The 72089-nt window shown below is 44.4% G+C and overlaps 1 protein-coding gene across 1 annotated transcript in view; it reads left to right on the top strand.

Annotated features, from left to right (window-relative positions):
• OLIG2 (oligodendrocyte transcription factor 2) overlaps positions 1-861 on the top strand; it is a 4895-nt gene extending 4034 nt beyond the window's left edge. Inside the window, exon 2 of the mRNA XM_069204020.1 lies at positions 1-861. This exon is cut by the window's left edge and continues 1394 nt beyond it. The gene's annotated coding sequence lies outside the window, so the exon portion shown is untranslated.
• The last annotated feature ends 71228 nt before the right edge of the window (positions 862-72089 follow it).

The raw sequence follows: 72089 nt of genomic DNA, 5'->3' as shown, positions 1-72089 counted from the left end.
CCTTCATCTCAGGCACATTTAATACACTTTTAAATTAACTATTTGGTTCAGAAGCGTCCATTCTCAACATTCCATCTGCACCTCATTGCACAGCAGTCCCCACACCCATCAACATGAGCCATGTATTGTTAGCGAACTATTCAGGCGAAGCATCGTACTCGAAAATAGTCCTTCATCTCTCTGTAGGACAGTTCAACCATCAAAAGCACAACCTAGAAACTGCAAGTGAACTGCCAGGGCACACAAACACAACCCCGTTGATTCCACCACGCCTTGCTGAAGCATGCATGATTTTTTAGCTCACCTCTCGTGGGCGCCAACTACAGTTAGATAGGATCTCTTTTATTATGTATATTTATAAATATGTACATTACAAATATTTTGATAGAAAGTGAAAATAGTTTTCTGGATTAAACAAATCGCCTTAGTTTTATTGTGTCCTACCCGCCCCCCACCAGAACTACCACGCGCCAACATGTTTGTATGAAAGAAACTAGTTTACGTCTGTTTTCTTATTTTTGGATTTGTAAATATGCAATGTCATGATGAGCTCGAGAGCTTTGCCTTGTGAATTTTAAGGTTTCAGCGCACACATTTGTTTTCCGATTTTGCCAAGTTTTACAGAACTGCAAAAGCATGTCCCTGTGTTTTACATGTTTAAACAACGCACTGCCTTTTCAGAGTCTCTGAACTGCACTTGTGATCGTATCTGAACAGATATAACAAAACACTTTCATATCCCTTGGCGAGATTTTATCGTGTTTATTTTTGTAAAAAATGCTAACATATTTATTGCCTTTGGTTGCAAAATGACAGTGAACCACTGTTAAGAATTTAAATAAAACAGTTTTATGTAAATAACATCTCTGTCCTTTGTGTTGTGGGGGCGGGAAGAGCGCGAGTGCGAAATACCGTGTAGACTCTACAAGCTGCAGTATACGCTGTTCTACATCACCACACAGTACTTCGTGACTCCTTAAACGAATCCCTGGTAGATACCTGTGCTGTGTTTGAAAACCTGGTACATAATTATACAGGACCACGGTGCGTGCTGCGGTATACTAATACTTGATACGCCACACGTGAATCTCCTGTACATTAGTACGTACTGGTGCTATATTACACAGCGGATCGTCCCTTCTCCCCAAAGAAATATACAACAGGTGCTCTTATCCCGTGCTTAGGCCCCATCACACGGAAAAGTAGTGGCAGAGCACAGAGCTTGTGGGCTGGACGCGCTTATGCACAATACGAGATCGAGCAGTCGACGGTTGTTTTATAGTGTTCTGTTTGGCGTAGGGGGTGTTTGAAATGGTGACCCAGCATTTGCTGACAACGAGAAATCCGCAGCGTATCCCAAAAGAAGAAAGGAGGACAGACCACGCAATGTCACTACAGAAGAGGGTACGTTCACTCCCTCAACACACAGCACAAAAAGTTTAGAGAGAAATTGCAAATCATGTATCCCGGTGGTTTTATGCCACCGTGTTACTTATGTAGGGTTACCCGGACCGTAGTGTCATTTTAAAGGGCGGTGCCTTGGCGTAGCATGTGTACAGCACTCTCTGGCAGAAAGTCGTCATTGAAAGGAATAGGCATCGCCAGGGCCATGAGTGGGTTGGGGCAGGCGGGTCACTGTCACTAAACATTGCCTCCCATTACTTAAACAGACACCTGTGCCATGTTGTACAATGCGGTGTAGTGCCCGTGGCTCCCGACAATGAGAATGCATCATTCCAGTCTTCACCACATTTAAATGTCGCACTTCTTCAGCCAATGGCCTTATGTCTCTTTTACCACGTACCCAGTAAGATATCTATCAGTGCAAATTGGGGTGCGGGTGGGTAAAAGTGCACTGCACTGCCGCAAAGTTACGTCACGTGGATGGTGGAAACAAAGCCAGATCTATCCCCTGAGGGGCGCTGAAGGCGGCGCCGAGACTCCGCCTGTGGAGAAGACTCCTGAGGCGACAGAATGCACAAGGGTTTGACACGGATCCCTGCTCACCACACGCACCGCCTCAGTGATCCTAACCCCGCACGTGAATACGGCAGCGCTGTGTGAGAAGTGACCTGGGCACTGGCGCCCGGCTCCCCCAATACACACGCAGAAAGTGCAGCCTCCGAGCTGCTGGTGTATTGGAGAAGTGTCAGGACAAAGTACGGCCTGACGTGGGCGGGCTGCTACGACCCTAAAGGTCACACCACCTGCCGAGAATTCACACCTTTCTGATTTCAAAGTATTTCATACTTACATATCAGACTGAAAGTAAAATATCCCAAGTAGAAGGTACATGCCGGTCTCTGACTTGCAAACGTACTTTCTTAATTGTGTGATAGTCATCCATCCATCCAGCGGTTCCATCGTTTGTCCGCCTGCCCACCCACCTAGTCTCACCCATCCATACATTTATCCATCCCTTTACCAAAAAGTATTTTTTTCAGCAATTTTTCTTGTAAAGCAAAAGTCCCATTAACCACGATACGAATTCAGCAACTCGGATTAACGTTCATACGTGATTAAGAAACATCTGGTTTAGTTTTCTTAACTCCCGTTCCATTCCTCTCCCTTCTACTCGTCCATGATGCAACGGTGCCCTCAAATCGCTTACCTTTGGAGGTTTTTATTTTGTAATAACGGCTGCTTGGCACCAGATACACGTGTGTTCGTGTGTTAGTGAAGCCCTCGAGTGCGAGGCATTGAGGCAGCCCAGGCAGCCGGTATTAGCCACGAACCGCGCTAGCAGCTCATTAGAGGGGACACCTCATTGCACAAATAATTAAAACAGAGGCACCCTTTCTGTAATCTTGGGCCTCAATTCCCCCTGGCCGCAGCGCTGCCGCGAACTATTCTCACACCTCATGGCCTGCCGCTTAATTGGTGCTGGTTTCTAACCGTGGCTTTCTTCCAGGCCAGCGCAGAGGATGCCGAGGAGCACACGGCGCGCCCAAACAATGCCAAAGGAAAAACACGAGTACTATTATCGGGATAGGGCTCAGATTGTATGAGCCGCACTGATCATGTGAGGGATGTCCTAATATGGTTATCCACAGCATATATATATATTTTTAAATCTCTGCCTGCCAGTGTAGCTGTCTGATTCCGTCGATCCATCCATTCAGCAGTTTTCATAGAACCACCCATCTATAGTATGACCTATTCATTCACCCATTTGAATGAACATACCTCCAGCTACTCGTGCATCCTTCTAATAATTTTTGTGTCATTCGGCCTATCACAACACCAGCCATTCCGTCCATTCATCCACCCATCTTTCCGCCCGCCTGTCCGTCCATCCATATATGAATCCTCCCAACTCTCCGCCCGGCCGTCCATCCATCCATGCATCCAACCAACCAATCAACGGAAACCGTGCTATCAAGGCGTTTCGCTGTTTGTCAAACTAAATATGCACAGGCGAATATAAAAAAAATGAATAAAGTAAAAAATCAATTTGAAAGCACGTTGGCAAAATGAGAATGCGCTTTACAAAAACATTCACAAAATAATACAAACTTATCAAGTATAATGGCAATTAATAGTTCCAAGCGGAAGACATTTCCTGTGATACCTGCAATCTTGCCTTCATATCAGATCCCGTCAATGCATTTTCTTCAGCTTTTTCACTATTTCTTATTGTATTTTTTACTTTCGATTCTATTTTTTTTAGAGACAGATACAATGTCTTCACAAATTTTCGATGAACGAAAATATTCCGTTATATTATTATTATTATTATTATTATCCTGCACAAATGTGCAATCATAAAAGCAGCGTACATGCGGTTTCCCCGTTTCTCACACGTCATAAATCTGTCCCTTTTCACTTAAATCATTCTTATACGAATCAGCAGCGCGCACAGAAGGATTTTACTCCCCCCGACTCCCCATATCTCTAACAATGGATGGACCTGTACTAGGAGAGACATTTTGGTTTGGAAAATAGCATTATTAAAGTGTGCTCTGTTAATTGTGAGGCATTAAATGCCCATCTCCATATATTAAATCAAAATTTAAAAACGCCTTTTTCGTAGCGCTTGAGTACCGCGTACGCACACAGACTAATTATTTTCTTTTATTTCTCACCTAACACAACAATATTTTAATCGTGTCGAAGAGCAGATATCCTCTCATCTTCTCATTCTCAGTAATAAATACAAATGTTTGATTTCGTTTGACAAATTTTGTGTCGAAACTGATGGTATTTGTTTGAGGCACAAGATGAATAACTACTTGATGTAACTGTCCTACTTCTGTGTCTAGCTTTATCAAATTACATTTATTTCACGTTTGTAAACTGAAGTGCAACACTGTTGATGCAAGTGTCTTGCACAAAAATATTTTAAAATGCTAGATGTGATTCAAAGAACATATAAATTAATACTAGTTAAAGGATGTCACAATTGCTAAAACAACAAGGTGATGGATGCAATAATTACTTGCAGACAGGAATACTTTCGCAGTTTCTTCTTCGTTTTTTGCATTAATGTCACAAAAGTTGAAACCAATAATAGTTCTCATATTTTGAACAACTAATGAAAGACATTTCATTTGTTGCACAGTTTTTTGTACAGGCAAATGCTTTTCCACCTCGTTACACGTTAAAATGTAAACAGGTGTGGAGTAAAATGAGGGGGTAAGGGTAGGGGTCCATTTAAATCCAACATAAATGGGTACCCTAAAAATTAGTAGTGAAGCGATATGCAAATGCGCACAACATAACATATATTATTTAAAAAAAGAAGACGTCCCCAAATAGTTTGGTGCACTGACTATATGTATCATAGTTGCGTTTTTCTGTAGAGATACAACTAGCTTAATGAGTAATCTTTCAGGCGCGGGAATTACAAAAACATTATGTCCGCAGTAATTTTCGATCACATCACTTCTTTTTATTTTATTTTCAAACACCGCTATTTGAAAGATTTTACACGTTTTCCGAAACTCATTTGAATGAAGAGAGATTTCTGATGATATTTTTCGATATCTTGTCTCGAAGCTAACGAATAAGAGGGGAGGGCTAATGGTATTTTCGTCAGAGCACCTCAATTCCTTCCAGTGGCAACTTTGGAAATCCTTCGCTAGCCAGCCCACGTGAATGTGAGTCACTGGGGGGTTGGCAGCAGTGCCCTGAGAGGATTGGTCTCGCATCATGACGCGACGGACGTGTGACGTCACTCCGAGTCAGAGTATAAGGCGGGAAGTGTTTCCTCACTACACACGTCTCTGATCTGGTTCGTTCTGTCACTGTGCTATTTGTATCTCAGAAGTGCTTTGCCACACCTGGGTCAGACCTTCCGGCCTTCAAACTACACTCAAGGCAGATGATTTCATTACTTAATGGTAATCTTGACTACTCTGAAACAGTGCTTTAAAAGGGCCGGCACTGTTCTCTACGGTGTACCCGCACTTTTTGAGAGAGTACCTGCACTTCTCAAGAAAATCATAATACTTTTAATTGGAGAGTACCGGCACTTCTCAAGAAAAACATAATACTTTTAATTGGAGAGTACCGGCACTTCTCAGAAATAATATTTTTCCATTTCAAGCACTGCTCTGAACCATAGTGCTTACCCTTCACTCATCCTCCCCTGCATGGTTCATACCAAATGAGGGTATGCATAATTATTGTACTTTCTGCAGGCAAAAATACCAGGTTGCTAGATGCTATAAATAGTGTGTATTTTATCACACCGAGATTAACTATTGTTTACTTCATAACAATTTTTAGATCTTCAGAGCCAATAGTAACAACATCTGCATATCCCAAATCTAATTAGACCATGTTGCAGCTTTGCAAAATTTTAACCACAGAACACTATTTGCCTCTGCCCACGAAGCAGCAACCCTCTTGAAGACCTGCCCTGGGTGTTACTTGGGAATAGAGACTCATAAGAACAAGTAGGTTTGAACAATAGCTTGCCATAACCATCTACTTACTCATTGTTGATATTTTTTTCCCTTATCCCAGACCGTAAGAGACAAAAAGTGAATCTGAGTTTCTAAGTTCATTTTTTCATTTTATGTAGACAATAGTGCTCTACTTTCACCCTATGCCAAGGGAGTATCAGAATCAGCACCTGAATGAAGGACTGGGAGGATTGCCTTTTGACCAGGATGAAACCGAGAATAGATTTATGGCCTGAATTTGGGATTCAACCTCAGGAACACTTTGTCAGGAAAAAGCCTCATATATTGAAAACAGGATAGATGAGCGCACATCTCTTCTCACCTTCCTGCAGAGATCATAGCTATTAAGAAAACAATTCTAGCTGCTAACCGTAGATTAAGCCAAGTATCCCATATCAAAAGAAGCTATTTCTAAACATCTGAATACTATGGTAAGATCCAAAAGATGGAGAACCAGAGATGTAAGGGAATTTTTGAGCCTAAAATCTTTCAACATTCTCCTGACATAAGGACAAATATTTAACAGATCACCACATGGCTCTCCCAGTCCCTTAGCAGCTGCCCACTGTGCCGACAAGTTTGATGGAGATAATCCCTTTTGTAAACCATCCTTTAGAAAATCTAATATTTAAAATTGGTCGCACAAGCTAGATTCTACTTCCCTGTTTAAGCACCACTTTTCAAAACTCTCACAAGGCTGACGATAAAACAACAAAGTGACTGGTTTCCTGGGTGGCAGCAGCTTCATAACCTGGACAATCTATGTTATGTAGGCCTACTCTTTAAATTTCAAACCATGAGCTTAAGTATGTCTAGATGCTTTGAGGGTAACTGAGGTTATCTCAAAGGTGGGGGACGCAACGGAATTTGGAGAGCCATGGTCTAGGGTCATATTCAAATGTCAGATGCCGCCCCCTCTTGAATTTCTGAAGCACCTTCAGGAGAATGTCAGTGGGAGTTAAGGCATAAAGGAGAACGTTTGGCCAGGGATTCAATAGAGCGTCTATCCATCACGCCTCCTGGTTCAGTGTCTCTGTGCAAAAAAGAGGAAGGGGAGCATTGGGTGGCATTACAAACAGATCCAGCCATGGATTGACCCAAGATGGTAGATTCTGATATAGGGAGTTGGCTTAGAAATTGGTTCCTCTCAAATGTGTTCTGCCTTTAGGGGCAAGAGGTGATTTTCTGCTCACATAAAGATATTTCGTGGCACTGTGGCCAAACACCTTACTTTCACCCCCAGCTTGGTGATTTATGTTGGTTCCGTTGACCTGGTTGTTTGTTCTGACTGTAATCACCTTTCCTTCAGAGTGAAACTCTTGAAATGATTTTAACACAGCTGATAGTTCTTTCCGGTTTGATGACGGAGGAGCAGGGCCGGCTTTAGGGCGGTGCAGCCGCACTGGGTGCTGACCTGAATTGGGGGGTGCTGACCTCAGGGGGGAGCTGTGTTTAGCAATAAGTTAGAAACTTGTGATTTAAACGTTCTTGCACATCTAGCCTTCGGGAAGCAATTCAAATGTCAAGGTACCCCTTGTGATTCATGTTTCTGCTAGGGAGAGAGATGAGAGTTTTGTCTAGCGACAGCTTTGACTCACAATAAACTAGCTCAGAGGGTTAATATGCCTGCTGCAATGAACAGAACTATATTTGATGTGGATAGCTGATTGAATTAGTAAAGCCAGCCTTCACAAGTGCTTTAAAACAAACAAATGTATGTGAGAGACGGGGTGCTACGGAGAGATGAGGGGCACATTTTCCGGGTGGTAGTTAGGGAATCTGAGGTGGTGGTCATGAGGTGGGGGTGCCAAAAAAGAGTGATGCACAGGGCGCCACCAGCGCTAAACTCCTACACACTGCATCTGCTCCTTCCTTCATTGTCCCCGAAGTTTGAGGTAAATTCTTTCAATAGGAGGGGGGTCAGGTGAGTGAAGAAGCTTGATAGCAAGACAGAAAACAAAACTCGACCTAATACAGGACTAGCATTTTGAGAAAAAGCGTCTTTGACATATGTATTTATTCGAGCTACATATCGAGATTTAATTTCACAGTCAAAAGTTATAAATCACAGTCCACGTGTACATTTATATGGATTGAAATACTCGAGCATTATCAAGAACAGTATGCAAAATTAATTTGGCTAACAATGGGCCTCTCAAGTGCTCTCACCCAAATGGCATTCTCTACCACCGTGGACAAACCAAAAGTCAAATTTTCGAAAGTTTGCTTCCCTCCCAAGGAGCGAGACCTGCTCTTAGGCAGACGTGGAAACCATACCAGAGACGTGAATGCAGGGTCCCTGCAAAATTTTGAGAGATGCTGCTGGTCAAACAGGCCAAAACCTTGTCCCCTGCTGCAAACACCTCTCCCCCATTGGCCATAAAGTGGAGTACCCAACATAAGGTTTAAACAGCCACATAAGTACCATAAGTACCCCGGCCCTGTACGATAAATACCTCAAAGCTCGCATATGGTGGTTAAAAACAATGATTAGTTGATAAATGTGGAATATGATGATGAATGGAAATGATGTTTACCTGTATCCATGCCAATCATGAGCCTACACCACCACAGGTCAACCATGGTTTACCGACCATTCAATTTCTCCCCACACTGCTTCCAAACATTATGACTGTCCTCAATTGCCTTTTAACATCTTGAAGCATTTGAACTCTGGTGAGTAGGTAGGAAACCTGTTGAGAGGGTAGATAGATTTTAATTTGCACATGCAAGTGGAACTGGTGCAGGCCTTTTTACTGTATGCCCAGTAAGCCCTTTTTTAACCCCTGCTGATTCTGTTTCCGAATGAACTGGTTCTCCTCCCCATCACTCCCAGCTAAACTCTCTTCAGCATCCTAAATTCCAGCCATGCATTATCATCACTCTGATTTGAGTACATATTTAGATTAAGATCTTTCTTCCACAGGAAAACTTGGTTATCCTCCTTCCAACAATTTCCCCCAAATTCCTCTCGAATACTAACAATCTTATTTTAGTAATATGGTTTTTGGGGCGCGAGCAATGACCATTTTTCAAGCACTGTTAAGTGATAAATAGTGAAACTTTTTCCCAGTTAGTCATTGCTTCCACAACTTTTGGATTATGCTGTTTGTGTGAACATTCCTCAGAGTCTTTACTTTCCTCTCCTCTTGGCTCCTCAGACACCAAACCAAATATCTCCACATAACTACCTTTGTAAATGTTTTCCTTCATTTTGTCAGGGAAATGAATACCAAGCTGAGTCCTGGGTGAACCGACTGAATTGGATGTCAATTTAACTAGTGTGATATCCTAATCTTTCTTTCTTGCATCCATGTCTGCTAGATTTCCACACTCAAAACATGCAACCTGCAATGGCTGTGACCACCCAATGACCTGTACACATGTCCCGCTGAACCCCTGGTTCCCACGCTTTGATTTGTTACTTGCTATCAAGGTGACCAGCTTCTTTTCAGTGAAAAGACTATCCCTTCTATACACTGTGGCTGAGTTATCCATGTCAGCAGCTGCCACTGGTGACCACAACTTAGATAAAGATGGTAAGACCTGGGACAGGTTGTGGCCAATATAAAATTGTTCTCCTTGACCGGTCAAGGGCTCACGCATTGCTGCAAACATAGCTGGCTCTTCAACAAACATGGGATATGTGTATGTGCTATTCTGTGTGTAAGTATATAAGTGTATTTCTAAGCATCTGTGTGGTTCTATGTGTGTGTGTGTGTGTTTGAAGCTGTATGATGTATGTATATTTGTGTGCATAGGGATATTATGTGTGTGTATACAGGAAGCATCCTGAACCACGACTCCGGAAGAACGAAGTCCTGAACAACGAAAGTGGAACAACGCTTTCATTAACCACGACTTCTTTCTTCTGTGCCTTAACCACGCATGTGCTGAACAACGCACATGCATGGTTAAGGCACGGAAGGAGGGAGTCGTTTTCTGAGAAGGACACGGTCAGGTAAGTGGGGCTGGGAACATTTTAGGGGCGGGGTGGGGAGTTGGTGTATTTTTAGTTTTTAGGGGTGGGGTTGTTTAGGTTTTGCGTGGGTGGGGGTCGCAGTAGTTTTAGGGGTGGGGGGCCGGGGTATTTTTTAGTTTTTAGGGGCGGGGTGGGGGGTTGAGTAGTTTAGGTTTTAGGGGAGGTTAGTTGCAGTAGTTTTAGGGGCAGGGGTGCGGAGTCAGGGTATTTTTAGTTTTTAGGGGTAGTTTTTGGGGGAGGTGGGGTGGATGGGGTAGTTTAGGTTTCAGGGGGGTGGGGTGTTGCAGTAGTTTTAGGGGCAGGGCGGGGGTTTGGGTATTTTTAGTTTTTAGGCGTAGTTTTAGTGGCGGGGATGGGGGTCGGGGTTTGCAGTAGTTTTAGGGGTGAGGTAGGGGTATTTTTAGATTTTAGTGGGGGTGTGTGGAGTCGGGGTAGTTTAGGTTTTAGGCGGTTTGGGGGTTGCAGTAGTTTTAGGGGCGGGGTATTTTTAGTTTTTAGGGGTAGTTTTAGGGGCGGGGTGGGGGTTGGGGTAGGTTAAGTTTTAGGGGGTTGCGGGGTCATAGTAGTTATAGGGGCAGGGGGTTGGGGTATTTTTAATTTTTAGGGGTGGGGTGGGGGGTCGAGGTGGTTTAGGTTTTAGGGGGTGGGGGTTGGGGTAGTTTTAGGGGTGGGGGTATTTTTAGTTTTATGGGGGGTCTCAGTAGTTTTAGGAGCAGGAGGTAGTTTAAGTTTTAGGGGTGGGGGTAGTGGGGTTGGGGCAGAATTGTTTTTAGGGGTGGGGATTGGGGTAGGATTGTTTTAGGGGTGGGTGTCCTGGTGGGTGGGGTCGCATGCTGGAACCAAGCATGCCATTCCATGGCTTTACCAGGAATGCCTTTACAACGAAAAATTATTGTTAAGGCATTCGTGGCAACAACACAGTCGTTGTTCCAGCCGCGTTGTTTAGGCATGCGTGGTTCCAGCATTTGTAGTTCCGACATATATTTGTGTATACATTTGTGTGTAGGTATATGTTTATGTTTCTTTCTATGTGTATGTATGTATATGTACTTTTGACCTTGCACAAATGCTTTGTAATATCATTTGTTATTTGCAATATAATTGAAAGCTGTAGCCAGCATGCAGGGTCAGAAGATGCATGGGGCTAAGGTCCAATACTGTGAGAGTTCAGTGAGACATAAGAAAGTCAAAAATGTGTTTCAATCATGGCATACTTGTGAAAATGTCAGAGAGAAGTGTATTATATTTTATACGTAGCACACATTTTATACATACCAAGTTGAGGGCTCCTCGGCATCGCAAATTAATTTGAAGGGCTCCTCTATGTGGTTGATCCAATTTATTTCTTTTAGAGAGTGTTAAATAAAGTGCGAACATGACCCAAAGGTATCAGAGCGCTGTATAGCTTAATTCCACTAAAATTAGCCATTTCTACTGCAGGAATCCATCCCCAACCCACAGTTCGGTCTTGCAGGGCCTGGCATAATCTCAATTCAGAGGAATGGATCAGGCTTCTGGATAGCCGGAAGGCCTGTTTTTTTTAAGGAACATGAGATAAACACCGATCTTTTTAATGATTGGATTACCAATTGTCTAGATACCCTCCTCCCACACAGGACAACTACCGTCAACCTTGGGAAAACTGGCGGTCAGTAGTTTACCCCTGACCTGCTATCACTTAAAAGAAAGTGCAGGGCTTTAGAAAGGAAGTGGAGGAAACTTCTAGACCCAAGGACCAGAGAGGAATTAGGAAATCAATCAGACTCTATCATGCAGAAATAAGATCCGCGCAAGGGGCCTACTACTCCAGTAGAATTATACAGGCCTCCAGTGCCCCTAAAGAGGTCTTCCAGGTGCTTAAAGAAATTCTTAAGCCCCCCCCAGAAGGTAATCTAATTGAAGCCTCAGAAGAACACTGCAACAACTTAGCGAGGTTCTTTCAACAAAAAAGTAGTACCATTCACTCGAATCTCTTGAAGGAGAAGGACAAGCAGGTGGTACAGGTAAAACAACTATTGAATATTAAAGCTACAATATCGCATTTCCCTCCTCTTTCTCAAGACCAGACCGTCCCTCTCCTGGTGGCACTGAAGTCTGGCTCTCCCCTCGATTCTGCTCCCCCGTTCGTACTATCTCTCGGGGCGTCTACCATTGCTCCGGCTCTAACAGAATTACTGAACTCCTCACTTGTCAAGGGTATTGTCCCTGAACAGTGGAAACATGCAATAGGTAAGCCTTTGATGAAAAAATCCAACATGGACGCCACTGATCTTTACAACTATAGGCCCATATCACTACTTCCTATAATGGCAAAACTACTGGATAAGTATATCAACTCCTCATTATCCATGTTTTTGGAACATAACAATATCCCTCACCCTACTCAGATGGGCTTCAGGCTGCTTCATAGCACTGAGTCAGCTCTGATAGCTGTTATGGAAGAAGCAAAGATGCGGCTGGATGAGGGCAAGATGACAGCCGTGATTCTCCTGGACCTGAGTGCTGCATTTGATACTGTGGACCACCTCACCCTCACCCATAGGATGAGGGATGTAGGAATTAGTGGTTTAGCTCTCAGCTGGCTTACCTCATTCCTTGAGGATAGGTCTTTACAGGTGCTGGACCAATCACATTTGTCTGATAGGTTCAACTGGAGCTGCGGGGTGCCACAGGGATCTTCTCTTAGCCCTACGCTATTTAATATTTATCTGTCCCCCTTGGCGGAGCTGGTGAAATCCTTTGGCCTCTCATTGGTTTCCTATGCAGATGACACCCAATTAGTGGTACCCTTTTCCATCAATGGAGGGGCAGTAGGATCGTCCCTGTCTCCATGTCTATGTGCAGCTGCAGGTTGGATGACAAATAGTATGCTCCAACTTAATGGAACAAAACTGAAATAATGATTTTAGGTCACTAATCCGATCCAGTCGACATTCCTCTACTTTCTCCCCTTTTGGAGGACTTGCCTCCTCCCAAGAAATACCTTAAAAGTTTGGGAGTCTGGTTAGATCCCCTTTTCACTCTAGAACTCTGATACTCAAAGTACGGCTAGGGGGCCGCATGCGGCCCCCCTGACCTTTACATGTGGCCCTCTGGTGTACAGCAGCACTCTGCTGCTGTTTACTCAGATAGATGCTATCAATAAAAAAGATGTTAAAGAAACAGGCTAGTGTTTATTTAAAGGCTAATTTGTGTTAAAGAAAGGAAGTAACTGTTAAGTCCTGGATCCCTTAACTTTGGGAGCATCTTCATTCTTAAAGCCAGCTTGCAGCAAAGTGTAAACAAATGATTAAGGGGGTCATTACGACCCTGGCGGACGGCGGAGAAGTGGCGTTAAGACTGCCAACAGGCTGGCGGTCTAATTTTTGCAATTATGACCATGGCGGTTACCGCCATGGTCATCCGCCACTTGTCCGTTCCGCCCGCCAGGGCGGAGACCTCCAGCCCGGCGGTCATCACTATACCGCCGGCGGTATTTGGACCCGGCTGACCGCCATGGATTTCATGCGGTTTTGAACCGCCATGAAATCTATGGCGGTAAGCACTATCAGTGCCAGGGAATTGCTTCCCTGGCACTGATAGGGGTCTCCCCCACCCCCACCCCGACTCCCTACCCTACACCCCCCACCACCCCTGCCACCCCCCAAAGGTGGCAGGACCCCCCTCCCCACCCCTGCCCCCAACATCACATCACTCATTCACACCCGACACGCACGCAGGCTCCACCAACACACATACACGCACACACACCGACATACATGCCAACAGCCACACACACAGTCAGACACGCACATCCACATTCAAACATACACGCACACATCCATACAGACATACCTACAGACATACACGCACTCACTACACCCCCGCAGGCATACACGCACTCACACCCCCTCTACATACACAGACGCACACCCCCATGCACGCACACAACACACAACACACAACACACCCCACCCCCCTCTCCTAACGGACGATCAACTTACCTGGTCCGTTGATCCTCCGGGAGGGGACGGGATCCATGGGGGCTGCTCCGCCGACACCACACCGTCAACAGAACACCGCCACGCCGAATCACAGGACGTGATTCGGTGGGCGGTGTTCTGTTCACGTGGAGCAACCTCCACTTCCCCGCCGACCGCCAGTATGGCTGTTGTTGGCTCTCCGTCCGAAAAAGGACAGAGGGCTGCCAACAGTCATAATACGCCGAGCGGAAAACCGCCACCACTGGCTGTCTTCAGCAGGGCAGTCCCTCGACGGTCTTGACAAAAGACCGCCGAGGTCAAAATGACCCCCTAAGTCTCTTCTAAATTCAAAAAGCGTATTTAATTCACACGCAGAACCTTTTCAGTTTAATACATCAGATTATATCAGCGCATTGAGAAGTATTGTTTTAAAAGTGATGGTTTTCAAATATGAATTTAGAAACATCAATACTTCCCCCTACCCTGACGACAATGCCAATAGTAAAATGTGGCAAGTAGGTTGTCATGTGCACCCTTAAGATGATCTGGGTTCCTATTAAAAACATTATAGTTTTTTAAATCAAACATAGGAGAAGGTTTTGTACATTGGACATCCTGAAGTCATGTATTTTTTTAGGTCCTCTTTATGTGATAATGAAGGGAAAAGAAATAAAAGTATTGCCTAGGATCACACAATTTGGTAAAGTGGGGAAGCCGGGATTAATCCCAGGTTTTCTGGTTTCACATAGTGCAATTCAGCAACTACATGTATATGCTTTGCTTCCCCTACACACACCTTACCATCAATGCCCCCCACATCCCAATCCCCGACCTGACCACACCCCACTGGCATCAATGCGACCCTTGGACACATCACAGAGCACACCTTTTGGCCACTGGGAAAATGTCTGTGAGTACCCATGCTCTAGAACATCACTCCAAGAAAATTTCCAGCTCTTACTTTGGATCATTAAGACTGCTACGAAAGGTTTTTGGAATACTTCCCCCTCTCGCTAGAAGGCTTGCGGTTCAAGCATCTCTTATGTCTAAACTCAACTATGGCAATAGTTTGTTCCTTGGCTCCCCAAAATTTGTGATTAAGAAATTACAGGTAGTCCAGAATGCCATGGCATGCCTCTTATTAGATATTCCAAGGCATATCTCAGCTAAGCTGCCCTTGGCTTCCCTTCACTGGCTCCCTGTGGAGCAACGTATAACATTTAAAACTTTATGTTTCATTCATAGATCACTCCACAATAGGGGTCCGCACCTATTAAAAAATCTTGCCACCTTCTATAAGCCTAACAGAGCCCTTAGATCTGCCACACTAGGTTTGGCCACTTTGCCTAAAATCAAAAAAGCTAGATGGGGTGGCACCACAATGGGATATTTAGGGGCTAAACTGTGGAACTCTCTCCCCCTTAACATTCGGCTACTTAGCCATGAACTTGATTTCCGAAAGGCCATTAAAATCTGGCTTTTCTAGGGATTATTGTACCGGCCTTGGTTTATGTTGTCCTTCAAGCGCTGAAACGCCTTCAGGCAGATGGCGCTATACAAGTCAACTAACATAACATAACATATACAGTAGAGTAACCCCCAAAACCTGTTACATAACATGTAGTATCCCATAACTATAAAGAAAAATAATCACAATAGAGATTTTGTGGTCAAAAAAATGGTGGTTGGACCCCAGGTTAAAACCTTATGTTAAGAATCTGGATAGTAAAATCCTCCTAACCTATTTCTTGAAGCTGATCATCAATAGGTTAGACTGAATGTCCTGCGGGAGAGAGTTCCATATTCTCAGTGCAGCTCCAGAGAAAATGTGGGGTTAGGTCTTCTTTTTTCTGAATGTCAGTGATTCAAGTAAGAGAAAGTTGCCACTTCCTAGGTAGTGGTGAGTCCCTGAGATCTTGAGCTTGTCTTTGAGGTACCTCAGTGTTTCATGGTCAGGCATGCTATCTTTATCTGGATCTTTCCTTCGACTGGTAGAAAGTTGAGTGATTACTTTACTCAGTGCTAGAGGTGCAAAGTGGACATGTTTTCAGTGGCCCTATGAGAACAGGGAGTGTGGCCATAAGTTCATCAGGTCTTTAAATAAATGAGGACATGGATTATTCATGCTAGATAAGGTTTGTGTGTGTCAAATATTGCAGGGCAACCATGTTTTCAAAGATCACTTGGAAGGAGATCTGATTCTGCATTTTCTGGATGTGAACCGGTAGTCAATTCTACAGTTTTGCAGCATGGACAGAGAAAGACACACATTCCATGGAAGAGTTGTACTGTTGAATAATCTAAACCTGAAGCTGGGCCATTCGACATAGACTTTCCAGATAGCTGCATTAAAATGTAAGAATGTTGGTCCCATTGCTTGAAGAGCTTGATGTGCAACATATAAGGCCTTAGATGAGATTTGCTGTGTGACTAGCACCCAGAGTAAAGCCAGAAATATATGGTCTCTAATGGTTTGAGTTGATGGATGAGTCTTAAAGCTCTTCTCTGAACCCATTGATGTTTGCAGAGTAGGTCCATGTACTGCCAAATTTCAGCTTGTTAGAGGAGTAGAGATGAGAGAAAACAATGTAATGAAGCCTAATGATCCATGTGGGAATCTCATCCTGTGAGGAATGTGCTTAAGAATCTGAAAAGTAGTTACTTAAAAATATCTCAGTTGCAAAGAAAACAGATCAAGACATCCTCCCTAACACCTGTCTGTGATGGAGACAAGCTCCACACACACACATACACATACCACACACATACACACACACAAACACCACACACAGATGCACAGATAGACAGACACACACATATTTGTACTCTATTACATAAGACTCTAGTGCTGGTCATATGATTAAATTCTCACTATGATACAGGCAGGTGCATGTGTGAGATCATGGCACAGAATACAAATTACTTTTGAACCTTTTTAAAGTAACAACACTAGTGCCGTTTAGGCTGAGCTAGCTGAATTCTAAAATCCTTGCCCTCTTCACGGAGGTTCTTGGCATATCATTATGAAAATGTGCACCTCCGTGAACAGAGTCAGCTGGAGCAGAAAACATAGCAGTTATAGTCAAGCATTCTATACAAAATAGTGTGTTTAATTTCACAGGAGGGGGACCCTAATGGGATGAAATGAAGAACACTCATTTGCTGACATCTCCTGTGACCTGAAAGTCAGATGCTTGAAACCCGATAAAGCTAACACAACTTTCCATCCTTTGGCAGTCAATGAACCTAACACCATTGAATTGATTAATAGCTGCACCCGTTTTCTTTTTTTTTAACAAAGAGTAGAAGAGGAAAACAGACACATAAAGCTTTGTTTCTATTTTTAAAGAAATAAGTAAGAATTATTACTGAGTTGACTTAACTGGCAAGGTGAGGTCCAAATTTACGATGGCTCCCAGGTTACTGAAGAAGAAGTTTTGGATAGTCGAGATGCTCAACTCTGTTAGCCAATGGAGGTTGTTTGAAGGTTCAGTCAGTTGCTACATGTCAGAATTTCAGTCAATCTTCCATTGGGTTTAAAATGTGTCCTGGTCCTATCAAATTGGTGTTTTGAGTGTGTAGGATGCTCTAATTTAATCAAAGCCTCAATATTACCTGAATACATGTAACAGATAAGGCCCTAAGACTGGATCTCAGGCTAAAGGGCTTTCTGGTATAGGGTGAACAGGAGAGAGATAATCACTCCCCCCAGGGATTCGGGATAGAACTGGGTAAGCAGTAGAAAGGTAAGGAGGAATAAATATGATTTCCAATTTCTCCAAAAGGAAGAAGGAGATCCAATCCAAAACCCTAACCTTGTGCATCCATGAGAGCGAGCCACAGAATGGAACTTGGATAATGTGCTTTGACAAAGACTTTTGACAGGTACAAAAAGATGAGCATGACTGCCCCATTTTAATATGTGTGTGCCTTGAGGTCATCTTAGTTTGAGATGAGAGATTTTTCTGTCCTGCATAATGGATAGTAGCCAGCTTGGATATCAGTTAGAATGTTGCTGTGTTCTGTAAAGTCTAGTAGCTATACGTAGGCAACAGTTTTCATTAACTAGGTAAGATGCATCTTTTGTCAATGGGGACATAGATGTGGTATTCAATAGCAGCAAGACCTGACTTCTTTTCATTAAAAGTTAGCTGTAGGAGATTTTTCAGTCCTTATAAAAGATTTCTGAGTGGTGGCCCATGAACTACATGGAGGTTCAGGTATGAAGGGTGGCAGTGTTGGTGCAGATATGCTAATATGAGAATATTCTAATGATTTGCGTATACATACTAATGAGAAATAATGACAATTGAAACTAATAATTGAAATTAACGTGTAATGTGCAAAATGTGCCCACGGGGAGTGGTCAACATATGTGTTAACAGTACTAAAATAATGTGAAGATATAAGAATTTTGTATTAATATGTCATAATTGATGATATAACCTATGTTTTATGATGCTTCATATCCTTAACTTAGCCGAACTAGAGGCCTGGTCGGCGCTGGGCCTTGCTTGCTTAAACGTGGAGACGCGATGAGCTGCCGAGGACTAGAACTGGAGGAAAGGACCTTGAACTGCACAGAGTTCAAATGAGGTCTGCTAGATTTTTCTACAATTTACCAGCGGACAGGAGACGATCAGTACAAATTGATACAATTATGTGTAGAGTAGGCTAAATGTACTTTCCCAGGACTTGAACAATGGGAGCACTGACTAAGTGACTGTGGGCAACAATTTTGTTACCTGAAGAGCCAGATGATGTTCTCATCGACGGAGGGACCAATCATATTAATGGAACTTGAAGCTTGAACTGACGCAAACAAGTGGTAAACAAAAACTATAGGTTAGAGTCATAACCCCTGATAAGGTTGACCAATTAGCAATTTGTGGGACGGACGGAGAGACCCTAATAATAAGTCACGACACAAGAAGGGAAACCAGAGTGGAGAGCCGAAAGTTGATGACGTCAGGAGACACTGTCTGAAGAGTTGAAATTTGGGCTTGCTCCCTGTGAGCTCGAGCCTTGCTGATGACTGATGACTTGGAGACGAAGACTGACTCATTGCTGATCTATCTTTGATAGGTAGGTATAAATGTTGACTGACTAATGTGTGCTTTTTCTTTCTAGGTACCAACTGCACTGCTTAGAATGTTTTTCTCTCTTAGCTAGATTTGTTCAAATTAATAATTTTGACTAAATTGTTTTCGCATGAAGACCCACATGCTGATGCTAATCTGAAATAGATAGGCTGACAAGGGTGACTTAATGGTAACTTTGACTGACTGACTTGCATTGCTGAATTATTCAATGATTTAGAATTTGCCAACATAGATTGATGTTGTTTTGCCTATTAATAAAATCTTGATTAGTTATTGCTCATGATGCTAATAAAGTATGATTAACCATGGATTCTTGAAATAAAGGTTTTAATTAGATTTGTAACTAATAGGGAATAAAACGAATTAACCTTATTGAGAGTGATGGTATGTTCTTATTAGTCTAGGTTTTATGGTATTACAAGATTTGGCTTGAATGTTTTGATGTTCCACTGGTTACCACTTAACTTGGATACTCTATGCTATCTAAAAGATTTATCGTCCTATACGCGTCCCCTTGTAAGTTTACTTACTAAGGACAAGGCGCACTAGCAATTTTTGGTAGCAGCTTGATGGTTAGTTTCCTTAGGGAACTAGTTGGGTGGTGAGTAGAGGTTATGGTGGTAGTTTAAGGTTGAGTACAATTGTTCGAATTTTTATGAGGTTTGAATTTTGTTTTTCTAAAATGGCAATGGTAGCAAGCATGATGTTCCCTTAAGCCCAGAAATGACTTTCCCAGATCCTGGATCCCATTGGTAAGATTGAGTATGTTCTCGGCGTGTTTTGAAATAGTGTGGGAGTAGTAGATTGCGCTTGCACAGGCTTAAGAAGATCGCAGGTGAATTGTGATGTATGTGAGATAAAGTAGGGAGTCTGCGTACTCCAGTTTAGGGTTAGTAGGAGTGTGCGTACTCCAAAGTGTGAGAGTAGGGAAGTCATCGAACTTCATGTGTGTGTGGCACTGTGTGCTAAAAAATTGTCCACGTGGTTGTTGGTGATTTATAGACCCTGCGTGGTCTAAGACTCTGGAGTATATTGACAAGTGTAGGAGACACTTGGATATATGTTGTAATCTGTCTGGTTTAGTAGGTTGATCGGGCGTGGTCAACAAGTCAGAGTGAATGTTAGACGAATAAAAGGCGCTTCGACTGAGATTTGGCGAGTCCTATGTGCACGAGGACAGACCCAGAGATCAGTTGAGAGTAAAGTTTGCTGGTCGAATTTTACTTGTGAACGTGGGGGACTGAGAAAGAGGAATAGCTAAGGAGCTAGAAAGTGCCATTAGTGAAAATCCGTAATGTCCGATTGTGCCCTTCCTGTAGTAAACCAGCAGGTTTGTTTTCGTTATTATTTGGTGAAGACGCTTGCAATAAAATTGCAATAGTTAAGTGAAATTGAGCTGAAGAGGACGAGCCGCAAGACTTTGTCAGCTGCTGTGAGTCAGTGTGTGCTGCACTGGGATAGGTTAGTTAGTGAAAAGAGCCGCCACCGGATTGACAGACGTCCGCGAGAGGCAATTGGTTGAGTAAACGGGTGAAGGGAATCTTGGGAGTAAAAGTCATTTCATTTATTGAATTTGTAGTACACAAAAACAGGCAAAATGAAGTTTTTCAAGGCGTTTAGGAGTGCGATAAAAGGTGAATCATATATCAAAGCGTCAGTGGGGGAACCAACCCCCCCCCCCCCGGAGGATTCTCCGGTGCATCTCGTGATGACAGAAAAGGGCATAGCTTCATGTCTTTGATTGAAGCAATGGAGTAAACTGACTAAGAATCAAGGGACATTAGCTTTTCCAGAGCATGGAACAATCAATTTGAGAGTTTTGGATCAGTTGCAATTATCATTGTATGACATGAGACCGTTACAGAGGCCGGCACAGTTTGAGGCTTTAGCAGTTTGGGAGTTAGTAGCCAGACAGCAGCAAGAGCTGAAGTTCAACAGAAGGATAAAGAAGATAGAAAAGTCACTAGCCGAGCCTAGGTGGGATTGGGAGCAAAAGAGATGGAGAATAAACAACTTTGAAGGAGGTTAAATTGTTCCCAGCAATCACAGAAAGTGACGAGTCAGATAAAGGGGATAATGGCAAGGAAGAGGAAAGTGAGGGAAAGAAGTCTTATGTGGATAATGATGATTCTGATGTTGATGATCTCATTACACAGTTGCTGAGAGATAGACCTCCACCCATGACGACTTATGCAGGTGGTCCAGGGACTAGTGCTACAGCCCCTCCTGCTACTCCTGGAACATCCCAGGGAGCCGCAGGCGCTGTACAAGCAGAAGGAGAACAGTTACCAGGGGCAGTACAGAGTACACCAGTTGCAGGAATGAGTGCGGTAGCTCAGGCGCAGGTACATACACCATCGGTAACAAGGATTTATCCAGATGTGCCAGTTCTTGAGACTGTTTCAAATATTGTAGTGCCGAGGGAGAAAGTGCTCCCGCAGCCAATGTTGGTCCAGACTGACCTGACTCCAATGTTATTGCCACCAGCACAGACACAGGGTATGTCGAAGTTTAACCAGTTGACAGGGACTTCGGTAGATCTCGCACCAGTTATGAATCAGGCAATGGGAGTACCACTCACACAGGTTACGGGTGCTAGAGCAGCCCCAGATGCAATATTGCTACCGTTTACTGTTGGTCCAGCGGTACCTTTATATGCCCAGAAGAAAACAGACGCAGGGGGACAGACAGAGATGTCACAGAGTTTGGTGAGAAGGGGAGTGGGAGACTCAGTACATTCGAAATCCTCCTCAGGAACTTGTCCGGGTGAGCTCAAATCTCCTACGAGATTTAGTCCTCTTGTAACATTGCCAGATGCAACAAATGTTTCTAATGCAGATCAGAGTTCAATACTTTTGACACCACAAGCCTTGGGAAAAGGGGCACAGCAGCTGCCAGTGACTAATGCGAGTAACATCTCATTACAAGGGTTAACAGCTCAGCAGTTAACTAGTTGGCTGGATAGTCTAAATTCTTCACAAGGTGCATCCAAAGGAGAAGATCAGTTAAATTGAGTGGGACTGAATATTGAATCAAATTAGTTAGTTGAGGGGACAATGGGATTGAATATGTTAGAATCCTACACTGAAGAAGAGATCAGCGGGAATGAAAGCACACTTGAGGGACTTGCTGCAGAGTGCGCAGATTTGGGGAGCATTAGAAAAGTGGGAAGGCAGATGGGCAAGGAAAAAAGAGAAACGAAAAAGAGATTCTCAAGATGAAATGGAGGGAGCAGAGAAAGGGGAAGCCGTTAAAAAATGCTACAGATGAGAGAGATTCCAGGAGGGCAGTTTGTTCATGTCCTATGGCACCGAAGTGACATATTGGGGGTCATTACAACTCTGACGGATGGCGGAGAACCGGCGGTAAGACCGCCAACAGGCTGGCGGTCTTACCTTGGTGAATTATGACCATGGCGGTTACCGCCATGGCCATCCGCCGGTTCTCCGTCCCGCCCGCCAGGGCGGAGACGACGGCCATGCTGGAGACCTGGGTCTCCAGCCCGACGGCCATCAGTATACCGCTGGCGGTATTTGGACCCGGCTTACCGCCGTGGATTTCATGCGGTTTCAACCGCCATGAAATCCATGGCGATAAGCACTATCAGTGCCAGGGAATTCCTTCCCTGGCACTGATAGGGGTCTCCCCCACCCGACTCCCTCCCCTACTCCCCCCACCACCCCTGCCACCCCCCAAAGGTGGCAGGGCCCCCCTCCCCACCCCGACCCCCAACATAACATTACTCACACACACCTGACACGCATGCAGGCACCAGCAACACGCACACACCCCAACATACATGCCTACATCCACACGCAGTCAGACACGCACACCCACATTCAAACATACACGCACACATCCATACAGCCATACCCACAGCCATACACGCACTCATTCCCATACAAACAACACCCCCGCAAGCATACATGCACCCACACATCTCCTCTACATACACACACGCACACCCCCATGCATGCACACAACACACAACACCCCGCCCACCACCCTCCCCTAACGGACGATCGACTTACCTGGTCCGTCGATCCTCCGGGAGGGGACAGGAGCCATGGGGGCAGCTCCGCTGACACCACCAACAGAACACCACCATGGCGAATCACAGGATGTGATTCGCTGGGCGGTGTTCTGTTGGCGTGGCGGTGGAGGTGGAGCAACCTCCACTTCCCCCGCCGCCCGCAAGTATGGCTGTTGGCGGCTCTCCATCGGAATAACGACGGAGAGCAGCCAACAGTCATAATACGCCGAGAGGCAAACCGCCTGCACAGGCGGTCTTCCGCACGACGGTCCCTCAGCGGTCTTGCAAAAAGACCGCCGAGGTCGTAATGACCCCCATTGTCTTTTACAAATGATTATCCCAAATTGAGAGAGAAGCCAGTCGAATGGTATCAGCAGACTGAGAGGTTCGTGAAACTCTCTGTTTGTGGAAAGGCTTGAATACCTTATTCGAGATAGTTGTGCCAGCCAACTTGTGGGTCGAATGTAAGAGGGCAGTAGATTGGCCAACAAGTGAACCTGAGAGGAACAAGATTACAGGCGCACCGTCACCTGAGGTAATGAAAAATTATTATAAGGTGATTGAGTTTCTGAAAACTAGGATTTTTCCGAAAAACATTGATTGGCAGAGGATTGACAGGACAGTACAGGAAACTAAAGAGTCAATACACACTTATTATGAAAGATTGTTAAAGGCTTTCAATGAGTACAGTGGCAAGGAAGCGGTCGAACCAAAGGACATGTTGCATTTTGTGTTCAGATTTGTTGAAGGGTTGAGACCTGAAGTAGGGCAGATGATTAAGAATCATTTGATTTGCTGGCAGGCAAAGCCGATTGATGAGGTGTTGCAGTATGCTAAATATTGCAGCGATGAGATTGAATTGAAGCAAAAGAAGTTGAAGGAAAAGGCAATGGTGATGCAGATTAAGGCAGCACAATCAGGAGTACAGGGAGCTTTAGTGCCGCCGATGTCACCGCAGCAGAAAGCTGTCATGTTTCAACCGCAAGTGAGGGGTAGAGGACGTGGTATGGATATGATGCGTGGTCCAGATCTAAGCACTGTGGTTTTTCAGAATAACATGCAGAGCATGAAAAGGATGTTGCCCTGTCATTTGTGCGGAAACGTGGGACACTAGAAGCGGGAGTGCCTTTTGATGGTGCTGGAAGGAATGGTTCAGCAAAGCGATGTTGGTTCAGTTCAAATTGTAAGAGTACCTAGAATGAGGGGCATAGTCCTGAATGCTCAAAACAAGGTCAGAATTTCTTGCCTGTACAACAGTTGCAGGTGCCGCGAGCACAATTTACTTCTTTGACACCAGTACAGCAGCAGATTCCTATGGTGCCTAGACAGCAAATTCACATACCCCAAGCCCCGATGGAGCAGCAACAAGTTATGCTTACTCAACAGGTCACAGGTCAGAGACCAGATGATAGTAACAATACAGTACACCAGTTCCCATTTCACAGTGAGGATTAAATAAACGATGAATGGATGAGTGACAGTTCAGATGAAGGAGCTTGTATTCTTGCCGCATCTCTAGAGGTAGATCAGAGAGAGCCTTTTGTGAAGGGAAAGGTAATGGGACATACAGTCTCGTTCCTGGTCGATACTAGAGCCACGCGCTCCACAGTGAGGAGTGTGGAAGCACCAGATTTAATCCTTTCTGGAAGGACAGTTCAGGTTGTGGGAGTGGAGAATAGGCAGTTAACGAACCCTATCACAGAACCAGTGCAAATTGAAATCGGAAATTGTTTGGGACTGCATAGATTTGTAGTATGCGACTCAAGTCCCATGTCTTTGTTAGGCAGAGACTTATTGTGCAAGACCAAATGTTCCATAAATTGTACAGATGCAGGAATAGAAGTCCAGACAAACAGTGATGATGAGGAGGAGCAGGCGTCAGCCATGGTTCTTAATAATGCTTATGAAGAATACCCATTGATTGAAATTTTTCCGATATTCACACTGAAGGAGTTGCATGCAGACTTGCAGGGAACAGTAAAGGAGAAGGTTTTGGATTTGACAGAGAAAGAAGTGGGATTGATCCAGTGGCGTAGCGTGGGGGGTGCAGGGGGGGCCGGCCGCACCGGGCGCAACATCTGGGGGGGGGGCGCGCTCGCACTCGCGAGTGCTAAAATCCACGGGTTAGGGGGCGCACATTACTTGCCTTGCCCCGGGTGCTGACAACCCACGCTACGCCACTGGATTGATCAAAGGAGTGGAACCTATCAAAATCACTTTGAAGCTGAATATTGAGTTTCCGAAACTTCCACATTATAACATGGCGCATGATGTAATGATGAAAGTGGCGCAGATAATTGGAGATTTCCTGAAGCAGGGAGTTCTAAGGAAAGTGTTGAGCAGCCCATGTAATTCACTGATAATGGGATTGAAAAAGCCTTGTGGGAAAGTGCGGGTTGTGCAGGATTTGCGAAAAGTGAATGACATGGTGGTTAAGTGTTGTCCGATTGTGCCCAATCCAGTAGTGAAACTGTTTCAGATTCCATGCGAGGCAGAGTGGTTCACTGTGGTTGATCTGTCACAAGCTTTCTTTTCAGTGCCACTTCATGAGGATAGTCAGATTCTTTTCAGTTTCAAATTCCTAGATAAAGTCTACAGCCGGTACAGGCTTCCACAAGGGTATACGGAGTCACCATCCTTGTTCAGTCAGATTTTGAAAAATAATTTGGAGTTATTGGAATTGCCTTGCCAATCAACTCTAGTGCAGTACATTGATGACTTATTGATTGCCTCCAGAACAAGGGACGAGTGTAAGCACGACTCGATTGCCCTGTTGAATCATTTGGGAGACTTTGGACACAAGGTCTCATCTGCTAAGTTGCAGTATTGTCAGACGTCTGTCAAATACTTGGGTCTTCAAATTGAGAAAGGGCTGAGAAGAATCTCCAGAGAGAGGATTACAATGATTCTGCAGAGAAATCCTCCGACTTCCCAGAAAGATGTGCGCATGTTTTTGGGAATGGTTGGGTATTGTAGACAATGGATTCCGAATTTTGCTGAGATAGCAAACCCCTACAGCAGTTGACACACAAAGGAGTTACAGATCCCATTAGTTTATATGAGGATCAGATGAGGGCTTTCACTGAATTGAGAGAGAGTTTGTGCAGAGCTCCAGCGTTGGGAATGCCTGATCACACAAAGCCTTTCGTTGTTTTGTTTTGTTTTGTTTTGTCATGAACGTGATGCTTGTTCTTTGTCTGTTTTGACACAGGTCAATGGAGGTGCTTATCGCCCAGTAGCTTAATTTTCAGCTACCTTGGACCCAGTTGCAGCAGCTTTACCAGGTTGTCTGCGAGCAGTAGCCGCAGTTGGTCAAAGCCTTTTCCAATGTGAAGGGGTAGTCATGGGATACCCAGTGACGGTAATCTGTTGCAATCTTACTGACAAGAAGGAAAACACAACATTTGACTGGGCCAGACTGACAAGGTATGAGACAAGCATATTGGGAGCTCCAAATGTAACTTTGAAAAGAGGTACAGTGTTGAATCCAGCAATGTTATTGCCAAGTGATAATGTTGAAATTGAAAACGAGAAGGACATAGAACATGATTGTCTTGAAGTGAAAGAATTATGTATAAAGCCTAGACTTGATATCAGAGATACTTGATTAGGAGAAAATTACCAAATTGTTTTTGTTGATGGTTCATGCCTCAATGATGGAACAGGCACGTTGAGAGCAGGATATGTTGTATGTACTATTACAGGAACCCTAGAAGCACCTTGGCTTCCTGGTGTATATTCAGCACAAGTGGCAGAACTGGTGGCTCTTACTAGAGCATGTTATGTTTCTACCAGGCTGTGAGTGACAATATACACTGGTAGTCAATATGGATTTGGAATTGTTCATGATTTTGGTCAATTGTCGTCGCAAAGAGGGTTCATGACCTCAAGTGGAACTCCAGTACGAAATGGTGACAGGATAAAAGAATTACTGTTTGCAATACAATTACCTGAAGAGATTCCTGTAGTGAAATGCAGTGCACATCAGAAAACGCCAGAATACATTTCCCTGGGAAATGGGTATGCAGATCAGGTTGCAAGGTTTTGCACCCTGAACTGCATATCGTTTAAGGATAAGTGGGAATTCATGCCAGAAGAAGAGACCAGTTGTGCAAATTTTGCATTGAAAATAATTGACACGCTTGAAGAATTGAGAACATTACAAGAAAATGCAGACAAGTAAGAGAGAAAACTGTGGGCAAAGCTGAAATGTGTACAGAGACCAGATGAGATCTTGGTATCTGAGGAGGGTCAGATGGTACTGCCGAATTGTTTGTTGTCTCAGATGGCTCGGTATTGCCATGGTCAGGCACACATTGGAAGGGATGCCATGATTAAGCTGTTCAAAGTTAATTGGTTCAATCCGAAATTTAGACAAGCAGCTGAAGCAGAATGTCACAAATGTGTAATCTGTCAGCATCTAAATGTTGGAAAAGGGACAGTGGTAAATTTGAGCCACATTGGAAGAGCAGGAGGACCATTCAGCAGAATGCAATTGGATTTCATTGAGATGCCTGTATGTGGTGGATTGAAGTACGTGTTGGTGATTGTGTGTGTGTTTAGTCATTGGATTGAAGCATACCCCACACGTAGAAATGATAGTCTCACAGTTGCAAAGCTACTCATTAGAGAACTGATACCAAGGTTCGGATTTCTGACCTCTTTAGAATCAGATAGGGCAACACACTTCAATAACGAAGTGATTAAGCTCTTATGTGCAGCACTAAACATTGAATAGAAGCTCCACTGCAGCTATCGTCTAGAGGCGTCAGGACTTGTAGAGCAAATGAATGGTACCTTGAAATCAAGAATTGCTAAAATGTGCGCTGCCATGAATCTGAAATGGCCAGATGCATTGTGTTGATGTCAATGAGAAATATACCTGACAGGAAGACAGGATTGTCCCCACATGAGATTCTCATGGGGAGAGCAATGAGATTTCCAGCAATACCAGCCAATGCTCTTGTCAATATTACAGATGATATGGTGTTGGACTACTGCAAGGGTCTAGCTGATGTTGTTCAATCTTTTTCTCAGCAGGTACAAGCCGTTACCCTGCCACCTATCCATGACCCAGGCCACAATCTAAGAGCTGGAGATTGGGTTGTGATCAAAAAGCATGTGCGAAAGACTTACCTAGAGCTATGTTGGAGAGGTCCATACCAAGTGGTGCTGACAACTACAACAGCTGTGAAGTGTGCAGGATTGCCTAACTGGATACATGCAAGCCATACAAAGAAAGTGGTGAGTCCTCAGGATCATGAAGAAGTGTTGCTGAGAACGCAGCTGCAAAACGAATAGTTCTACCCGAACCAGAACCGGAGCAGGTTGAGCCGGCAGTGGACCCAGAATTGGCAGAAGAAGGATCGATCACCCCAGTAAGAGATGAGGGTGTGGAAAATCAGGAGGCAGAACGAGAGATCAATGCAGCAGAAGTGACAAGAAATCTATGCACAGGAGAGGTTCTCACAAAAACAAAAGGTGCTGAAACGCAAGGAGATCAAGTGCCAGAACCTGAGGGGGAAAGAATCGAGGCAGGTCAAAGCAAAAGTGATCTGACTCCTCCTGAACCCGTTGCAGGTCCATCAAGAGAAGGCACTTCAGACAAGGTGAAGGAGAAAAGTCTGATCTTGAAGAATTGGGAACTTTGCTTGGTTAAATTAATATATGTATTATCAGCATTGGAAAGTATGCAATTGAGATAGAAACATATGTATTTGCAGAGCTCATTAGCTGATATTTAGAGAAAATAGTTGAATTACCAAAATATATTTCAAGCTGATGCGTGACAGTACAATCTTATGGCATTGAGGAGAATTAATACTAATATTACTACCTTGGTACAAAGGGCACTGCAGCTATGGCTGTTATGCCTTACCCATGTAGTGGCATCCCACATTCACGAAGCCTTTTTTATATTACTGCTGGCAAGCCTGCCTGATGAAATGACGTGATCACTGCTCGTAATCTTGCATATGGTGGCCACAAATATAATCTTGCTTTGATGCCGTCACTATGAAAACACTAATAATATTAGTTCATTGAAAGAAAGTAGCTCTCATTACAGAAAAGGTTGGGTACCCCTGGCGTAGGGTTATTGCAAGACTGGCATTATTTAAGCCATGGATGGCTGTGCAAGAGGCTGTTTTGTGTGGACAAGACCTTATACACTAAAGATGAGAGTAGTCTTGAAGAGTGTGGATTCACATTCAGCAGTGAAAAGCTGTCATAAAGCAAGATTGGAACGCCATCTCTGTGTGTTTTGACAATCCTTCATCTTTCTAGTCTTAAAGGTTGTTGATGTTCTTGTAACGAGGTCGTATTTCTTTTATGTAGGTTTAGGGCATTATTGTTTGCCTGCTAGGTTCCTTAGCTGAACATCTAGTCTGTCCTTCTTTGGTGGTCATGTTGTGAATGTAATACTGGTTTTGAACTAGTGATTCATTTTGATGAGGATGGAATTGCAAGATTGTGAGGTAGGATCTTTGGAAGAGGGCCCCACTGCAGAGAAGAACAGGAGCTGACCATCAGGAAGAGGATAACTCTTCCAATTTTGGGTGGTAAAATGAAGAAGGCAGGTACAGGATAATGCAGAGGTTCATGTAACTTATTTTAGGGTGTTTGGTAGAGGGGTGGGAAGGAGGATGAAGACTGTTTTGTCCAAAATGCTGTGGTAGATTGTGAGGAAAATGGCATCTGAGCAGAAAGGGAACAGCAGGGATGGAATGGGTGTGAATGGAAATTATAGTAGATAGCATGGAAGAATGGCTAGGTGAGTTAGAGAAATGTGTGGGTGGATATTTGGGATGAAGGTGGTTAAGAATAGTGTGGCAGTTAAGCAAATATTATACTAGGCATGTGAAGTGAGTGAGGATGAGTGAGGGATACCCAGGGCTGTGGTCGAAGACAATAGTATGGAAACCTTCCTCAAAGAAAGTGTGGGAGAGAGAAGATAAGGTAGTAAGATAGGTGGTAGAATAAGGGAGGTAAAATAAGTGAAGAGTGTTTAGGACTATGACCAAGGGGTGGAGAATGGGCAGAAAGGGGATGTAGATTGAGGTGAAGTGATAGTGGGAGGAGTGATGAAGTGAAGTGTAAGGAAGAGACGAGCGGCATAAGATGGGGAAGGGAGGGTTTGTGGAAAGCAGGTATAGGAGACAGGCAAAACTTTGGGAATGTTGATGACTGCACTTGTAATGCTCCATACAGCAGAGATGATTCACTGGCTTGGCTGAAATTCTATGCCTAAATTCTGTTGAGTTTGCCAGCAAGACACTAACACAAAACAAGCCTACCACATAAAGGCAGCTGAAAATAATTAATAATTCAAACCTCAAATACCCCACTGAGGTCATCTAAATATGATATGATATGATCCAGCAGTTAAGAATTATGCGGGCCTCCGTTTCCTATCTTCTGATCACCCTGATGTGATATAATAGGGGAGCTGGGAAGTTTCCATGGAAGGTCAGAAATCCATGGAAGGTCGACCCAAATGCCATATGATGTAGTGGCTGACATTGAGAATTACTCAAACCTCAGAGATATGAGATGATGCATTGCCTGAAAATTACTCATGCCTGACAGTGAAAATGTACCCTTGTCAAGCTCTTCAAGTCAATCAAACAGCGATGGTGCACTAGAAGATTGTCTACACGTAGTAAATGCGGGGTCTGATAGCAATGTCATAAATGGAGCAGTATGACCGGAACATGTGATGTTATTGCCAGTATTTGGCCCAAATAATGGTGTTCCATTTAAAGAAAAGCAAAGATAATGAGGAATGCAATTTATGTCTGTCCAAGGTGTATACACATATAGACCAATACATGTAATGCATGCAGCTTAAAGTACAGGTAATACATAGCACAAACATTTAAATGAAAGGAACAACAGGAAGGAAATTACTTGGTTCAGAGTTAAGGTTAATGGCCTACAGATTTAGTAGCCCGTAAAGAAACTGGTTGCTAAGAGGCCATGTAATTACGAACAGTTTTATGAATGTTAGTGACACCATAGATGAGTGGTAGCAAAGTGGTCCATATAGGTGGTGAAGTGCAGATGGCAGACTAGAGGAGGAGAGATGTAAGAGCAGAACAAGCCCAAAAAAGGTCCAACTTGGAGATAACAAATGGGAGTTGCCCGTTAGCTCGTCCACTCGTCATTGACAGCACCCACATCTGGATGCTCTGAGAAATGTATTAAAGAAGAAGCTTGGTAACATGACCAAGATCATGTGACACCATAGGGCTGATTGGGGGCCAGTAGAGCAAGCTGTCAAGACTCTCCTCGTTTTTTTCTGTGGGAATAATTGAATGCCTGCCTCGCCCCAAAATCAGAGACCGCATCGTGGACAAGAAAGGGTTAAAGAATTAAACCATAGGGTGAAAGGGGCATGGATAAGAGCTTCAGTATTGTCAGGCTCTCACCGGGATCTTTTTGCAGGAGTGAAATGGACCACAACGTAAGTTCCCAACTCCCCATGAGCCAAAGAAAAACCAACGCTGTCAAAGTCTAGATTGACCCCAGGGAAGAGAGGACGAAAGAGCCTGGTAATGTCACTGAGTTATTACTCTGGTGACCTGGTCTGCCTCGCATCTTTCTTTTTATAGAAATCAAGAAAGACAAAATATAATCAGTTCATAAGATTCATATGGTGCTTGCAGTCCATGGTAGGTACAGTACGTTTTATCAATATACCTTATGTCCCCTCCTCCCTATGCCTAGTGTGTGTCAGAAGATGAAGGTGCACAATAGCCGGATCTGAAAGGAAACAAAATTTGTGGCTCTGGTGTTCTATAAACCTAATGAGCAAATTCTATGTAGAGAGTAATAACCCATCTTTTGATACTTATGGATTGAGCTTGGAAGATGAATAATCTCTAAAGGAAAACTTGCAGATATTTTAGTGACAAATATATATATATATATATATATATATATATATATATATATATATGTAATAAATGGAATGTCATTTACTTTTTTAGGCTCCGAACAACAAGACTTCAGAAGTAAGAAAGAGAAGAAAATCAGATAAGTGAATTAATTAGTTACGAAGTGCAAGAGCATGTTACCAAACAACGCACAGTCGCTGTCTTTAAACGTGTTGTTCCTATTCTTTTTACTTGCAGAATACCACGGAGAAATCTTCATGAAGAACACTGAGGAGGTTTAGGAGCCCGACACAGCCCTTTGCCAACAACGGACAAGAGTGATGGCAGGAATCCAGGATCCGAAGACCCCAAGACAAGGAATCAGGTAAGCACTTAAACTTCATGGGCTAACGATAAGCAACTTCCTGTGGTCCAGCGTGCCGTCTTAAAGTCTGTGTGCATCACCATTTAAAGGGGCCACATGCTCGTGGTCAGAGTCTGTGCTGTCCTGGCAGCTATTGAAATATGTCTTAATATGTAGCCTTCTATGACTTCCTCCTCCAGCCTAATGCCAAATAAACAATAAACAATGGGTAACTCACTCTCTCATACAGCCTCAACTTTTCCATACATACATTTTCCATACATCACCATTCTCTCACCATGGTCGTACTACCTGCCACTTTGTCAACATCACACCCTCACAGGAGTTGTGTGACAACCATGCCCACTTCTTCCATGACAAGATCGCAACCATATGCAGAAACTTCGAACCCCAACCCACACCTATGGACTTCCTTGACAGATACGCCACCACCGTAATTGACAAGAACCACATACTTGAACATCCTCTCCACCCAGGACATCACCTCCACCATGAAATCCACCCACTCTGGAGCTCCCATAGACCCATGCCTGCACTACATTTTCAGCCTTGGAAACCAAAGGATTGGCCAAGAACTTACCACCCTGTTCAACACCTCTATCAACACTACAACATTTCCTGATGCCTGGAAACACCCCGAAGTCAGAGCACTACTCAAACAATCCTCCGCCGATCCCAGTGAACCCAAAAACTACTGGTCAATCTCCCTCCTTCCATTCCCAGTGAAGGTACTGGAAAAAATCATCAACAAGCAACTCATGACATACCTGGAGCAGAACCAACTACTCGATGCCTCCCAATCAGGCTTCCACAGCAATCACAGCACTGAAACTGCCCTGATCGCAGCCACCGATGACACCCAAACCCTGCTTGACCGAGAACAAACATCAGCTTTGATCCTCATCAACCTCTCAAAAGCCTTCAACATCGTATCCCACCATATGCTGATTGAAAGAGTCCACCACATTGGCATCCAAGGGGATGCGCTCAGATGGATCCCCCTCCTTCCTCACTGGAAGAACCCAGTAGATCTACCTCTCACCTTTCATCTCCGAACCCAAGGAGATCACCAGCGGTGTCCCCCAGGGCTCATCCCTTAGCCCCATGCTCTTCAACGCATATATGACCCCGCTGGCCAACATCGTCAGATCCGACGGTCTTAACATAATTTATTACGCAGACGACACCCAACTCATCCACTCACTCACCGACGCCCCTACCATCACCACAACCAGCTTCCACAGATGCATGACAAGCATCGCTGATTGGATGAAGAACAACTTCCTGCAGCTAAACACAGACAAGATGGAAGTACTGTTCTTTGGCAACAGCAGCAACACATGGAATGACTCCTGGTGGCCATCAGACCTAGGCCCCACACCCGATCCCTCCGACCACACCAGAAACATCGGAATCATCATTGACAATAAGCTTACCATGAAATCACAGATAAACATTGCCTCCTCCACCTGCTTCCTCATTTCACGCATGCTATTTAAGATCTTCAAGTGGCTATCTCTACACACGAGAGGCACCATGACACAGGCCCTCATCACAGCCAATTGGACTATGGCAATGCCCCGTACGTAGGAATCACTGCGCTCCTCCTACAGTGACTTCAGACCATACAGAATGCCGTAGCCAGGCTCATCTTCGGCCTCCCCGATCAACCCACATCACACCCCACCTCAGGCAACTCCACTGGCTCCCGGTACAGAAGAGATGCCAATTCAAGTTGCTGACCCACACACATAAGACTCTACACAACCAAGGACACCCGTACATTAACCACCGCCTGAACTTCCATCAACTGTCGAGAAGACTACGCTCTGCCTCCCTTTCACTTGCCCATACTCCCCGCATCTACCGAAGCAGAAGTGGAGGACGCTCCCCCTCTCTCATGTTGTAGCAAAAACCTGGAACAGCCTCCACACACACCTCCAGACCATCACCTCAGTTCTGGAATTCCAAATGGCCCTCAAGACCTGGCTGTTCGAATAAGCCTCCAGGACCTGCAAGCGCCTGGATACCCCATTGGGTCATTAGTCGTGCTTTATAAATCCTGATTGAGCGATTGATTGATTTTGAAACTCCACTTACTGCTCACAGTTGAAGTCCTGTTTTGATATGTGGAAGAGGTTTCTGTATGTCACAGCATCTTCAACCTCAACTCAATCTATTTGTATGTTCTTGTAAGTTAAATGCTTGTCCTTCAATTCCCAAATGTATTATAACAATTTTTAGTTTCCAAGAGGTTGGTTCCATTTCAACAGGGAAGGTGGTTCTGAATAGTACTTAGCTTGGTTCCCTAACCATAGCTACAAAAAATGTGCCCCTGCTAACTATCAAAAAGCCTTTTATTTTGTCATAGTATCTTTTACTCAAAATTAGCTGGCAGTTTCAGAGAGTCCTGATTTCTTCAAGCTGTACAGGGTTTTCATATATTTTCTCTCCTTTGTTTCAAGGTTTTCTCTATGGCCATTTTAATTATGTTTAGAAGAATCAGAGCTTACAGACTTTTGGAACACACTTTTTTTAAATGATGCTGCTGTATTTTGAGTGGAAGTGATGAAAAGAGTGAGATGGCATGGCATATTTGCAAGTCTGGGTTTAAAAGCAAGTTTATTGGTTGTAAACTACAGAGGCTAGAATGTATAAATTGACCTACATAGTGTTTCATGATTTGCATGTATACATTTTGAAATGTCTTGTTGCTTTATTATCCTAACTCATTAGGGGATTATATATATTAATCTCTACAATGTTTAGCTTAGCGCCTGATTCTATAGGTTGAGCAAAAGTGAAATTTGTCAATTAAAGTTTTGTGCTACTGATCTTGAGGTTCTAATTTATCCTACAGTTGTTGATGGATACAATTAATGAGTGATTAATTTGATTGAATGACTGCACAGTGTATGGACCAATATTGTTAATTTTTAAGTTGATTATTCAAAATTATATTTTTCTGATTACAAAAAAAGTTAACAAACACACGTTTCTATCACGGAAATAAATACATTTTTACAGTTCATAAGACAGTCTATATTTCTTAATGAGATGTGTCTAAATGATTTCATATGTCCTAGAAGTTTGCACAAAATACATTTTGTACACTTAGGGCTCAAATCACAAACTTCATTTCGTAATACGTATTGTAGTATCACAGTACTATTACTCATGCACCTCAAAATGCAGTTAAAAACCACTCCTATCTTTTCTGTGCAGAGACCTCCTATCAGTAGATATAGGTTTTCATAGTAAATGTGGGAGGGACCAGGGGAGTGTCTGGAAAATGGGGAATACTTACTCCTAAATGAGAGGGATTTAGCAAAGTGTAAAGAGAGTTTAAGGCAGAGAAATGCAGATACAAACACCCATTCACAAACAATAAGTCAATTACTGTTCGCAAAATACATTTCACATAATATTATAGTCAGAAAGGTCCTTCAACAGTACTAAATGAACTTCAGCTCAGCCTTGGAGTAAGTCAAGCATCACAGGTACTGTAACTGACTCCCGTACAAAATAATGAAGGTAAGGACTTAATATATTACCCCATAGGAAATAACATTAAATAAATTAAATTAGTGGTTCTTAACCTGTGGTCCGAGGAGTCCAGGGGGGTCCGCAAAGCCTACATAGAGGGTACGCGACTGCTTAGAATATTGAATAAGATTAACAGATTACTAAAGTGTATAGAAATAAAAAAGAAAACATTTTAATTTAAAAGTTAAAAATGTTCTGTAAACATGAAGGAATTTGAAGTTGGAGGCTAAAAATTAAGTATTCTCAGATTGATTTGTGGGACAGGGCCAGCACCAACATTCCCATTAAAATTGAAATTGTGATTTTATAATATTTGTTTGTGAATTAAATAAAATATTTCATCGTGTGTAATGTTTTGTGGTTCAAATCAACAAAATTGCTTAAGCCAGGGTCCCGGCTTCTAGTAATAACTCATTGGGGGGGGTCCCAGGATTCCAATAATAATTCAGTGTGGGTTAAGAACCATTAAATTAAATTATTTCAACTCTTAAATTAAATATATATATAACATTGTTTTTAGTTTTAAAAGGTTAGATTAAATTACAAATTCAATATTTAATAGTTTAAATATGAATAAATAACTTATTTTTTAGAATATTTAAATTCAACTTTTACCCTATATACACAATAATCTTTAGTTAATACAAAATACATAACTATTAAATAAATGTAGTAAATATGAATCAAATAAAAAATAATAGTGCTTTAATGTGTTATGTGTTTAGTTTTAGGTTATTAATAATTATTTTTTATTAATTTATTAATTAAATTCATTCACATTTTTATTTTATATTCAAAGAATTTATAGATTTAAAAAAAAATTTAACTTTCTTTTTTTCCCCCCTATATTTCACCATTGGGAGAGCTCTGCCACGGTTGTGAAGATCTCCGCTTGCATGTAGAAAGTTACTAGTAGTAACTTTACACTTATGAATTCAGTCTTAGATGTCTTCACCTCCTGAAATTAGGGCGTGAAGACATGGAAGTCTGCACTTAGATGTAAATCTACACTTGGAAGATGTGAATAGCAAAGAAGTACAGACTATAACCTAAGTGCAAAAGTACAATTACATGTGGTGAGTATATCTGTACTTGTACATTTACCTATGTGAATAGGGCCCATTGTGCTAAACAGGGAAACTCTAAATGTTTAATCTGAGCCACAGAAAAACAGATGACTGTCCATCCGATTACTATCTTTTCTTATTCAATTAAGTACAAACTATACTCAGACGGTTTGAATGGTGACGGTTCTGAATGGAAATGTATATATGAACATGTACTAATGTCTACTCCCCAATATCAACTACTAACATAACATAATGGTAAATAGATGTGGTGTTAAGAATATTACATCTATACTTCTTTAGGTGTGTTTACCTTGGCAATATCCTGGTAGCCCATAATGTGGAGTTGATATATGTGCAGACTGATATTCTTGACCTCAATCTTGTGAAATATAACTTCTAGAATGCTTGCTTTATTGTGTCTTCTATGCCTGGTTCTGACCCAAGTGCTGTTATTTATTGTCCTGTTTTCTCCACCCATGTTTTTATCAATTTGTAAGTTTCTTTCATCTCACCCTAGGCATTTCTGCTTTCAGAGATTGCCTGTAGTCTTTTCATCTCTTTTGACCACTCTGTATCCTTACCTTGCATTTTCTTATCTGATCTTGCCTTATCTATCTTATCAATATTTACGTCTTACCTTAACTTTCCACATTCCGTTATTAATATCATATCAACAGTCCGTGAGTCCAAGCACTTAAATCACATCTAAGACTGTCCTTATAGCTCTTAACATCCTAAGAGGAGATTTTAGATTGTGGATTAAGGTCACTCTAAATAATGTAAGCAAGATTCCAGTATGAATTATAGCTTTAACTTCTCAAATACCATAGGATTACCCTAATTTGGACGGCATTAAGAGCATATATTAAGAAGATTAGTCCCCATCCGAATAACAATAATACCCAGCTTTCCATCAGGTTACATAGCCCATCGACTAACTTATCATGCTGTTTTCCTAATACGGATGGGCACTCCCCAGTAGCAACTGTTTCTCTAGAATAAATTGCCTGCTGGAACCCAGATTCATTCAATGAGTGATTTGTTTGGCTGGACTACATGACTTTTGAATACATGATATGTCAGAATTAACTTGGTTTAATTCCTTTTCAGCATGTTTTTATTTAATTTGCTGCATTGACACCTTTGATGCTCCGGGTCAGATTGAGTAGATGATTACTCATATGATAGAATCTTTTGATCAACCATCTTTTTATAGTTCTGTACCTCTACATTTCACTAGCACATTGCTTGCCACATTTTTAAAGTAGATTCTCTCTTTCCCACCCATTCCACATTTAAATAAATTATTCTTATACCCCACTCATAGTCTGAAAGGGATTATTAACAAAACAAAAATAGTGTCCTGTAGATCACAGGTTCAGTCATGGGAATATTTTATTGGATGTTTTGTTTCATGCATTTTCTGGACCATTTATGTTCAAGGGATTCGGGAAGCTGGGCCTCCAGTACCTCCTTGACCTCTTGCTAATCGAGAAGGCCAGTGACTCTGGTTCATGCACTGATGCACAACTCTTCCCCTTCAGTGGAGGTTGTAGGAAGATACTTTGCAGCACAAAGTGGGCAGCTCAGTAGTTCTGTCACTCCTTTTATTTAGGGCCCGGCTGAGGATCAGCCACGATCAGATGCAGTTTCACCCATTGTCAGCTGACTCTAGCCAGAGAGGGTTTTGGATTCCTTGCTTCCTGAACTTGGCATCTGTTGAACCAAGCCGCCCTTCTTCTGCAAACCTTATATTTTCACTTGGCAGTGACTTTGACATAAAATGAGATTAAAGCGTCTTGTATTAAGTACTGCATACTTAGTGTGGACTTCCAGTGGAGAGGCCTTGTTGTCAGACTCACCTGCTCGAGGCCTGGGACCTGCCGTCAGTCATGAGAGTTGGGTCTGCCTGTTTCCACATCCACTAGTGCTAGATATGGATGCTGCCCTTTATCTTCGCTTTGCTTGTACTTGCTGCTACAAGGGACTGTAAGAACCCCTCTTTTCCATGTGTGCAAGGAGTGGGGGGGAGGTGTGGCCATTCACCATGGGAAGGGGCTATTCCTACAGCTAGTAAGAGTAAGATGTAATAACTGTTGTTCTTACACCTTTTCCAGCATTTTGTCTTGGATCCCAACCACAATAACACGTCACTGTTTCATTGTTCTCTTCCGAAGGGTCCTCCTTGCCCCTCTCTCTCCATTTCCCACCTGTTCATTTCCACTGGGCCTTTAGTCTGCTTCACTATCTAGGAGCAACCACATTTCTTCCGGACCAGGTCAGCTTCTTTCTTATGTCGAAAGGGACCAAACCCAATGCCAATGTCAGTCACCTTCATCCCCCCACCAAACACTTCACACTGTCTATATGACTTATTTTCGTGCCAATAGGTCTTCACTTGAGAAGTGAGGGACACTCACATACGGCAGATATCAGAACTGAGCTAGGGACTCTCTTTGTGTTTGGGACATATATTGACCCTGTGTACATTTGCTTATTTGTTTTTCCAATATATTTAGGTCCAGGGAACACACCTGTGATCTGTACTGGCTCTCGGTGTTGGATATTTGCCCATAAGCCATATTTATGTCACTGGTATTGTGCAAATGGCTGTTTTGCTTATTATCTACTGCAGGTGTCAATTTTGGTCCTACTGTGCCCCTGAACACCCAATGTGAGACAAACTTACCTAAACTCCTCCACACAGCGGGAATCATAGTTGCAAAGTGGCCACCTTTCATGTGTGAAGCCTTCAGTCAGCCTTGCCTTTTTACCAACATTGTGCATGCAGGGATTTATGGGTCTATGCCTACAAAGTTAAAGGAGAAACCATAGGTCCAAGAATGAAACGCACCGTTGTCTAAACAAAACATAGAGCCACATGGCAGCCATGTAAACTCAACACAGTACTACAATGTAGTAATGCAAAACTTACTACTAAGTGCAGTTTGTGAATCAGCTCCATAGATCCTAGGCCCACGCATAACGTACGTTTGTCTACATACCACTTATCCCAAGCAACGCCTGCTCCTTAATTGTTCAAAAGGAGGCACCGGAAACCTTCTTTTTCTCCTTAGTTCCTCGGAACGGCGGAACCTCAGTCTGAGGCCTATAATTAAAACAATCACTACCTCGTGCAATGTCCAAGCATGCTCAGTCAAGCTTAAAGTATACGTTTTCATTATCGGATTTCACTGGCCCAAGAGAATCACATACTTTCAGTAGAGAAACCCCTTCATAAAACGCACCCTGTGTTTTTTTCGGCATCTAATAACAGGATTGGAGGCTGAGCGGTACAATCTGAACACGTGCTGACCACGCTTTGTATCAAGGTTTAAAGCCCCCGTTAGCCACCCTCTCACGCCCGGAACATACAATGGAAGGAATTTATTAAACTATTAGGAATTAGCATTTAGCAGGTGGTACTTGTGCATTCACAATGGTGAACAGTGCATGCACCGGACTTCACAAACCACTTCTGCGTTGTTTTTCCCAGGGGGAATGGCCTAAGGGTGCACTCGTGCATCGCTGATTTTTTCAGGGTTACCCAAACCACCTGCAAGTCGATGGGCTACACAGAGGCTTCTGTGCGCTGCCCGTTCCAATTGTCAGGCAGGCTGTATTTATACCAAGCAGAAGCGCATCTTCAAAAAAGCCGCATTTGTACCTTAAATGGTCTTTAATCTATTTTAAAAAATTCGCAGGATGTTCCCAAAAGGTAACATAAAAAACAGCTTGCAATTTTTTAACACTCTTGCTAAGCACAAATGAGTATGTATGTGCTGTTTGTATCTGGGTTCGGGAAGCAGAGTGGACTGTTACTGCCTGCTGAGGTAGTGTTCTTTAAAGAGGTTTGTCTTCAGGTCTTTCCTAAATTGGAGCAGCGTTGGGGCGGCCTCGGTGGGTATGGGATATTACTACTGATCCTAAGTGCACAGATGGAGTCATATGTGCAGGCTTTCTCAGGTTAACCCAGTGCAAAACTGTACTTGCACCCAGGGCTGGACTGGGAACCCAAAGCAGCCCTGCCAATGTTGTGGGGCCAGCCGCCTGGGGTGGCTCCAAGTGCTGAAGCACTGCTACTTTTGTTACCGGAGGCCGATATTGCAGCACTGCAGAACTGGCTCCAGTAACAAAAGCGGTCCCCACCACTGCAAAACCGGCCCCCATCCTTCCAGCCTCCCAGGGCAATGCCCAATGCCCGCGATGGCCAGTCCAACCCTGCTTGCACCAGGGCTTTAAGTGGGGCAGGTTCCTATGAGTCTCAGACCCCGTGGTACTTAAACACAGACATTTAAAAAGGTCCCTATTAGGCCCTTGATTCATGTCCTTAACTTTAGTGGCAAAACATTGATTGATTTCTGAACAATGCATGTTAAAAACGTTACAGTAATAATCCATGCCAGCGATTTAGTTCCTGTTTATAGTTCGCTTTTTACTTAATTGTGCATTCCCTCAGAGTGTTAGCTAATTCTAGGATGTTATGTTTCTGCATTTTTTGTTTTGTGAAGCATATTACTCTTATATAGTGCATACTTTGAATGGAGTCACCTCCAGATGTTTATAACAGGCCATGTTTGAGAGTTCTGAAGTTGAGGCTGAAGGCAGTGCAAGTTTCTCACAGTGCCTATGAGTAGGTCCAAAAGGGATTCAGAATATATTATTATTCAGTCTTTGGCCTCTCTGCAGAGTGCACAGAGCAGTAGCCACAAATTGGGTTTAAATTGTTATTTTCTGCAAATGTATGTAAAAAAGATATACAGTTGTCTTAATATTTACAAGGCAAAGGAAAAAGAAAATGCAGTGCTTGCGGTTTGTGGGAATCATAGAATTTTCATTTATATGTTTAAGCCACTCCTTTAATTACTTAGACCACGCCCCTTTTAGAAATCACCCCCACTTTTTCCATCACACTTAAAACCCTGACTTGCACAGCCCTCTGTAGACATTGGTTAATATAGTCAAACCTTTACATACAAGGTTGTCATATATTGCCATCTATATGCCCATTCCAAGGAGTCGTGCATTAGCAGTGTAAATTATGTTAATTTGAATACCGGCCTGGGTAAATTTCACTTTAGTAGGGAGAAGCACGTATAATCACTTGCCTCTGGTTTAAGTACACTTATTTTTTAAAGACAATACAAATACTGTTATCTAAACATGGATTCCCCCACCCTCGTGGAATGTTGCCCAACATTCTAATTGAACCCTTATGTTGACAGAGAAAGAAACATAGAATTAATTCCAATGCATAAAAGCCAAAAACAAAACAAAAATCAGATTGATCTTCCACCATGTGGAAGTATTTTCAAAGCACAAGCTTAGCCAGAGAACAAGGTAGCATTAAACAGCTGGTGAAGCCCAGGGATATTACTCAAGTCCTTCACATGAATCAGGTGGCATGTAGGCTTTGATTCTGTACAAGCCTACAAGCCGTGCTCAGTGGATTTTTGGGAGATTACCATAGAGACTATTTGGAATGTGCAGATACGCAGATATGGATTGAATGGGAACTAAAGAATTGATTCATACTCATTTCACTAAAATGATACCAGTGGCAGAGCTGATCAGTTTACATTTGATTTCCCAACTCATGGATTCTCTCTAAATCTGGTACCTAAGGCTCTTTTGGAGCAGGAATCATGCGGTGACTACACCCTCCAATGTTCATCCTGTAAACTTTGGTGTTCTTTCAGTAGTAGTTTATTTTTTAGCTGCAATAGTGATACTAAAGACTAATATACAAACATTTGTGAGCATATTAAGCCGAGGAAGTTGTTATTAGTCCTGTTGAATATTCCAAACCTATGAGATGAAAAATGTTTTGAATGAAACATGTCGACTGTTGGATATATATGTCAAACTATTTAGCACTAAATTGTGCTGGCACACATCTAATAAAGTCATCTTAGTGAGTGGCATTTTTTAAGAATTCATAGAATTTCGTTTAAGGCTCTTAGTTGCAACTCACTTACACTAGAAAGAGTTTAGATAGGCTAATCACAATAAGGAGGCAACACCGCTGTTCACAGACAAGGCAGGGCCAGTATCAGGAGTGAGCTGTAGGAATGTTATAGTCAACACAAGTAGGTTGCTCTTTGCTTCCCCTTTACTGCATGAGACACAACAATGATGGGGAATCTGTGAGACTTTTAAATGGACATACAGGTCTCCTACTTGGTGCTCCCCTGAGGTATTCTAATCCCATTTTTTCGAGTCCTCTACTCCACTTACTCTGAATTTGTTTAATTTAGGTTGCATAAAAGCAGGGATGGGCTAATAGTTTCATTCTGCTTGCGGAATTGGCAGAATTTGGAAACTCTGTATTACTCTTTTTTTTTGTCCTCATACACCTCTGACTTCCAATCAACTCCATATCACACAACCTGGATCTCTAGTACATGGAGATGACTAATTCCAGGGAGCCTGGGTCTCTCACTCAAGCCTTGGTGCAAATCTTTGTCCAAAGTAAGAGAGTGGTCTGTCCCCTAATCATAGGAGATAAAGATGTTAGTACAACTAAGTCGTATATTGTTCTGCGGTGTCCTTCCATTCCCACAACCGTGACCATATTTTTACTTTATTTTCCTTATTTAATTTACTCGCCTCCACATCTAATTTAGCTGTAACAACCAAGGCATCGAGCCAATCTATATAGGAAGGGGAAGAAACTGATACCCATTTCGGACAGATTTCCCTCCTAGCCAAAACTATTGCATAGAACAACACTGTCCTTATTACTCTACTACTTGCTTCACCCTCCTCGGGTATACCAAAAATGACTAAAGGAAGAGTCCGAGAAATGCGTTGCTTAAGAATGCTTGAGATCGTTTTGCATATTTTTTCCCAAAAACCAAATATCACTGGACATTCAAAAAACATATGGGTATCAGATGCACCCGGTAAGCCACATTTTAAACAATTGACTTCCTCCCCCCCTTTCACCTCTGCATAGTTTACCAGGGGAGAAAAAAGCCCTATGCAAAGTAAAAAGATGATTCCTTCTCAGTGATACAGGTTTGATTGCCTTAAATACCATACGCATTGATAATCTCCACCATAGTTGTACCTGATCCAAAGGCATCTCTCCCCCCCCAAAGAGAGACAGGCAACTTAAAATCACCACCGTAGCATCCAAGATGCCCCAATACCAACTTGAAACCTTCTGTAATTTCCAATGGTTCTTAATTAAACTATCCTCTAACTGATTTACAGACCCCAGACTGCCTGTGACCCTTTGTGTCCAATTTTTTAGTTGAAAATAATTCAACCTTGGTAAAGTCCCTTTCGTTTGCTCCGGAAGGTCTTCCCAGGATAATAAAGACCCATCCCTAATTAACTCCCCCCCAAAATTCAATCCCCGCATTCTTGAGGGGGCAAAGCCAATACATCCGTTAAACATTCGGGGGTTCCCGGAGAGTCCCAAACCAGAGCCTATTGACTATAATACTCTATTTTTGCCACTTGCCGCAACCTAAACCAAACCCTTGCTGCATCCTGCAGTATCTTCAATCTCACTTTTTTGAAGAATTTGGGGTCACTAAACTTATATAAGAAATATTTTGCTGCGCCTTTTTCAGTAGCCACGATAGAACTAAACATTTCTCCGACTTCTGAATGACCCGGGTAGGAAAATAACATTCTAACATTTTTAAGATGAATACACCCACGCATAATAGTGTATGTCTGAGAGAGTAAGACCCCCTTTCTGTTTACTTCTACGCAGTTTCTTCCATGCAATCCTGGGGCCCATTTGCACCCAAATAAAGGAGTTTATTTTCTGTTGAAACAAGGTCAAGAGTTTTTTATCCATTTGTAATGGAATAGAGTTGCAGAGAAAGTTCAACTTCTGCAAAATTATCATTTTAAACAAATTGACCCTCCCGATAACTGTAAGCGGAAGGTGTAACTAACCTAACATTAACTTAGTGCACTCTGTTACAACAGACCTTATGTTTACCGCTAGTATGCGTTTCACATCCTGGATAATTGATAGTCCTAAATACCACATTGAGTTGGTAGTACGCCAGTAATCGGCCTTCAAGTTCCACGTCATTATCTCAGTATTTTCAGGATTAACATGATAACCCGAGATCTTTCCAAATTCCTCTGCAATATCCAATAGAGTAGGTAAAGCTGTAGATAAATTCGAAGTATAGACTAAGAGGTCATCAGCAAACAGAGCAGGGGGAAATACTAGGCTCCTGCCTAATCCTTCTAGCCAAGGGCTCTATATACAAGTCAAACAACAAGGGAGAAAGAGGACAACCCTGCCTAGTACCCCTTGTCATACTGAAGGAGTCAGTTAGCTTCCCATCTACCAGGACCCTAGCCACTGGTGCCTGATAGATTAATCGAATTGCATGGCAAACTTTAGCTCCCAGATTATTACGTTCAGGAACCATATTTAGATACTTCCAGCTGACTCTGTCAAAGGCCTCATCGCGTCAAGAGCTATTACAGCCAAAGGTTCTCGATAAGTCGTAGCTAAATCAATAGCACCAATTAGGTTAAACGTTTGTTCGTACAAAAATCTATTCCGGATAAAACCTTTCTGAGCCGGATGAATCAAATCACTCATGACCCTACTTAACCTATTTGCCAATATCTTAGCGTACAACTTATAATCACTACTTAACAATTATATTGGTCTGTAGGACTCACATCTCAATGGGGATTTCCCTGGTTTTAAAACAAGAGAGATGGTTGCCTCACGCCAAGAAGCGGGCAATGGGACTCCTTCCTCAAAAATCTCCGAAAATAATTGAAGAATTAAAGGAACTATCGAATCACCCAAAGCCTTGTAAAACTCAACAGGAATACCATCCTGTCCCGCTGCCTTCCCTCTCTTACTCTCATTTAAAACTGCTCTTTTTTTCCCCTCGGTAATAGGTCTGGTCAAGTGAATCTGTTTGGTCTGTACAAGACAAGGAACCATATCCATATCCAACCACTCACCAACATCCTCATCTCGTCCTTCCCTCTCCTCCGTATAAAGTGCTGAAAATAACTTTTGGAAGGCCTCTTCTATAGCCTCTGAGGATATAAGACTAAACCCGACTGACTATCCACTAACTCCTTGTCCCTGTTCCGTACCTAATCATTCTTAGTCTACCAAGCTAGTAATCTTCCCATATTTACTCCATATTCAAACTGGGCTTTTTCGCTTGCCTCCCATCGTTTTGCAATCCTCACTTGTAATATAGATTACATCTGTAATTTCAGCAGTTTCATCCTATTATTCCAATACTCCTTATCTTCCCCTTCCTCATATTGAGTATTACACAACAAAATTTCCTGCTCTACGCCCCTCAGCTCCTCCCTATACCGCTTGCTTCTGTTTACTAACAAGACTAATTATCCTACCCGTCATCACTGTCTTAAAGGTATCCCAAACTACAGTCTTGGGGGCAGACCCCTGATTAATTCTACAGAAATCCTCAGACTCCTTATGAAGATAACTAATGACCTCCTGCTCCAGTAACAAGGTCCGCTCTAAAGTCCATCTCATCCCACCTACCTCCTGAGGGCAACTAATTCTTAAAGTCACTGCTGCATGTTCTGATAAGTGGACAGGTGAATATGTAATTTCTTCAACTAAATCACACAGCAAATGATCAACTAGGAAATAATCAATTTGAGAGGCAAGGCCATACTTCCTATTGTGAAATGAAAATCCCTGCTTCTCCCCTACTCTCTGCCTCCACAAATCACATAATCTAAAATCTTTCATCATTAACTTAAGGTACTGCTGAGACTTTGGAGTGCCAATCGACCTACATTTTACTGACCTATCTAATGTATTATCTAAAACCACATTAAAATCCCCAGCCATTATAACCGGATCTGAAAAGTTCAAAAGGTGGGAGAAGACCATTTGAAGGGGTTCTATGTCATCGCAATTCGGCCCAGATTATCCTACCAATGTAAATCTCCTACCCCCCAACTGCAATTTAGCTATAATCCATCCACCTAATCTATCCGATATCATCTCAGACAGAGTCGCATTCACCTGCTGTTTAACCCGAATCACAACTCCCTTAGTATTAAAGTTATGCTCAGTACTAACAAAGTCCTGCACCCATTTCTGAGTTTTGAACAATGCTGTACTTCCCTCCTTAGTTAAGTGTGTTTCCTGTAGAACTATTATATGAGCTGGGGAGTCCCTAGGAAATTGCAGAATTTTTCTTGCCCTCCCTTTAATCTGTAGTTCATTAACATGCCAAGACATTAATTGGATTACTCTTTCCCGACTCCCTGACTCCCTGACTCCCCTTTATGTTATCCAGTTAAAATTGAGTAAACTGAGGTGTATGAGGTTATTTTTCCCATTTCTCCCACATGCTCCCTACTCAGTTCCCACCAAAAATCCCCTACTGTGCCCCCATCTACACCCTGTGCCCACCCCACCCCCCAGGAGAGCCCCCCTTACCATTGATTGACCTACTGGTCCCATTTTGAGCGCCCATGAGCTCCCCGGCTTTCTTATACTACACCCCCCTTCTTTATACTTTCTAATAATTCATCCACTGCTGCAGAATCCCTAATGTTATGCGTTTTATTATTATGCATTACCCAAAGGTTTGCTGGAAATTTAAACTGGGCTACCGCATCTACATTTTTTAATTCCTCCAACCGTCTTCCCAATTCCCATTGCCTATTCAGTGTTGTCCTGGAAAGGTCCGATCTATTCTCAAATGAGAATTTCTCGCCTTCTAAAGATTTCACACCTAAGGCCTTCGCCAATATTTTCTCCTTCAAAACATAGGTTTAAAAATTCACCAAGATCTTCTGCGGTTTCTTATTATTGGGGTTCCTCCGAAAGGGATCTCTATGAATCCTCTGGATATCACTCATAATCTCAGCCTCAGATTCTTCCAAGACCATTGCCCTTTTGATAGGAGAAACTACATACTTCTTCAAATCTGCTCCCTCCACTCCTTCTGGCAAATTTAAAATTCTTAAGTTGTTCCTTCTAGAGCTATTTTCTAAATGTTCTAGCTTCTCCCTCAAGTCACGCTCACTCCCTCTTAACAACTGAATTTCTTCTTTGTTCCTACTCAGTTCTCCCTTTAGAACTTCAACCGAATCCTCAAGGGCTTGAGTTCTAAGAGCCAAAAGATCAATTTTTTATCCAGTGATTCACAAGCCAACCTTATCTCTCCCTGATTTGCCTTGGAAATCGTGAAACCCTTTTTGATATTATCTGTAAGTGACAGGAGCATACTTTACAATGTTTTAGGTTCAGGCACCACATCCTGAGCCTGAGCCTTAATATCTAACGAATGTGAAGGATCCATATGCTCCGAAGGTCCAGATGAGTTGAAAATCTCCTGCATCTCCAAGACATTCTCTCCTCCCCTATCCTTGTCTTGATTTGTAACCTGACTTGCGTTGAAAGGTAAATTAAGAGATAGTTCTGTCAATGGGGAGGATACAGATACCCCCTTATCCAGCTCCAGGTCTTGCATAGGCAGGGATCCATCGCTCTGTACTTGCTCCATCTGGGTGCCGGAAGTATTAGATGCTACTAAGGGCAAAGCCCTAAAATAAGCCCATAGAGATGGGGTAACTTTAGTACTAACAACACTAGTTCTTTTCCTAGATTTTGTTATCGTAAGATTGCACACTTCTTCTTTTCTTCTGGAATTTTTCAACTTATCAAGCAGCCCCCCCCCAATCCTCTTCACCCTCCTGGTCTGCACCAGTACTGTTCGTAGGTGCCGTTTGATCTCTTTTTAGGCCTCCTCTTTGTTTACTTATAATGGATGTAGGGCCCCTTACCGTTAAATTCAGGTTGCATGCAACAGCCTCCACAAAGGATTTCCTTACTCCACCTGCTGTCCCCTCGGTTTCCAGAAGCTCCAGGGTTCACAGCGTGCCAAGGAAGCTGCAGCATGACTAGTGCTGCTTCTGCCCACGTTTCCCTGGAGGGAAACACGTGAAACAACTCAGCAACTCCTTCGCAGCTCCAGGGCGGCACAAGTCTAACTTGCTGCCCCACCAATGCCTTCCATATCGAGAGCACGGCCCTTGAGACACATGCAGCCGCCAATCCTCCACCAATCCGGAATCCATTAAGGGAGAAAAGCCCTTCAGAACTCTTCCAACGGGGAGCCCAGGTTAGCACTCAGCGCGCGGCCATCCTGCCACCCGCCATGTTCTCACGCTGTTGGATCTACCAATCCAAGAGATTGTTCCTGTATTACTCTTGTAATGTGGAGTTCCAGCCAAACGCCGCCAATTGCCTTGTGCTGGAACTTTTTTCAAGCGAGGCTTCAAATATGCTATCTGGTGAGCGTGAATAAGGTTTGTTTTCCCTTAGCATGGTTTTCTAACACAAGCGATCAGAGAGCTGCTTCCTGCGTAGATTTGCTGCAGCTCAAGTAGATTGCTAAATTGCAGTGCAAGCAAAGTGACAAGCATATTTTCCGCCCATTGGTGAAACTACACGGAATCTTTCTGCATTTTTATATAACTCAGTGGAATTCCGCTGAGTGAAACTTAGAGAGTTCAGCCCACCCCTACAAAAAAAAGACAGAGAAATATTCTTTATACGAAGTCTTGTAAAACAATAGTAAGTGGGGAGTGTACAGCAGCGGCACACCCGTGATGGCGGAGGAGCATCGCCCCCCCTGCTCAAAGCCAGCAAATGAAAAATAAAATGATAATAAAACAATTTTACATTTTATTTTTCACTGACAGCTGACACGAGTCTAGGGCGGGCCGTGCCATCCTCTTGGACAGCAGCAGGGAAAAGGAGTGGTGGGCACTTGTAAGTGTGCATGTCAGTTTGGCCGGCTGTCTTAGGCCGGCCAAAAAGACATGTGTACTCCCTATACCTGAACGAGCGTCAACCCAGCCCGCTCAGGCCAATCCCAATGCTTCTCTCATATTTGATAATAGCATGAGAGCAGCATCTGGATTGAGTGGGGGGACTCTAGGAGCCTGTGCTGTGTGGCCCATCGACTACTGGGAGAGGAGGAGCACTGAGGCGGGCGTCGGCGTCAGCAACAGGCAATTCCTTTTTTTATTATTATTTCACTTTTTTTTATTATTTCACTTTTTATTTGCTGTAGCCACCATTGGTAGTGTATTTGTAAGGTACATTATGTTGAACATCTGTGAGAGTTTGGTTTATGTTATGACCTGATGGGGGATGTCTGCGCAGTTTTGAACCCTTTGTCTAATAGTGGTTTGGCTGATTGTTTGGCGTGTCTTGGTTTGGGTAATGCTTCCATTTTCTTACGATAATGGCATTACTCCTAGTCCTACTCCCTCGCCTTCCTTTTAACCAATGAGGCCTCCTGCCTCCCCCCTAGACCCTCCCTTCCCCTTTCAAAACCCCCCCCCACCCTTATCCCCTCCTGTACAAAAACCAAGCCCAAGCCGCAACTCGGACAGTCCGTACCGGGAGGGTGGGAGGGAACGGAAAAGGAAGGCGAGGGAGTAGGACTAGGAGTAATGCCATTATCGTAAGAAAATGGAAGCATTACCTCCCGTCCCTCCCTCGCCTTCCTTTTAACCAATGAGACATAGCAAGAAAAACACACAGGAGACGGACATCGAGTTGCAAGACCCTTAGTTAATATCCTGCACCAAGAACATCCCAAACATTATCTCATAGAGGATAAGACCCAGTGACCAAACACCGACTCCAAACCACCCAAGTCCGATAGCCTATAATGACGCACAAACGCCGAAGGAGAAGCCCAAGTGGCGGCCCTGCAAATCTCCACCACTGAAGTCCCCTGAAGCTCTGCCACCGTCGCCGCCATGCCTCTGGAAGACCTCCCCTGAATCCCCAGAGGAGGAACCACCTCTTTCAAGGAATAGGCCAACAGAATCAAAGATCGAACCCACCGACTCAAGGAAGCCGTGGAAGGTTTCTCACCTTAGCGCGCCGGACCAAAAGTAACAAACAGTGAATCCCCTGTACGAAAAGGAGCCACCACCCGCAGATACTCCAACAAAACCCTACGTACATCCAACAAATGCAAACGGACCTCCTCCCCAGATGAGGGATCCGGACAAAATGAAGGAAGGATGACCGCCTGCCTGGAATGGAACGAAGAATTGACTTTTGGAATAAAGGAAGGCACCGGAACCAGAACCACCCTATCGGAAAAAATCTTACAAAAAAGGAAAGGAACATGCCAATGCCCCCAATTCCCCCAACCGACGAGCCGAAGTAATGGCGACCAAAAAGAACGTCTTCAAAGATAGACGTCGCAAATCATAGTCCCCCAATGGGCCAAAAGGGGCCCCCGTCAACACATCCAAAACCAAGGACAGATCCCATGAGGGAAAAGAACGTACCGGGCAAGGAAATAAATTAATAAGCCCCTGAAAAAATCCAGGCATCAATCGCCCTTCAACTTGAAGATTACGCCATGGTCCCTAAATGCCTGAATAGCCGCCCACTGTACCCGAAGAGAAGCCACTGACAACCCTAAACGAGCACCGTCCTGCAGGAACTGCATCACCTCAAAGAGAGAAGCGCAGGAAGGATCCAACTCACGACTTAAGCACCAAGACGAAAACACCTTCCACTGTCTACCATAAGAAAGCAAAGTTGAACGTCTCCATGAAGCCAGCAAGGTAGAACTCAAAGCCACTGGCACCTAACAGAAACGCCCTGAATAGTTGAAACGGAGGGAACGCATATAAAAGGCCCTGCGGCCAAGGACATGACATCCCGTCCACCTCCATGCTTGGGGACACCGAAACCGGGAGCAGAAGCACTCCACTATCGCATTCTCTACTGACGCAAACACATCCAGCACTGGAAGACCCCAAAGCCGAACCAGATGCCGAAACAGAGACCTCCGGAGAGAGAAAAGTTGAGAGGAAGGAATCACTCTGCTCAGTAGATCCGCCCGAACATTTACCACTCTTGCCGAATGACATAAGCCTCGGCCACTAAGTCGTCTGTGCGAACCAGAACCGCCAACCCCCTCAGGGAATCCTGGAAATGGACCCGAGCCAGGAATATAGCCCGCAATTCTCGCCAATTAGATGACCGACTCGCCTCCCGAGGGGACCAAAACCCCCGAATCTGAGCTGACCCCATCCATGCCCCCCAACCGGAGAGGCTGGCATCCGTCGTCACCACCACGGGTCTCAGAGGTGACAAAGACACCCCTACCCTCAGGTGGTCTGCATCCAACCACCATTGCAACTCTCTGTGAATCAATCCGGACCCTGGAACCCCGTCCTTCAGAGAACCGGACCCTGGATCCCACCTACTCAAGAACCACGTCATCAAGCACAGGGGATGGAAACGTGCCCAAGAACCCAAAATATCACTGACGCCAAATGTGCAGTCGCAACCATAGAAGAGCTCGGGGAGCAGACAGTAACCATACCTTCTTTACCAAAGCCTGGAGAGCATCCAACCTCTTTTCGGACACAGTCACCAACCCTGGAATAGGCTGAAACCGAGCCCCTAGAAAAACCAGATCCTGGGACGGCACAAAGTCTGATTACACCCAATTGATCAAAAACCCGTGTTATTGCAGGACCCCCAGAACTTGGGCCACCTGCCTCTGCAAAAGGTCTCGTGAATGGGCATGAATCAAAATGTCGACTAGATAAGGGTGCAGAAACACCCCTTCTGAATGAAGCAAAGCCACTAGAGGAGCCAGCATATTCCTGAAAATTCGGGGAGAAGATTTCAGACCGAAAGGCAGAACGCAAAACTGGAAATGATCCTGCCCCACAGCAAACCTCAGGAACTTTTGAGAGGACCATGCCCCCGGTACGTGTGGGTAAGCATCCGGCAGATCCAGTGACACCAGAAAATCCCCTTGCCTGACCAATGGAAAAATAGTCCGAATGGACAGCATGCGGAAATGCACTGTCCTGATCCAGGTATTCACCTCCTTCAGATTGAGCACCGGTTGAAAATCCCCCTGAAACTTTCCGCACAAGAAACAAGACCGCATAAGTGCCCTGACCTCGGTCGTCTAGCGGAACATGGGAAATGGCCCCCATGACCAGTAAGTCCCGCACTCCGTCCAATAATGCTCCACTCCAAGACCCCTCTGAAGGCAGAGGTGTGGGATGCACCCCGGAATCTGGAGGAACCGCCACAAAATCTATGACATAACCATTGGTCACCATGTCTAGTACCCAATGATCGGTTACACTGTCCTCCCAAGCTGAAAGAAAGTGACACAGTCATCCCCCAACCGGCCCTCTGCCAGGCCCACAGCGAATGCCAGGACCCCTTCTTGAAACCACCCCGGGTCTCAGGAGTAGACTTCTTAGGTGAAAAACGCGGATGAAAACGCCGTCTCCTAAACGAAAAGGATTTAGCAACCCTAGTAGGAGAAGATCTGGAATGCTTCTTCCACCCTTTACCCGAAGAAGAAACCCCTTTATAAGGTAAGGCATGCTTCCGCTCCTTAAACGCCTTGGAAAGTATGGATGGTAATAGTTCTCCAAACAAGTTACAACCCTCAAACGGCAGTCTCAACAAGGCCGCCGTTTCCCCTGGATCAGCCTTCCATGAACGCAACCAGAGGGACCTACGAGCCCCAATCAAAGACCCAGATGCCAGAGCCGAAGTACGGACTATATCTGAAGACACATCCGCCAATAATCTGGCCAGCTGTTCCATACCAGCCAGGAGCTCCGAACACTCCGCCCCTTCCTGTACAGCCACCGCCAGTTTATCAAAGCCTTGAACCAATGATTGTGACGCATAAGCAGAATAAATCCCTGCCTTCAGCGCCAGATTCTCCGCCGCAAAAGCCCTCTTAAGACCTGAATCCACTTTATGGTCTGTGGCATACGTAGGCACACAATCCTCCGGATTGACTGCCGTTTTGCCAATTAGAGTAGCCAGAATAGAGTCCAGGCGTATTGAAGGAGGAAAAAAAACCCTCACCCTCAAGTAAGTAAAGTTTCTGAAGGAATCGTGGAACCTGAGCCTTCTCCACATCCTTCCACTCACGAAACACCATATCCTTCACAGGTCCCTGGAAAGGCATGGCAAACATAAAAGGCGTCTGATATTTGAGGAAATAAATGAGACTCTGAGTTTGTAGGTTGAAACACAGGGAAACCTAAACTGTCCCGAACATGTGTCATCACTTCCCACATTACCTCTTCTGGAAACCTATTTCCCCCCAGATGACGTTGATGGGGCCTCATCCTCACTCTCCGATGAGGATTTCCTTGCCGCTACCGATGAGTGCGCACGCTTAGACTGATCAGTCCTGGCCACGCCAGCTTGCAGTGCCCTGGTGACAGCCATTTCACCCATATCCTGCACTTCCTCACTAGACATGAGGGGAGTACCCCTGCCAGGTACCTGTGGGTTCTCAGGAAGAGCAATGCTACCCTCCCCTCCCACCTCCGAGGAGGAAGAAGAGACAACCACGTCTCTTTGCTGGAGCTTTAGGCATGGTAACCAAAATAACACTGCCTTTCATTCCAAAACACTACCCTACATATAGGACCCTGGTCCTCCCTAACAGGGCTCCACCAAACCCTAAAAAGGTCACAATCCTTGTAAAAATCCAAAAAACCACGGGCAGAACGCCCGTCCTACCTGACCAGCATCCAAAAATTGAAGTTCCTCGGTCCTCGGTCCTCGCGGCTCCGCGGCGCGGAAACCCGGAAACTAACGCCCCAGCCACAGAGGGCTGGCTGACCCCGTCAGCCGGCCCCCAGTACACGCCTCTCGAGCAGCCATGCCGTTCGCTCAAGACGTGACCCAGCCGTAGCACTCCTCGCGGAGCACCGCGTCCCGAGGAGTGCCTCCATCGACGACCTCCAGGCCCCGCCGTGCAGGTAAGAAAGGGAAAGAAAACCGTCTAGCGTGGGCTAGACAAAAGAACAGGAGGGGATAAGGGTGGGGGGGGGTTTTGAAAGGGGAAGGGAGGGTCTAGGGGGGAGGCAGGAGGCCTCATTGGTTAAAAGGAAGGCGAGGGAGGGACGGGAGGTAATGTGTGTATTCTAGAAATATCTAACTGTTCTTTAAAGAGGAGCTCCTGGATGAGCACGCGTGATGTTAAGCTAAGTGGGACTTTCTGCTAGAGAAGTAACCTGTAAGAGAAAAGGAAGTCAGGCAATACATTTAAACCATAAGTGGCAACTTATAAAGTAAACTCATTGCTGCATTGCCTTAAAGTAGTAAACCAACCAATATGAATAGTAAAACATTTGCAAACAAAGTCACATATTGTACAGGATAGCTTCTCATGGTCTGTTGACTCACAATGAAAATTTTCGGACTTAGGACTTAGACCTATAAATATAAGTACATTATGATTTCTGAAGTTACAATGTATTCTGGAAAGTTATTTACTTTTGTAAATCACTGAATTAAGAGTGCTCAACTTGCCGCCCCACCAATGCCTTCCCTATCGAGGCCTAACCTAGGTACGCACATGTATTTTAAGCACACTGAAGTTTAACTGCTGTGCCAGAGAAGAGGTTAGAGACACACTGCTAGGTGAAACGTATTTGATTTCCACAAACATTTTAAAGTGCATTTTCAATGATAATTGTATGCATAACTGCAGAAAATCTTGGAAGGAAAGCCGAATTATAATTTTCAAAGGAAACAGGAGTAAGAAAGGGAGAGTTAGGGATAATAATTTTCAGTGAACAATACATTATTTTAAAGGTTATTTAAAAACGTGTACGTTTCCTCATCCTACACTGGTATGTTACATTATGGAGAGGGACACGTCAATGCCCTCAGCCAGACTATCAATGAACCACACCCTCCTTAGGCCACCACCTTCTAATGACAGCCTGAGACTATAATGCTTGTTGTTGTGATAAAGAAATCACAATCTAAGGCCTTGTTTATTCCGTAAGCACACATTCAGAATTTTCTTGCACTAAACACGGCACAGAATTCATATTGACAAGATTGTGACATCATTTTCCTGAAATACCTCGGGGCATATTTAAGAGCCCCCAGCGCCTCGTTGCGCCAGATTAGCGTCATTTTTTTTACGTTTATGTGGCCCAACGAGGCCAAAATTGCCACGCCATATTTACAAAGTGGTGCAATGCATGCATTGTGCCACTTTGTAATACCTTGCATCACATTATGGCTGCACCAGGCATAAAGTATGCAAGGGGGGAGTTTTCCCGTTAGGGGTGCCAAAGACATGGTGCAAAGAAATCTAAAATATTTCTTTGTGTCTTTTTTTTGTTGCATTTTTAACGCCTGCTCAGAGCAGGCATCAAAAGGGGGCCTGCCATTATTTTCAATGGGCCCCTATGTACTGTTCAGGGTTAGCGTCAAAATTGTGGCGCTAACCATGAACAGTACATCAATAGCGTAAAAAATTCTGATGTTATTGTCCCCTACCCTGCGCCATGGTGCACTGTATTTTAAATACGGCGCACACTTGGTGGCGGTAGGGGGGCGCAAGGAGCCACAAGAAAAGTTGCGCTACATGTAATGTAGCGCCACTTTTCATAAATCTGGCCTCTGGTATGTTAGACATCGATTCACCTACAACCCAAAACTTCTCTGTGGATCAAAACATTCTGTGAGCTCATGGTTTTGCCCTTAAGCTCAGTTACCGTGGAACCTCTGAATTTTTGAGGGACCTGCAAGGGCCCCTCCCAGGGCTTAAACTTGACAATCGTTCTTATGTGAAATCTTAGCTCACCACAAACTAATGCAGACGTCCCGCTCATTCCAGCATAAGCACACCTGGGGCATCTCCAGCATCTATTAGAGAGTCAGTTAGGGTAACTGGGACGTGAATTGTTTCTCTGGAACAGCCCCCACCCTGCGACCCTAAAAAAGCCTGTGCCCTGAAACGGCAATGTGCATGCCAGAAAAGTGATTAAAGGGCCATGGAAATCGACTGCCCCACACTTGCAAAGTTGCAGATTTTTTAAACAAATTCTGCAAGCACATCCTTTGTGGCCCCCATGACACTGGCGGTCTCTGTCTAAATTTCCTGAGAGGTCCCCAGGGACCTCAAGTGTCCACGGCAAACATGAACTCACCCAGCCCAAATACGACCAACAGCACAACATACATGGTAACACCTCCTGAACACAAGACAAGGAGCCTAGAGACAAGCAATAGCTTGCAGACAGCATTATGAACCTCTCCCAATACCATCTAACCACACAAAACCTATATACAATTGCCTTGCTATCGAACCACTAACCACAAGGATGGGTCAATGGGAAAAACAACTAACAAGCATGTAGCAGCTGCTCATGTCAGCTGCAGGTCCTATCTATCAGCATCAAGAGGCAGCAGTGCTTTCGAAGAGGAGGAGAAGAACAAAGGCGGTCAATACAACATTGGCGGTAAAAGCCGCTTACCGCCGTGCAGAAGACCGCCAACACACCGCCGTGGCTGCGGAATTCCGCCACAGCTATTATGACCCACATCTACCCTACCCGCCAAAATTCAGACAACCACACAAGTCCGCCACACCAAAGGTCAGTGATAAACTGGCGAAAACAAAACCGACACCGTCACGCCAACAGAAATACGCCCACACTATCACGACACATGAATCCACGCTGCGGTCTTTCGACCGCGGTATTCCATTGGCGGTACACACCGCCGCGCACAAAATACACACACTCTTACAAAACACTGCCACATTGGACAATTCAAAATACACACACCTGATACACATACACACACCATTCCCACACACCCATGACAATATAAAACACACACCCACATCACCCACAAACCCCTACGACCACAATTACTGAGAGAAGGCCAGACAGGGACACCACTATCAACAATACTAGCATCCACAGGCACACAACACCATCACCCACAGAACTTCCACGCACCTCACACAACACACCACTACATATCACCACACTTATCACCACACACACCACCCCACACATCACCCACACCACCCCATGGCACGGCAAAGACACTCCAGGTTCTCTGAGGAGGAGCTCAGGGTCATGGTGGAGGAAATCGTCCGGGTAGAGCCACAGCTATTTGGATCACAGGTTCAGCACACCTCAATTGCAAGGAAGATGGAGCTATGGCGAAGAATAGTCGACAGGGTCAACGCAGTGGGACAACACCCAAGAAATCGGGAGGACATCAGGAAAAGGTGGAACAACCTACAGGGGAAGGTGCATTCCGTGGTCTCAAGACACCACCTGGCGGTTCAGCGGACTGGCGGCGGACCTCCACCTCCTCCCCCACTACTAACAACATGGGAGGAGCAGGTCTTGGCGATTCTGCATCCTGAGGGCCTCACAGGAGTTGGCGGAGGAATGGACTCTGGTAAGTCAAATCTTAACTATTACATCCCCCAACCTACCTGCATCCAATCACATACCCCCACCCTCGCCCTCACCCTATCACTCCAACTCCTCACAAATGTACCAATATCACAAACCACCCATCCCAACACCAAGCCCTGCATGCAACAACAAGGCATGGACACTCATCACTAAAGCATGCCCACTGCACATACCCATACAACCCCCTAAACCATCATCACACAAGCTCCCACACAGGAATGCTAGCACTGGGGTACACGGTCACCCACCCATTGCACACCATGCCACACACAGATGCAATAATCATGCCTTTCCACCCCTGCAGGACCACTACCCAACGTCACCAGACAGGAGGGTCCAGACATGTCCACTCCTGTAGAAGCCTAATTATTCAGCACCCATCCAGAATACAAACGACCGTTAGCCAGCTCTTCTAGGTAAACATAAAGAATTTATTAGAGATAGAAAGACATGTACATGGAGGATGCTCGGTACTAGTTGTACACGAACAGCTTGATACAAGGAAGTAATACACGATCTTTTATAGTATTAAACCACAAAGATAATTCAACGTTCTATTGGTTCTTTGGAATTGACGTATGATTGACGTATGACTATTTCTCCATTATGGCTGAAGGTAGTTTTTCCTATCACACCATATATAGTAACAAAAAGCATAGAAAAGGATTTTACACAAGGTGGCCTACGTGCCTAATATCACATGGTCCATCTTGTGACAGAACTTGAGAACATCACATACTCAGACTGGTACTTTCCAAAAGGGAGATTGCTTCAGCTAGCATGCAATGACGATGATATTTCACGATGGCTGTTCAGAGAGCAAGCCTTGCAACATAATGCGTTCCTAGCAGTAGCGAATTACATTTGTAGGCCTCTTTACTTAATGATAGGCCTGTGCAGAGATTGTCATTGTGTATCACAGGGGCCACCAGGCATAGCATACCTAAGAACTGTAAAATGTGATTCCACATTCTGCCCTCTGATACTCAATGACAAATCTAAGGGTCATGGTGTATTGCTCTCATTTCTACCTCTTGCTCGTCCCTGTTGTCATCCTTATATCTTTTTCTTCGGTAATGTGAGTGTTTCTGGTGACAGGTTTTTTTCAAGAGTAGGGCCAGGAAGGATGGACAAACTGGTATGAGCACACATAGCGTTATCAGTGCCACGATCCCTATCACTAGTACCTCTACCAACCAGGTACCCCAACCCCTGAACCATGCTGCTATTCCATCCAGCATTCCTCCAACGTCTGTCACATCTGCCACTCTCCCAGCTCCTTCTTCTACCTTCTTTATGTCCTCTATTTCCTTTCTTGTATTCCCACTGTTATCCGGTATCTACACGCAGCATTCCTGATGGATCACTGCACAGACCCCTCCCTCTTTTGCCAGGATGGTGTCTAGTGCAAGCCTATTCTGGATTACAACTGCCCTCATGTATGTGAGTTCCTCAGTGATGTTCCCTAAGGCTGCTGCGGTGTTGCTGGCTAGCCCTTCCACTAATTCGGCCAATCTGTGAATTTCATATTGTGAGTGTGCTATCCCTAATGGCATCACTATGATCCCCTCTATTGCTATTACCTCATCCACCCATGTTGGTGTCCTCTTTCTGCGCACCCCGCCAAGTGTTCTCTTTTCCCCCTTCTGTAATTCTGTTCTATGCGCCATTTTTGGTAGCACGAATGCTAGGTAGCAGGTACCTTGCCATCCTGCTGGCAATTTAAAAAATGCTGATGTCCCACATATAATAAATATTCCTTTGGGAGGTGTCAGGCCTATGGACAAGCCTGTTGTGTCATTTTTTTTGTAGTTCAGGCTCAATGTTGTATTGCAAATACTATGTCCCACATCAATTCAGTTTTTGCTAGTGTCTGCTTTACCTCTTGAGTATTTGAAACACCATGGTGCCTTTATTTCTGTATCTATGGCCAGGCATGGTATTCGTTGTTCTGAGCCATGATCCCTTTCAGTGTAACCCTTGCCTCTTTCTGTTGTAAATGCATTCAATAAATTATCTTCTCCTTTCTTCGGATCTAATCTCCTACACTTCTTTCTTCTCCTTCTATCTTCTTCCTTCAATTTATTTGACACTCTTTCTACCAATTTTTCTTGCATATTTCCTACATAAGGTTCGTCTTCCAAACCATAGTCATCCCTTTTTCTCCTCATTTCTCCTATGTTTATATTTTCTCTTATTCTCTCCTTTTCCCTTTTCCTTGTTCTCATTTCTTTTAAATTTCCCCCTAACATATTATCTAATATGTCACATGCCACGAATTCTGTGAGGGGCATCTGAGTGTAATTTATTTTCTCCTGGCTAGTGGTCGGTAGGTGGGTACATATATAACAATCAGACACATTTGCTAGTTCTTTGTACATTGATACCATTTGCACAAATGTATTGTCCTTATAATCTTCTCCATCTTCTTTCCATTTTATATATTTCACCCATTTTGTTTTATCCTCCACCCTCTCATGTTGTTTTAAGTTATTGTTGTTCTCACCTCCGGTTGCTCCTTCACCTTGGCCACTTTTGGGGATGTAGTGTTCCTGGTCGAGCCATGGAATATGTATGTCGTCTTTATATACTATCAGGATCGTTGTTAGTACTATAGCTGCTACCGTGGTGAGTAATGCTGTGACCACCACAAGCCACTTCTTCTGCTCCTTTTTCTTACGTTGTAATCTGAAATCCATGTCGCCTTATAAGGTGTGGTCGGATGTGGCTAACACTTGAAACCAGTTCTATTGGTATGTAACCTTTAGTACCTCCTTATTCCTGTAGGAGTGCCACACGAGTAGTCTATTCCTTTGGTATATTTTCAGGGCGACGTCGAATGCTATTTGACACTTGTAGTTATGCAGAGTATAAAGGGATGAATCTCAATGTCCAGTTCTAAGGGAGTTGGGTGCGATAGTCCACTGACCCGAGGGATGGTCCTTTTGTCCTATTTTTGCTGTATTCCTAATTGGAAGAGGCACCTCCCAATGGGGCTACAAGCCGTGCCGATCCTAGTGACCGGCCGCTTCCGTAGGACTGGGATCTGTACCTCTTGGTGCAAATTTTTCTTGCGGACTTTTAATATTCTGTTCGTTTATATACTGATGTCTTTAATACTTCAGTAGGCTTGCTTGACCCTCCGACTCCTGTGGAGAGTAGCACGAGCAGTTCTGAAAGAATATCCTGGTGTCTTGAAGGACCCGCTTGCACCCTCCGACTCCTGTGGGGTTGCAGCACGAGCAGTCCAAAAACAATGTTCTGGTGTACTGGGGAACCCGCTTACACTCTCCGACTTCTGTGGGAGTGTAGCACAAGCAGTTCCGTCAGTGTTGGCGCTTATTGAACGAAGGTTGTACCGCTGTGGTGAAGGTGGCATTACTCTCGTCGGCAACTTTGTTGGCGGCTGGTCGTCTTTTGGTCCAGCGGCCTTCTTGGTGTGTGAGGTAGGGCCTTAGGATGTGATGCCTTCACACTTGACTGCTGTGGCTGTTGTCAACAGGACTTGGTGTGGTCCCTTCCACCGTGGTTGAAGGCAGTGACGTCTGGTGTGGGCCTTTACCCACACCCAGTCTCCAGGATGCAGTCTGTGTTCTGGTGGTGTACCTTCTTCTGGTAAGGCCTGCAACACCTGGCGGTGAAGATAATGGAGTGTCTCAGTTATTGTTTTACAGTATTGTAACAAGAGATCATCAGTTATAGCCAATGGGGCAACTGACATGTGTCCTGGTATGTTCATGGGGCGACCAAAAATAATTTCATGGGGGCTCAGTTTTGTGACGCGGTCATGTGTGCTCCTCATGGCAAGGAGTGCCAATGGGAGTGCGTCTATCCATGATACCTCTGTCACTGCGCATATCTTCCCTATCTTATTCTTCAGTACCCCGTTCCTTCTTTCCACAGCTCCCGCTGCTGGTGGGTGATATGCACAATGTAACTTTTGAGTTATTCCCAGGCCTTTGCAAAGGCCCTGAATAACCTGGGAGATGAATCCTAGTCCATTGTCAGAACTTAAAAGAGTCGGCACCCCAAAACGCAGTACCAGCTCTTTTAATAAACACTTTGCGACAGTTTGTGCATCACAATTTTTTGTTGGGTTTGCCTCCACCCATTTGCTGAACATGCACACTATTACCAGAGCATATCTTATTTTATTCACCGGAGGCATTTCAATGAAATCCATTTGGAGACTTTCAAAGGGTCCGTGTGGTGGTGGAAAGTGGCCTTGTGCTGTTGGGGTGCCCTTTCCTGTATTATATTGTGCACACATGGTACACCTTTTACATAACTGTTCTGCACATTGTCTGAATTTTTGGTTGAACCAGCACTGTGAAAACAGTTGTATCATTCCATCCCTTCCCACATGTGAGGGGCCATGGAAGAGCCGTGCCATGGAGGTCAGGAACAGGGAGGGCAAGCATATCTTCCCGTTTGGTCCCACCCAAATGCCGTCTTCATTTTTCTTACAACCTGCCCCCTCCCATTCTTCACATTCCTTTCCTTGTGCCTGTAGTTGTACGCTTTTTGGGTCAAAGTGTGTGTTTTCCTCTTTACTTTTTATGTCAGGCGTTACCTGAACCATTTCGTATTTACACCCACTAAGTGCAATTTTTCGTACTTCCTTGTCAATAAATGCGTTTCCCATTGAAACGTAATCCTTTGCTGAGGTGTGTGCTGCGCATTTTACAATCGCTACTTTCTTGGGCATCAGTAAAGCTTGTAGCAAGTCAACTATCAGTGATGCATGTTGTATCCGTTGGCCTGCTGAGGTGAGGAACCCCCTCATTGCCCACAGCTGACCAAAGTCATGTGTGACACCAAACGCATATTGACTGTCTGTGTAGATGTTTGCTGTCCGTCCCGCTGCCAATCTGCATGCTCTAGTCATTGCTACCAGTTCTGCCGCTTGAGCACTTGTTACTGATGGTAACCTCCCTCCTTTTAGTAACCTCCTAGCCGTTCCTACAGCATAGGCGGCCTGTACTGTTCCAGTATGGTCTCTGATGCATGAACCATCGACAAATAGATCGCCTTCTGCCTCGGGGAATGGGGTGTCTCTCAAATCTGGCCTAACTTTGGTATGTCTCTCTGTTGCTGCACCACAATCATGGGAGCAATTGTCTATTGTTGGGTCATCGTGATCTCTTTCAGTTGGTAGCAGGCAGGAGGGGTTCAGAGTAGTGCACCTCTTTATTTTAATATGTGGCGCAAGCAGTGTTAGCTCATAGTGTGAGAGGCGGACGTTTGTCAGGTGCTGCGTCTTGGTGTTGGTAAGTAACGTGTCCACTGCGTGGGGAACGTGTAATATTAATGTGTGTGCTAAGACAATGTTCTCTGATTGTTCTACTGTGAGGGCCGCTGCTGCTACCGCTCTTAAACATGGGGGAAGGACTGCTGCCACTGGATCTAGGTGGCTAAATAGTAAGCCACCGGGCGGTAGTAGGTACCGTGTTTCTGTGCTAGGACCCCTAGTGAGCAGCCCCCCTTTTCATGACAGAATAAGTGAAAGTCCTTGGTCTAGTCAGGGAGACCTAGTGCTGGTGCGGCACACAATTCTTTCTTCAACTCTTGGAAGGCCTCCTCACATTGTTCCGGCCATGGTACCTTGTCTGGCACATCTTTGTGAGTTACGTTTAACAGTGGTCTTGCAATCAGGGAGAAGTTTGGTATCCAGTAGCCTGCCACCCCCAGGAATGCACGAACCTCTGTTTGTGTCTTTGGTCTTGGGTGTTGTGTTATGGTGGCTATCCTATCAGGCAGCGATTTCCTAACTCCCTGGGATAGCTCGTGTCCCAGGTACTTCACTTTTGTTTGACAGAACTGCAACTTCTTTTGGGAGACCTTATGTCCTTTCCTTGTTAGGTGGCACAGTAGAGCCACCGTGTCTTGGACGCAAGCCGTCCGTGATGGTGAGGCCAATAAAGTTATCAATGTACAGTATCAGGGTAGATCCTCCCGGTAGATGTAGTGATGCAAGGTCTGACCTCAGAGCGTCCGAGAAGACTGAAGGGGAATCACAGAAGCCTTGAGGCAACCGTGTCCACTTGAGTCTTCTCGATCTGAATGAGAACGCAAAAAGATCTTGGGAATCCTCGTGTAGAGGCACTGAGAAGAACGCATTGCTGAGATCTAGGACGGTGAAGTGGGTGGCTGTACTTGGAATATTTGACAATATGGTCGCTGGGTTTGGAATTACTGGGAATGATGGTACTACTGCCTTGTTAAGTTCTCTAAGGTCCTGAGTAAACCTGTATATCGGGGCTCCATTGGGCCCTGTTGCTGCCTTTTTCACAGGGAGTATTGGAGTGTTGCATGGGCTACTTCTAGTTTCCCGCAATATTCCTTGTCTCAAGGGAACTTCTATTACTGGAGCTATACCCTCCTCTCCTTCCTTTGCCAATTTGTATTGTGGTACCTGTGGTAACTTTGCACCAAGGCGCAGCAACACTTTTACTGGTGGGTAGTCCAGAATTCTTCCTACATCATTTGGTCCCTTCGCCCATACCACATTGGGGACCACTTCTTGTAGTTCAGGGGAAGAGTCTGTAGGAGGCTGGACTGGCTTGTAGTGAGTACCAAGGGGTACTTACACCTTGCACCAGGCCCAGGTATCCCTTATTAGTGTATAGGGTGTCTAGCAGCTTAGGCTGATAGATAATGGTAGCTTAGCAGAGCAGCTTAGGCTGAACTAGGAGACGAGTGAAGCTCCTACAGTACCACTAGTGTCATATGCACAATATCATAAGAAAACACAATACACAGATATACTAAAAATAAAGGTCCTTTATTTTTATGACAATATGCCAAAAGTATCTCAGTGAGTACCCTCAGTATGAGGATAGCAAATATACACAAGATATATGTACACAATACCAAAAATATGCAGTATAGTATTAGAAAACAGTGCAAACAATGTATAGTTACAATAGGATGCAATGGGGACACATAGGGAAAGGGGCAACACAAACCATATACTCCAAAAGTGGAATGCGAACCACGAATGGACCCCAAACCTATGTGACCTTGTAGAGGGTCGCTGGGACTGTAAGAAAACAGTGAGGGTTAGAAAAATAGCCCACCCCAAGACCCTGAAAAGTGAGTGCAAAGTGTACTAAAGTTCCCCAAAGAGCACAGAAGTCGTGATAGGGGAATTCTGCAGGAAAGACCAAAACCAGCAATGCAACAACTATGGATTTCCAGACGAGGGTACCTGTGGAACAAGGGGACCGAGTCCAAAAGTCACGACCAAGTCGAGAGTGGGCAGATGCCCAGGAAATGCCAGCTGTGGGTGCAAAGAAGCTGCTACTGGACAGTAGAAGCTGAGGATTCTGCAGGAATGACAAGGGCTAGAAACTTCCTCTTTGGAGGATGGATGTCCCACGCCGTGGAGAGTCGTGCAGAAGTGTTTTCCTGAAGAAAGACTGCAAACAAGCCTTGCTAGCTGCAAGTCGTGCAGTTAGGGTTTTTGGATGCTGCTGTGGCCCAGGAGGGACCAGGATGTCGCCAATTGCGTCAGGGGACAGAGGGGGCGCCCAGCAAGACAAGGAGCCTTCTCAGAAGCAGGCAGCACCCGCAGAAGTGCCGGAACAGGCACTACAAAGAGGAGTGAAACGGTGCTCACCCGAAGTTGCACAAAGGAGTCCCACGCCGCCGGAGGACAACTCAGGAGGTCGTGCAATGCAGGTTAGAGTGCCGTGGACCCAGGCTTGGCTGTGCAATAAGGATTTCCGCCGGAAGTGCACAGAGGCCGGAGTAGCTGCAAAAGACCCGGTTCCCAGCAATGTAGTCTGGCGTGGGGAGGCAAGGACTTACCTCCACCAAACTTGGACTGAAGAGTCATTGGACTGTGGGAGTCACTTGGACAGAGTTGCTGGATTCAAGAGACCTCGCTCATCGTGCTGAGAGGAGACCCAGGGGACCGGTGATGCAGTTCTTTGGTGCCTGCGATAGCAGGGGGAAGATTCTGTTGACCCACGAGAGATTTCTTCGGAGCTTCTAGTGCAGAGAGGAGGCAGACTACCCCCACAGCATGCACCACCAGGAAAGCAGTCGAGAAGGCGGCAGGATCAGCGTTACAGAGTTGCAGTAGTCATCTTCGCTACTTTGTTGCAGTTTTGCAGGCTTGCAGCGCGGTCAGCAGTCGATTTCTTGGCAGAAGGTGAAGAGAGAGATGCAGAGGAACTCTGATGAGCTCTTGCATTCGTTATCTAAGGAAATCCCCAAAGCAGAGACCCTAAATAGCCAGAAAAGAGGGTTTGGCTACTTAGGAGAGAGGATAGGCTAGCAACACCTGAAGGAGCCTATCAGAAGGAGTCTCTGACGTCACCTGCTGGCCCTGGCCACTCAGAGCAGTCCAGTTTCGCGCCAGAGCAGGGCTGAGGGGTCCCTGAACCGGTGTAAACTGGCTTATGCAGAAATGGGCACCATCTGTGCCCATGAAAGCATTTCCAGAGGCTGGGGGAGGCTACTCCTCCCCTGCCTGAACACCTTTTTCCAAAGGGAGAGGGTGTAACACCCTCTCTCTGAGGAAGTCCTTTGTTCTGCCTTCCTGGGCCAAGCCTGGCTGGACCCCAGGAGGGCAGAAACCTGTCTGAGGGGTTGGCAGCAGCAGCAGCTGCAGTGAAACCCCTGAAAAGGCAGTTTGGCAGTTCCCGGTTCTGTGCTACAGACCCGTTGGATTATAGGATTGTACCAACAATTCCCGGCTGGCATAGAGGGGGCAATTCCATGATCTTAGACATGTTACATGGCCATATTCGGAGTTACCATTGTGAAGCTACACATTGGTAGTGACCTATATGTAGTGCACACGTGTAATGGTGTCCCGCACTCACAAAGTCCGGGGAATTGGCCCTGAACAATGTGGGGGCACCTTGGCTATTGCCAGGGTGCCCACACACTAAGTAACCTAGCACCCAACCTTTACCAGGTAAAGGTTAGACATATAGGTGACTTATAAGTTACTTTAGTGCAGTGTAAAATGGCTGTGAAATAACGTGGACGTTATTTCACTCAGGCTGCAGTGGCAGGCCTGTGTAAGAATTGTCAGAGCTCCCTATGGGTGGCAAAAGAAATGCTGCAGCCCATAGGGATCTCCTGGAACCCCAATACCCTGGGTACCTCAGTACCATATACTAGGGAATTGTAAGGGTGTTCCAGTATGCCAATGTAAATTGGTAAAATTGGTCACTAGCCTGTTAGTGACAATTTGAAAGAAATGAGAGAGCATAACCACTGAGGTTCTGATTAGCAGAGCCTCAGTGAGACAGTTAGTCATAACACAGGTAACACATACAGGGCACACTTATGAGCACTGGGGCCCTGGCTGGCAGGGTCCCAGTGACACATACAACTAAAACAACATATATACAGTGAAATATGGGGGTAACATGCCAGGCAAGATGGTACTTTCCTACAGAGTGTGTGACTGTTCCTGCTTGACTGTGGTGCAATGGGTGAATGCCTGTAATGTTATCCCATTCTCCTTACTTTCCAGGAAGATGCCTTCCGGTGAGCATCTAATGGTACACTGTAGCTTGCATAGGAGGTCCCTACCTAGCAAATTTACAGGGCAGTATCTAGTGAAGATGAATTGGTGGTTAACGGTGATAGGACCTACCGTGAATGTTAATGGCAGTGTAAGGAATTCGTCCATGGGTTGCCCTGTCATCCCCACTGCTGTAATTTGTACTTCTGAAAGTGGTGCATTTGGTATATCGGAGGCTCTCAGCATTGATCTAGTGGCCCCAGTATCTACTAGGAATGGCACTGTTTTGCTCATCACCGTCCCCTCCACCTAGGGGCCGGCTTGATCTACTGATAATACCGGTCCCATGAAGTTTGCCTCTGGGGGAGGAGGAGGAAACCCGTGTCCTCTTTGTGGTGCTTGTGGTGTGTCTTGATGCGTGCCCCACCCAGCGCATGCCTTTTCATAGGGGTAGGCATTGTATGCGTTGTTGGTGTAGGGTGGGGGTGGTAGTGCTATTTCCTGCTGCTGCCTCTGTTGCCCTCTGCCCCCTTGTCCTACAGCTAGCCGTGGGCAATCTGCCTTCCAGTGTCCTTGTTGGTTGCAGTGGAAACAGGTAGTGCCTGGCGGGGCGTGAAAGGTACCCTTTACCCTCGTCCCCTGCCCCTTCCTCTTCCTCTACCCCTTCCCTGGCTGTTGTTGTAAAACCTTTCCTGTGCCACCATAAGTTTCACCTTATCCTTTTTTTCCTTTTCTTCCTCTGTTTTTTTCATGTTTTCATGGTAATCAGCGCAGTACCTAGCTGCTGCTAACACTTTGTCAATTGGTTCTTGTTGCCAGCACATAAGTGAAGTTTGTAAGTGACTCTGTATGGGTTGCTGTAATCCATACACAAAGTTAGTTACAAATGCTGGCATTGCCTCTCCTAGTGGGTTCTTCATCCCACTGCTCTGTTGGTACACCTGGAGTAACCGGTCATAGTAACTTGTTACACTTTCATTCTTTTCTTGTTTTGTATGTATTATTTTTGACCAGTCTGTCTTTTCCTCTGGTACCTTTTCTTTGATGTATTTAATTACCCTCTCTCTTGCTTTCTCCACTGCTTTTCCTGGTGCCCCTCCTTTACCCCTTTCTGGTTCCTCTGTTGGCCATTGTACCACTTTCTTACAATCCTCCCAGAGATCCTGTGGTATTATTATGCTGAACAGCATGTTTAAATCCTTCCACAGAAATTCTCCCATTGCCACTATCCTGTTCAACTCTGTGTACCATTTCTGTGGCTCTTCACGTAGTTTCGGGTAGTCCTTGGTGAAGGCATACAGGTCACTGCGAAGCCATGGTACGTAGACGTATGTTGTTACGTGGCCTTCCTCCCCTATTGTAGCTGTGGGCACCTCTCTCAGAGGCATCTGGTGCACTATCTTTTTCTGTTCCTCTAATTCTTGTAGTATCTGCGCTGTATTTAGCCCTTGTAGCAGTATGTCCCAATTTTGTAACTTTAGTATAGCATTTTGTAATGTTTCGTACAATTTTTCATCCTCTCACCCTTGAAGTTCCTCATTAGTAAAGCTCATTCGCGAGGTGTCCCAATGGTGTTCTGCGGGCAGGTCTTTTGCCATTTGTTGTGTATATTTCTGGTGTACTTGTGGGCCCCTGGTCATTAATTCTGTGCGTGCTAAGGTCACCAGTTCTTCCCTGTATGCCCTAGTCAGTTTGTCCTTTAAGTACACCAACTTTTGCCTCCCATCTACCAGGTCTTTCGTTAAAGACTTACACAATTTCCCATCTGATTTAAAAAAAAAAAAAATCTTTGCATACCAGGGGAGCTACTGGGTGTTTTTCTTGACATGCTGGGGGAGCTACTAGGCGTCCCTCCTTGTGACATGTTTCCTGATAAGCTATTTCTTCTCCTTCCTCCATTTGTATCCTCATTTTGCGCTGCTTCTAACATTTTGGAGTTGTGTTTGGTTTTGTGAGTGAAAACACATATATCCCATATTATTTCCTGCAGATCTGTTACGCTTCTAACCTCATCTAGCCTTGTATCCTGAAACTGCTGTTTCCATTGTGTCTTCAGTAAATTAATCTTTTTATTTCTCTTTTCTACTTTTTCCTTTAGTTTTTCATTTTCTTTATCCAATTTTAATGCCATATGTACCACTTCATTTTTCACTTCCTCCAACATTTCATGCTCATTTAACCCATCTAATTCTACTTTTTTCATTTCCTCTCTTATCAACCTCAGTGCCACTTGGCGTGCTTCATTTGTCTGTGCCTTTTTCTGTGCCAGTGATAGCTCCTGGGGTTGTGTTACTGTTATTTTTGTTGCTGCCTGCGCTGGCTCCTTCGCCCGCGCTTCTGTTCTACTTAGTCTCCCTGTTAGGAGGTCTTCAATGATTGGGTCTTCAACCTCCTCCTCTGTCATTCCCTTTTCCCTTTCTTCCTGTGGTTGTGCACTTACCACAGGAACACACAGGAATGTACCCAACACCTCCATTCTTTTCTCTCTCCACTCTTCCCTTTTTTCACTCGTCTTACTCTCCTCACATCCCTCATTCTTCCATTCCAACATTGTTTTATGTACTTTATTTTTCACATCGCTGGTCATCCGTAATTCTTTTAAATAGGAGGTCCATGCGAAAAAAGCGTCCCATTCTAAACCCCTTATCTTACGTCCCTTGAGAGTCAACATCTGTCTCAGGTATGTTATTTTATTCATGTCATAGGTGCCAGTAATAGGAAACTGCAAGTCCGGTCTTTTAGCTGTCAATTTATGCCATTTTTCTAAGAACAATAGTGCATGTAAGCCTTCCTTAGTACCTACTTGATATGCTGGACTGTCCTTAGGGGGGCTTGGTTGCTGTGTGTCCAGTTTGTCTTTACTGAGAGGGTTCCCCATGACTGTCTTACCCTAGCCTTTTGTTACATAACACGAAGACAATTACAATTGCTCCAGAAAACAGTAGGATGTCGGTGTGTTCTTTACACCGCTCATACCCCGTGACACAGAAGGGATAACAATGGGTGCATTCACGCACGGAGCCTCTCTCTGCCAACAACAATCATTTATTAGTAAAAGCAGGAAGCCGGTCTGCATTCATGCCACAATTCAGCCAGCCATGTCCACCTTAGCGCACACAAAGTTTGAAAACAGACAGTACCCAAGGTGCTAGTGACGGCGTCCACACTGGCGTCCTTTGGGGCGAATCAAGAGATGACAGAATAGTCAGGAGGGAAAGATAAGAATATCACACCCTTGCTTTCCTGCCCTGGGGCAGGGTGCGGCTGTATGATATTGGAAACTGGACCAGATCCGTGGCCAGTGACACACAGAAAATGCAATAGCGGTGAACAAGTCAGACAACCACATGTGACGGCAGAACCATAGACAAGGGTCACAGTACAACTTGCCCTGTGGGATGATCCTACTCCCACCCCTTTTCAATATGTAGTGAGTGCAGGGTGGTGTTTGTACTGTGTGATGTTTGCAGATTAAATCAGTCAATTGTCATAAAATCGGTATTATGTTGCCCAGGAGTCCACCCACCTAGTCTTAATTTTTTTTTCAAATTCTTATCCTAAAGCGCAAATGCATTCAGTCAAAATAAATCACAGTACACCACCTTGTGGTGAACCCTTCCTTCAGGAATCAAAAACCACTTTCGCACACACATGTATTCATAGATCAAAAAAAGAAAAAAACACTTTCACACACACACGCATTCATAGCTCAAAAACCACTTTCACACACACACGTAATCAAATCAGCATCTATAGTTTACACCATTTAACATGAGTAGCCGATAGTTCAATATGTCATAGTCATAGTTCAAAGAGCTGCAATATCACAGGAAACAGATAACATAACAATTGGCTAACACGACAAACAGAGCCTGGCACCGCCTGCCTGCTCCACTGGAATGAACCACTATCATTCCGATACACACAGACGCTGACAACACCTGCCAGTTCATTTAAATGTACCACTACCATTCTCATACACATAGACCCTGGCACCACCTGCCAGTTGTTCTGGAATGGACCACTACCATTCCACATCTGGGCAACGCCCTTTTAACCTGGGGTTGGCTTGGGGCCTACAACACCCTCTCTGGCCAGAGTTATCCGCCCCAGCCCCTCCGGCTGGGGACTGCCAACAGCGACTCGTGCTGTGTTATGAAGCAACACCGCTAGTTGCCTCTAATCCTCGTACTTCGTTTTTAACAGTAGCAAGCTACATGAAATACAGGAAGCTCATCTAAGTATACAGCTGCAGCGCAGGGAGGAAGGAAATGGTGTAATACAATGGAAGGACTGAATTAACACAGAATGCTAGCAGCCGGCGGACGGCTATAGTTAACCATCTGAATGTTTTCACGAGGTGTATTAGATGAGCCCGCAATAGAGGAAGAAATGCCCTTGGCATGCCACTGGAGACAGAGAACAAATGCTATGAGAAAGAAGAGCAGGATA

The sequence above is a fragment of the Pleurodeles waltl genome, chromosome 8, assembly GCF_031143425.1.
Source record: "Pleurodeles waltl isolate 20211129_DDA chromosome 8, aPleWal1.hap1.20221129, whole genome shotgun sequence".
In the NCBI taxonomy this organism is placed as follows: Eukaryota; Metazoa; Chordata; class Amphibia; order Caudata; family Salamandridae; genus Pleurodeles; species Pleurodeles waltl.
Note: the sequence above shows the minus strand (reverse complement) of the source record. Positions and strands in the feature narration are given on the sequence as shown.